Source organism: Mesoplodon mirus, assembly GCF_964341445.2.
Source record: "Mesoplodon mirus genome assembly, chromosome: X".
In the NCBI taxonomy this organism is placed as follows: domain Eukaryota; kingdom Metazoa; phylum Chordata; class Mammalia; order Artiodactyla; family Ziphiidae; genus Mesoplodon; species Mesoplodon mirus.
Window position 1 is genome coordinate 53,928,644 of NC_138981.1, and position 72,089 is coordinate 54,000,732.

The window sequence follows — 72,089 nt, forward strand, 5'->3', positions numbered from 1 at the left end:
TTTCTATTCAGTTCCATTAATCCTTGTCAGTTGCTTCATTTGCAAATATTTTCTCCCATTCTGAGGGTTGCTTTCATCTTGTTTATAGTTTCCTTTGCTGTGCAAAGCTTTAAAGTTTCTGTAGGTCCCATTTGTTCCTTTTTGTTTTTATTTCCATTTCTTTAGGAAGTGGGTCAAAAAGTCCCTTGCTGTGATATATGACATAGAGTTTTCTGCCTTTGTTTTCCTCTAAGAGTTTTATAGTGTCTGGTCTTACATTTAGGTCTTTAATCCATTTTGAGTTTATTTTTGTGTATGGTGTTAGGGAGTGTTCTAATTTCATTCTTTTCCATATACCTGTCCAGTTTTCACAGCACCACTTATTGAAGAGGCTGTCTTTTCTCCATTGTATATACTTGCCTCCTTTATCAAAAATAAGGTGACCATATGTGGGTGGCATTTTCTATGGGCTTTCTATCCAGTTCCATTGATCTATATTTCTGTTTCTGTGCCAGTACCATACTGTGTTGATTACTGTAGGTTTTTAATGTAGTCTGACATCCGGGAGCCTGATTCCTCCAGCTCTATTTTTCTTTCTCAAGATTGCTTTGGCTCTTCGGTGTTTTTTGTGTTTCCATACAAACTGTGAAATTCTTGTTCTAATTTCTGTGAAAAATGCCATTTTTAGTTTAATAGGGATTGCACTGAATCTGTAGATTGATTTGGGCAGTATAGTCATTTTTACAATGTTGATTCTTCCAATCAAAGAACATGGTATATCTCTCCATCTATTTGTCTCATCTTTAATTTCTTTCTCCAGTGTTGTATAGCATTCTGCACACAGGTCTTTTATCTCCTTAGGTAGGTTTATTCCTAGGTACTTTTTTCTTTTTGTTGCAATGGTAAATTGGATGTTTTCTTAATTTTTATTTCAGATTTTTCATCATTAGTGTATAGGATGGCAAGGGATTTCTGTGCATTAATTTTGTATCCTGCTACTTTACCAAATTCATTGATGAGTTCTAATAGTTTTCTGGTAGCTACTATAGGATTCTTTATGTACAGTATCATGTCATCTACAAACGGTGACAGCTTTACTTCTTCTTTTTCGATTTGGATTCCTTTTATTTCTTTTTCTTCTCTAATTGTTGTGGCTAAAACTTCCAGAACTATGATGGATAATAGTGGTGAGAATGGACAACCTTGTCTTTGCGGAAATGGTTTCACTTTTTCACCATTGAGAATGATGTTGGCTGTGGGTTTATCATATTTGGCCTTTTTTATTTTGAAGTACATTCCCTCTATGCCTGCTTTCTGGATGGTGTTTTTCATAAATGGGGGTTATATTTTGTCAAAAGCTTTCTTCAGCATCTACTGAGATGATCGTAAGGTTTTTCTCCTTCAATTTGATAACACGGTTTATCACATTGTTTCATTTGCGTATATTGAAGAATCCTTGCATTCCTTGGATAAAGCCCCCTTGATCATGGTGTATGATCCTTTTAATGTGCTGTTGGATTTTGTTTGCTGGTATTTTGTTGAGGATTTTTGCATCTATGTTCATCAGTGATATTGGCCTGTAGTTTTCTTTTTTATGACATCTTTGTCTGTTTTTGGTATCAGGGTGATGGTTGCCTCGTAGAACGAGTTGGGGAGTGTTTCTCCCTATGCTATATTTTGGAAGAGTTTGAGAAAAATAGGTGTTAGCTCTTCTCTAAATGTTTGATAGAATTCGCCTGTGAAGCCATCTGGTCTAGGCTTTTGTTTGTTGGAAGATTTTTTTCACAGTCTCAGTTTCAATGCTTGTGATTGGTCTGTTTATATTTTCTATTTCTTCCTGGTTCAGTCTCGGAAGTTTGTGCTTTTCTAAGAATTTGTCTGCTTCTTCCAGGTTGTCCATTTTATTGACATATAGTTGCCTGTAGTAATCTCTCATGATCTTTTGCATTTCTGCAGTGTCAATTTTTACTTCTCCTTTTTCATTTCAAATTCTATTGATTTGAGTCTTCTCCCTTTTTTTCTTGATGAGTCTGGCTTATGGTTTATCAATTATTCTCATCTTCTCAAAGAACCAGCTTTTAGTTTTATTGGTCTATACTATTGTTTCCTTAACTTAGTTTTCATTTATTTCTGATCCGATTTTTATGATTTGTTTCCTTCTGCTAACTTTGGGGTTTCTTTTTGTTTTTCTTTCTCTAATTGCTTTAGGAGTAATGTTAGGTTCTTTATTTGCGATGTTTCTTGTTTCTTGAGGTAGGATTGTATTGCTATAAAGTTCCCTCTTAGAACTGCTTTTGCTGCATCCCATAGATTTTGAGTCATCGTGTTTTCATTGTCATTTGTTTCTAAGTATTTTTTATTTTCTCTTTGACTTCTTCAATGACCTCTTTGTTATTTAGTAGAGTATTGTTTAGCCTTCATTTTTTTTTACTCTTTTTTTTCCCTATAAGTGATATCTAGTCCCAAAATGTCATGGTAGGAAAATATACTTGATACAATTTCAATATTCCTAAATTTACCAAGGCTTGAGCTGTGACCCAAGATATGATCTATCCTTGGAATATTCCATTAGCACTTGAGAAGAAAGTGTATTCTGTTGTTTTTGGATGGAATGTCTTATAAATATCAAATAAATCCTTCTTGTTTAAGGTATTATTTAAAGCTTATGTTTCTTTGTTTATTTTCATTTTGGATGATCTGTCGATTAGTGAAATTTGGGTGTTAATGTGCCCTACTATGATTGTGTTACTGTCAATATCCTTTTTATGTCTGTTAGCATTTGCCTTACATATTGAGGTGTTCCTATGTTGGGTGCATAAATATTTACAATTGTTATATCTTCTTCTTGGGTTGATCCCTTGATCATTATGTAGTGTGCTTTTTGTGTCTTGTAATCATCTTTATTTTAAAGTCTATTTTGTCTAATATGAGAATTGCTACTTGAGGTTTCTTTTGATTTCTGTTTGCATTGAATATCCTTTTCCATACCCTCACTTTCAGTCTGTATGTGTCCGTAAGTGTGAAGTTGGTGTCTTGTAGATAGCATATATGTGGGTCTTGTTTTCCTATCCATTCAGCCAGTCTATGTCTTTTCGCTGGAGCATTTAATCCATTTACATTTAAGGTAGTTATCAATATGTATGTTCCTATTACCATTTTCTTACTCCTTTTTGTTTTTTATTGTAGATCTTTTCTTTCTCTTGTGTTTCCTGCCTAGAGTAGTTCTTTTAGCATTTTTTGGAAAGCTGGTTTGGTGGTGCTGAATTCTCTTAGCTTTTGCTTGTCTGTAAAGGATTTAATTTCTCCATCAAATGTAAATCAGATCCTTGCTGGGTAGAGTAATCTTTGTTGTAGGTTCTTCCCTTTCATCACTTGAAATATGTCCTGCCACTCTCTTCTGGCTTGCAGAGTTTCTGCTGGAAGATCAGCTGTTAACCTTATGGGGATTCCCTTGTGTGTTATTTGTTGCTTTTCCCTTGTTGCTTTTAATATTTTTTCATTGTATTTAACCTTCTTTAAAAATTTAATTCATTTTTTTTATTGTGTTGGGTCTTCGTTGCTGTGTGCGGGCTTTCTCTAGTTGCAGCGAGCAGGGGTTACACTTTGTTGCAGTGCACAGGCTTCTCAACACGGTGGCTTCTCTTTTTGTGGAGCATGGGCTCTAAGCACACGGGCTTCCATAGTTGTGGTGCACAGGCTCAGTAGTCGTGGCTCACGAACTCTAGAGTGCAGGCTCAGTCTTAGTTGCTCCACGGCATGTGGAGAGGTGTTCCTATGACCAGGGTTCATTCTGTCCGTTTGTTTTTTATTTATTTTTTATTACTTAATAATTTATTTGATAAAATTATTTTTTATTTTAATAACTTTTTATTTTATTTTATTTTACTTTATTTTATATTATTTTATTTTATCTTTCTCTTTCTTTCTTTGATTCTTTTTTTCCCTCCCTTTTATTCAGAGCCGTGTGCAGGACAGGCTCTTGGTGCTCTAGCAAAGCATCAGGGCTGTGTCACTGAGGTGGGAGAGCCAAGTTCAGGACACTGGTCTATAAGAGACTTCCCAGCTCCATGTAATACCAAATGGGAAAAATCTCCAAGCAATCTCCATCTCAAGGCCAAGATACAGCTCCACTCAACGACCAGCAATCTACAGTGCAGGACACCCTATGCCAAACAACTAGCAAGACAGGAACACAACCCCATCCATTAGCACAGAGGCTGCCAAAAAATCATAATACGGCCACAGACATGCCAAAACACATGAAAAGACATGCACCTGTCCACCACAAACACAAGATCCAGCCTCATCCACCAGAACACAGACACTAGTCCCCTGCACCAGGAAGCCTAGACAACCCACTGAACAAACCTTACCCACTGGGGACACTCAACAAAAATACGGGAACTATGAACCTGCAGCCTGCAAAAAGGAGACACCAAACACAGTAAGTTAAGCAAAATGAAATGACAGAGAAACACACAGCAGATAAAGGAGCAAGGCAAAAAACCACCACACCTAACAAATCAAGAGGAAATAGGCAGTCTACCTGAAAAAGAATTCAGAATAATGATAGTAAAGATGATCCAAAATCTTGGAAATAGAATGGAGAAAATGCAAGAAACGTTTAACAAGGACCAAGAAGAACTAAAAAGCAAACAAACAGAGATGAACAACACAATAAATTAAATTAAAAATACTCTAGAAGGCATCAATAGCAGAATAACTGAGGCAGAAGAATGAATAAGTGACCTGGAAGATTAAATAGTGGAAATAACAACTGCAGAACAGAATAAAGAAGAAAGAAAGAAAATATTTGAGGATAGGGCTTCCCTGGTGGCGCAGTGGTTGAGAGTCCGCCTGCCGATGCAGGGGACATGGATTCGTGCCCTGGTCCGGGAGGATCCCACATGCCACGGAGCAGCTAGGCCAGGCCCATGAGCCATGGCCACTGAGCCTGCGCGTCCGGAGCCTGTGCTCTGCAACGGGAGAGGCCACAACAGTGAGAGGCCCACGTACCACAAAAAATATATATATATATTTGAGGACAGTCTCAGAGACCTTTGGGACAACACTGAACACACTAACATTCGAATTATAGGTGTTCCAGAAGAAGAAGAGAAAAAGAAAGGGACTGAGAAAATATTTGAAGAGATTATAGTTGAAAACTTCCCTAATATGGGATAGGAAATAGTTAATCAAGTCCAGGAAGCTCAGAGTAACCCATACAGGATAAATCCAAGGAGAAACATGCCAAGACACATATTAATCAAACTACCAAAACTTAAATACAAAGAACAAATACTAAGAGCAACAAGGGAAAAACAAGTAACGCATAAGGGAATCTGCATAAGCGTAACAGCTGATCTTTATGCAGAAACTCTGCAAGCCAGAAGAGAGTGGCAGGACATATTTAAAGGGATGAAAGAGAAAAACCTACAACTACGATTACTCTACCCAGCAAGGATCTCATTCAGATTTGACGGAGAAATTAAAAGTTTTACAGACAAGCAAAAGCTAAGAGAATTCAGCACAACCAAACCAGCTCTACAACAAACGCTAAAGGAAATTCTCTAGGCAGGAAAGAAAAGAAAAGGAAAAGACTTACAATAACAAACCCAAAACAATTAAGAAAATGGGAATAAGAACATACATGTCGATAATTACCTTAAATGTAAATGGATTAAAAGTTCCAACCAAAAGACATAGACTCACTGGATGGATACAAAAACAAGACCCATATATTCGTTATCTACAAGAGACCCACTTCAGACCTAGAGACACATACAGATTGAAAGTGAGGGATGGAAAAAGATGTTCCGTGCAAATGGACATCAAAAGAAAGCTGGAGTAGCAATTCTCATATCAGACAAAATAGACTTTAAAATAAAGACTATTAGAAGAGACAAAGAAGGACACTACATAACGTTCAAGGGATCAATCCAAGAAGAAGATATAACAATTGTAAATATTTATGCACCCAACATCGGAGCACCTCAATACATAAGACAAATACTAACAGCCATAAAAGGGAATATTGACAGTAACACAAACATACTAGGGGACTTTAACACCCCACTTTCACCAATGGACAGATCATCCGAAATGAAAATAAATAAGAAAACACAAGCTTCAAATGATACATTAAACAAGATGGACTTAATTGATATTTATAGGAGATTCCATCCAAAAAAAGAGAATACACATTCGTCTCAATTGCTCATGGAACATTCTCCAGGATAGATCATATTTTGGCTCACAAATCAAACCTTGGTAAATTTAAGAAAATTGAAATCATATCAAGTTTCTTTTCCGACCACAACGTTATGAGACTAGATATCAATTATAGGAGAAAATATGTAAGAAATAGAAACACATGGAGGCTAAACAACACACTACTTAATAACCAAGAGATCACTGAAGAAATCAAAGCGTAAATCAAGAAAATCTAGAAACAAATGACAATGAAAGCATGACAACCCAAAACCTATGGATACAGCAAAAGCAGTTCTAAGAGGGAAGTTTATAGCTATACAACCCTACCTAAAGAAACAAGAAACATCTCAAATAAATAACCTAATCTTACACCTAAAGCAATTAGAGAAAGAACAACAACAACAAAAAAAAAACTAAGTTAGCAGAAGGAAAGAAATTATAAAGATAAAATAAGAAGTAAATGTAAAAGAAATGAAGGAAATGATAGCAAAGATCAATTTAACTAAAAGCTAGTTCTTTAAGTAGAGAAACAAAATTGATAAACCATTAACCAGACTTATCAAGAAAAAAACGGGGAAGACTCAATAGAATGGGAAATGAAAAAGGAGAAGTAACAACTGACACTGCAGAAATACAAAGGATCATGAGAGATTACTACAAGCAACTATATGCCAATAAAATGTACAACCTGGAAAAAATGGACAAATTCCTAGAAATGCACAGCCTTCCGAGACTGAACCAGGAAGAAACAGAAAATTTGAACAGACCAATCACAAGCACTGAAATTGAAACTGTGATTAAAAATCTTCTAAGAAACAAAAGCCCAGGAACAGAGGGCATCACAGGAGAATTCTATCAAACATTTAGAGAAGAGCTAACACCTACCCTTCTCAAACTTTTCCAAAATATAGCAGAGGGAGGAAGACACCCAAATTCATTCTACGAGGCCACCATCACTCTGATACCAAATCCAGACAAAGATGTCACAAAGAAAGAAAGCTACAGGCGAATATCACTGATGAACATAGATGCAAAAATCCTCAACAAAATACTAGCAAACAGAATCCAACAGCACATTAAAAGCATCATACACTATGATCAAGTGGGGTTTACACGAGGAATGCAAGGATTGTTCAATATATGCACATCAATCAACGTGATACACCATATTAAATTGAAGGAGAAATACCATATGATCATCTCAATAGATGCAAAGAAAGCTTTAGACAAAATTCAACACCGATTTATGTTAAAAACCCTGCAGAAAGTAGGCATCGAGGGAACTTTCCTCAACATCATAAAGGCCATATATGACAAACCCACAGCCAACATCGTCCTCAGTGGTGAAAAACTGAAACCATTTCCACTAAGATCAGGAACAAGACAAGGTTGCTCACTCTCAGCACTATTATTCAACATAGTTTTGGAAGTTTTAGCCACAGCAATCAGAGAAGAAAAAGAAATAAAATGAATCCAAATCAGAAAAGAAGTAAATCTTTCACTGTTTGCAGATGACATGATACTATACATAGAGAATCGTAAAGATGCTACCAGAAAACGACTAGTGCTAAACAATGAATTTGGTAAAGCAGTAGGATACAAAATTAATACACAGAAATCTCTTGCATTCCTATACAGTAATGATGAAAAATCTGAAAGTGCAATTAAGAAAGCAGTCCCATTTACCATTGCAACAAAAAGAATAAAATACCTAGGAATAAACCTACATAAGGAGCCAAAGACCTGTATGCAGAAAATTATAAGTCTGATGAAAAAAATTAAAGATGATACAAATAGATGGAGAGATATACCGTGTTTTTGGACTGGAAGAATCAACATTGTGAAAATGATTCTACTACCCAAAGCAATCTACAGATTCAATGCAATCCCTATCAAACTACCATTGGCGTGTTTCACAGAACTAGAACAAAAATTTTACAATTTTTATGGAAACACAAAAGACCCCAAATAGCCAAAGCAATCTTGAGAAAGAGAAATGGAGCTGGAGGAATCAAGTTCCCAGACTTCAGACTATATTGCAAAACTACAGTAATCAAGACAGTATGGTACTGGCACAAAAACAGAAATATAGATCAAGGGAACAGGATAGAAAGCCCAGAGATAAACCCACGCACATATGGTCACCTTATCTTTGATAAAGGAGGCAAGAATATACAGTGGAGAAAAGACAGGCTCTTCAGTAACTGGTGTTGGGAAAACTGGACATGTACATGTAAAAGTATGAGATTAGAACACTCCCTAACACCATACACAAAAATAAACTCAAAATGCATTTAAGACCTAAATGTAAGGCTAATTTCTGTGTTCATCCTGGGCGATATATTCTCTTAATTGGAATCCAGAGTTCTCATAAAAATATTTTTGCATGTTGATAGCTGTTGTATCAATGTTTCTGTGAAAGGACATAAGCTGGAAACTCCTATTCCACCATTTGCTGATGTTACATCTCTCCCCTAAAGTTTTGTCAAGAGCTGAGCTAAGCTGAAGAGAAATGAACTTCCATATGTCAGTGTATCCAGTAAAGACAACAAGTCAGAATTAAAACCAACAATCTGATTAATACAACAAGCCTTCAATTACTTACTGTAGCAGTATACACAAGAAGCCAAACTGGAGAGATCATCAACTCCCCTATTTTTTCCATTTTTTCTCCCTGTAACAGCATCAGTTGAGAGTAAGGTAGATCAACACAGATATAGGGAATTGACTCATTGCCCAGGGAGCCCCAAATAAAAGACCTCTGCCACTTTACATACTCAGGGTTAGGGAGAGAAAAAAAGGGGAAGAGCTATGAATGGAAAAGTGTTTCATATTGAGTCAGAGTAGAGAAAAGTGTAGTTAAGATTCTACTCACCTCCATATGCAGACACACCTGAAGAAGGTTTCTGCCAAAGGCCGTAGATAAAAAAGACTCCAATGGAGATACTGGCTCTGACAATGCAGCTGTGCAGAGGAACATAGCTGGCCAAGGGAACTTAATTCTTCTATATTTTTGCTAATTTTCTATTTTCCAGCCTATCAGTTTGTGAAAGGGAAATGCTGAAATCCCTGACTATAATTTCAGATTTGTCTATTTCTCCTTTCAGTTTTATCAGTTTTTGCTTGATGTTTTTTGATGCTCTGTTGTTTGCTACATACACATTTAGAATTGCAGTGTCTTCTTGGTGGATTGACCCTTTATCATTATGTAATTACCATCTTTGTCTCTATACGTTTCCTTTACATTGATGTTTACTTAATCTGATGTTAATATGACAATTTCTCCTTTTAAAAATTAACATTAAACAATGTTTAATGCACATCGACAGATGAATGGATAAAGAAGTTGTGGTACATATATACAGTGGAATATTACTCAGCCATAAAAAGGAACGGAATTGGGTCATTTGTTGAGACATGGATGGACCTAGGGACTGTCATACAGAGTGAAGTAAGTCAGAAAGAGAAAAACAAATATCGTATATTATCGCATGTATGTGGAACCTAGAAAAAATGGTACAGATGAACCTGTTTGCAGGGCAGAAGTTGAGACACCGATGTAGAGAACAAACGTATGGACACCAAGGGGGGAAAGCTGCGGGGTGGTGGGGATGGTGGTGTGATGAATTGAGAGATTGGTATTGACATGTATACACTGATGTGTATAAAATTGATGACTAATAAGAACCTGTTGTATAAAAAAATAAATAAAATTAAATTAAAAAATTTTAAAAACCCAAAAAACAAAATAAAACAACTAATACTAAACTTTCTTTGGGTTAGTTGTATGGAAATATGTTAATATAAATATTTCAGACATTACATGAAATTCCTAAAAATCTTATATGTTCTGGTATAATCTTATAAATCATAATTCTTGTTATTATTTTAAAATGTATATCTCAGAAATAACTAAATTTCCTTGTCAATTGCATTATTATGAAATTTCATCAAATTTTTAACCATGGTCATTTTTAAGTCTCTTGTCATTTACAGACAGATCTGGGTGTACTCTGATGCTTTTGCAAAAATATTCCTATAACAGAGTTCCATCTTCAAGGAATTCATGGAAAAGACTCTGACAAGCACAGGTTTCTGGTAACTGACTATACTGCTGAAATGAATGAATAAGCATTTTCAGAACTCTAATGGAAAACTGTTGAATTCATAAAAGTGCTATCAAAAGATAAAGATGAAAAAAACATTAATTACATGGGACTGAGTGAACTGATGAGGATGATTATAATTTTTGTGACTTTCTGTTTGAATGAGAAAATAATTAACATTAAACACTGTTGGGTAATTCCATGCAAATTGTCTGACCTGAATAAAGCATGTTCTTTAAACTATGGGCTTTTCAGCACAGTTTGTAGAGCTGTGGAATGTGAGTACCAAATTTAATTTTCATCATGAAGTTTGAGACATTATGTCCTATGAATAATTCAAATGAGACAAGAAATCACTTTTGGGAAAGCTGATAAAAAGATCCCATTAGAGAAATATCAACATAACATCATTGTACAACCTTACATGTTCTGCTGATATATATTTTAGCACATTCAATAAAATCATTGTGGCAGTGTATAGAAACAATCTCTTGTCTTTTAATTTCAAGGTGTCTGAGATGAAACTGAGACAAGTGTGGAATCAATACGAAAAACAAATTAGATCAACCGTTTTGAAATTGAATGCACCTCTGAGAGAAGAACTAAGTTATATGAAACTATGTGAAAGGTCACAGATTAAAATATCTTAATATCAAATGTTACCATACAATTTAAATGTCTTTTCTTCCAAGTAGTGGAGGCATATTTTCTGAGGAGGCCATTTATTCATGCCCTCCACATAGAATAATAACCAATACAGGAATAAAAATAGTTATTAGATATTGTTGATGATTCAACTTTGAAACAGTCACAAGACACTGTATACCTTTTTCACGCTTTCTAGAACAGTTAATTAAAGAGCATTGTTAAATATAAGGGAAACGACTTTTTAAAAAACTTATGTTTTGTCGTTTCTATTCTGTGTAGTTAGAATTATCTCTATACATGTCTTCAAAACAGAACACAGAAATCAATTGGCTAACGTGAGCTTCAAGCTGTAAAATCTGTCATGTAAAGTTACTGTGTTTATAAAAATAGTCTCAAGTTTGAGTAATAAATTTCACAATAAGTAAATTGTATATATTTGAAATACAAAAACCAAAAAATATTAAGGAATGTGACCACGAATTTAATTTGATAAAAAGTATTTATTGCTAATAAAAATATTTTTAAAACATTGGAAAAGTAAATAAAATTAATGTTTACAAAGTATATCTTTTTCTATCCTTTTACCTTTAATCTATCCTTGTCATCAGGTTTGAAGTGTATTTATTGTGTCATGTTTCTCTTATTAATCCACTCTGCCAACCTCTGACTTTTAATTGGTGTATTAAAACCATTTACATTTAAAGAAATTGTTTATATGCTGGATTAAAGTATTCCATTTTATTATCATTTTTCTGTGTGTTCAGTCTGCTTTTTGTTCCTCACTTTCCTCCTTCTTGCCATCCTGTGCTTTTCTTGAGAATTTTTTGGATTTCACTCTGATTTATTTATAATGTTATTGAACATATCACTATGTATCATTTTCTTAGAGCTTCCTCTGTTTATCACAATATGCATACAAACTTACTAGAGTCTACTGAAATCACATTTTTATCATTTTATTTTTTATTTTTTTTACATCTTTATTGGGGGATAATTGCTTTACAATGGTGTGTTAGTTTCTGCTTTATAACAAAGTGAAACAGTTATACATAAACATCTGTTCCCATATCCCTTCCATCCTGTATCTCTCGCCCTCACACCCTCACCATCCCACCCCTCCAGGCGGTCAAAAAGGACCGAGCTGATCTCCCTGTGCTATGTGGCTGCTTCCCAATAGCTATCTACCTTACGTTTGGTAGTGTATATATGTCCATGCCTCTCTCTTGCTTTGTCAGAGCTTAACCTTCCCCCTCCCCATATCCTCAAGTCCATTCTCAAGTAGGTCTGTGTCTTTATTCCTGTTTAACCCCTAGGTTCTTCATGACATATTTTTTTCATAGATTGCATATATATGTATTAGCATATGGTATCTGTCTTTCTCTTTCTGACATACTTCACTCTGTATGACAGACTCTAGGTCTATCCACCTCATTACAAATAGCTCAATTTCGTTTCTTTTTATGGCTGAGTAATATTCCATTGTGTATATGTGCCCCATCTTTATCCATTCATCCAATGATGGACACTTAAGTTGCTTCCATCTCCGGGCTATTGTAAATAGAGCTGCAATGAACATTTTGGTACATGTTTCATTTTGAATTATGGTTTTCTCAGGGTATATGCCCAGTAGCAGGATTGCTGGGTCATATGGTAGTTCTATTTGTAGTTTTTTAAGGAACCTCCATACTGTTTTCCATAGTGGCTGTACCAATTCACATTCCCACCAGCAGTGCAAGAGTGTTCCCTTTTCTGCACACCCTCTCCAGCATTTATTGTTTCTAGATTTCTTGATGATGGCCATTCTGACTGCTGTGAGATGATATCTCATTGTAGTTTTGATTTGCAAAACTAATGATTAATGATGTTGAGCATTCTTTCTTGTGTTTGTTGGCAGTCTGTATATCTTCTTTGGAGAAATGTCTATTTAGATCTTCTGCCTATTTTGGGGTTGCGTTTTTTGTTTTTTTGCTATTGATCTGCATGAGTTGCTTATAAATTTTGGAGATTAATCCTTTGTCAGTTGCTTCATTTGCAAATATTTTCTCCCATTCTGAGGGTTGTCTTTTGGTCTTGTTTATGGTTTCCTTTGCTGTGCAAAAGCTTTGAAGTTTCATTAGGTCCCATTTGTTTATCTTTGCTTTTATTTCCATTTCTCTAGGAAGTGGGGCAAAAAGGATCTTGCTGTGATTTATGTCATAGAGTATTCTGCCTATGTTTTCCTCTAAGAGTTTGATAGTTTCTGCCCTTACATTTAGGCCTTTAATCCATTTTGAGCTTATCTTTGTGTATGGTGTTAGGGAGTGATATAATCTCATACTTTTACAAGAAAGTGTCCAGTTTTCCCAGCACCACTTATTGAAGAGGCTGTCCTTTCTCCACTGTACTTTCCTGCCTCCTTTGTCAAAGATGAGGTGACCATATGTGCGTGGGTTTACTTCTGGACTTTCTATCCTGTTCTATTGATCTACCTTTCTGTTTTGTGCCAGTACCATACTGTTTTGATTACTGTAGCTTTGTAGTATAGTCTGAAGTCACAGAGCCTGATTCCTCCAGCTCTATTTTTCTTTCTCAAGATTGCTTTGGCTATTCAGGGTCTTTTGATTTTCCAAACAAATTTTGAAATTTTTTGTTCTAGTTCTGTGAAAAATGCCAGTGGTAGTTTGATAGGGATTGCATTGAATCTGTAGATTGCTTTCGGTAGTAGAGTCATCTTCACAATATTGGTTCTTCCAATCCAGGAACATGGTATATCTCTCCATCTATTTGTATCACCTTTGATTTCTTTCATCAGTGTCTTATAATTTTCAGCATAGAGGTCTTTTTTCTCCTTAGGTACGTTTATTCCTAGATATTTTATTCTTTATGTTGCAATGGTAAATGGGAGTTTTTTCTTGATTTCACTTTCAGATTTTTCATCATTAGTGTACAGGAATACCAGAGTTTTCTGTGCATTAATTTTGTATCCTGCTACTTTTCCAAATTCATTGATTAGCTCTAGTAGTTTTCTGGTAACATCTTTAGGATTCTCTACGTATAGTATCATGTCATCTGCAAACAGTGACAGCTTTACTTCTTTTCCAATTTGGATTCCTTTTATTTCCTTTTCTTCTCTGATTGCTGTGGCTAAAAATTCCAAAACTATGTTGAATAAGAGTGGTGAGATTGGGCAGCCTTGTCTTGTCCCTGATCTTAGTGGAAATGGTTCCAATTTTTCACCATTGAGGATGATGTTGGCTGTGGGTTTGTCATATATGGCCTTTATTATGTTGAGGAAAGTTCCGTCTATGCCTACTTTCTGCAGGGTTTTTATCATAAATGCATGTTGAATTTTGTCAAAAGCTATCGCTGCATCTATTGAGATGATCATATGCTTTTTCTCCTTCAATTTGTTAATATGGTGTATCACGTTGGTTGATGTGCATATATTGAAGAATCTTGCATTCCTGGAATAAACCCCACTTGATCATGGTGTATGGTCCTTTTAACGTGCTGTTAGATTCTGTTTGCTAATATATTGTTGAGGAGTTTTCATCTATGTTCATCAGGGATATTGGCCTGTAGTTTTCTTTCTTTGTGACATCCTTGTCTGGTTTTCGTATCAAGGTGATGGTGGCCTCGTAGAATGAGTTGTGGTGTGTTGCTCCCTCTGCTATATTTGGAAGAGTTTGAGAATGATAGGTGTTAACTCTTCTCTAAATGTTTGATAGAATTCACCTGTGAAGCCATCTGGTCCTGGGCTTTTGTTTGTTGGAAGATTTTAAATCACAGTTTCAATTTCAGTGCTTGTGATTGGTCTATTCATATTTTCTATTTCTTCCTGATTCAGTCTTGGCAGGTTGTGCATTTCTAAGAATTTGTCCATTTCTTCCAGGTTGTGCATTTTATTGGCATAGAGTTGCTTGTAGTAATCTCTCATGATCTTTTGTATTTCTGCAGTGACAGTTGTTACTTCTCCTTTTTCATTTCTAATTCTATTGATTTGAGTCTTCTCCCTTTTTCTCTTGATGAGTCTGGCTAATGGTTTATCAATTTTGTTTATCTTCTCAAAGAACCAGCTTTTAGTTATATTGATCTTTGCTATCATTTCCTTCATTTCTTTTTCATTTATTTATGATCTGATTTTTATGATTTCTTTCCCTCTGCTACGTTTGGGGTTTTTTTGTTCTTCTTTCTCTAATTGCTTTAGGTGCAAGGTCAGGTTGTTTACTCGAGATGTTTCCTGTTTCTTCGGGTGGGATTGTATTGCTTTAACTTCCCTCTTAGAACTGCTTTTGCTGCATCCCATAAGTTTTGGGTCGTTGTGTCTCCATTTTCTTTTGTTTCGAGGTATCTTTTAGTTCCTCTTTGATTTCTTCAGTGATCACTTCGTTATGAAGTAGTGCACTCTTTAGCCATCATGACTTTGTACTTTTTACATATCTTTTACTGTAATTGATATCTAGTCTCATAATGTTGTGGGCAGAAAAGATACTTGATAAAATTTCAATTTTCTTAAATTTACCAAGGCTTGATTTGTAACCCACGATATGATCTATCCTGGGGAATGTTCCATGAGCACTTGAGAAAAATGTGTATTCTATTGTTTTTGCATGATGTCCTATAAATATCAATTAAGTCCATCTTGTTTAATGTATCATTTAAAGCTTGTGTTTCCTTATTTAATTTACTTTTTGATGATCTGTCCATTGCTGAAAGTTAGGTGCTGAAGTCCCATAATATGAGTGTGTTACTGTTGATTTCCCCTTTTAAGGCTCTTAGTATTTGCCTTATATATTGAGGTGCTCCTATGTTGGGTGCATAATATTTACAATTGTTATATCTTCTTCTTGGATTGATCCCATGATCATTATGTAGTGTCCTTCTTTTTCTCTTCTAATAGTCTTTATTTTAAAATCTAGAGAGAGGGGAAGATGGCCGGAGAGTAAGATGCGGAGATCATCTTCCTCCCCACAGATACACCAGAAATTCATACACACGTGGAACAACTCCTACAGAACACCTACTGAACACTGGCAGAAGACCTCAGACCCCCCCCCCAAGAGGCAAGAAACTCCCCACGTACCTAGGTAGGGCAAAAGAAAAAAGAATAAACAGAGACAAAATGATAGGGATGGGACCTGCACCAGTGAGAGGGAGCCGTGAAGGAGGAAAGGTTTCCACACACTAGGAAGCCCTTTCGCAGGAGGAGACTGCGGGTGGCGGAGGGGAAAAGCTTCGGAGTAGTGGAGGAGAGCACAGCAACAGGGGTGTGGAGGGCAAAGCGGAGGGATTCCCCCACAGAGGATCAGTGCCGACCAGCACTCACCAGCCCGAGAGGCTTGTCTGCTCGGCCTCCGGGGCGGGCGGGGCTGGGAGCTGAGGCTCGGGTTTTGGGTTTCGGTCAGAGGGCAGGGAGAGGACTGCGGTTGGAGGCGTGAACAGAGCCTGAAGAGTTTAGTGCACCACAGCTGGCCGGGAGGGAGTCCGGGAAAAAGTCTGGAGCTGCCGAAGAGGCAAGAGACTTTTCCTTCCCTCTTTGTTTCCTGGTGCACAAGGAGAGGGGATTAAGAGCACTGCTGAAAGGAGCTCCAGAGACGGGCGCAAGCCGTGACTAAAATCGCGGAACCCAGAGACGGGCATGGGTTGCTGAGGCTGCTGCTGCCACTCCCAAGAGGCCTGTGTGAGAGCACAGGTCACTATCCATGCCCGCTTTCCGGGGAGGCTGTGCAGCCCGCCACTGCCGGGGTCCCAGGATCCAGGGACGGCTTCCCTGGGAGAGAGCACGGCATGTCTCGGGCTGGTGCAACGACATGCCGTCCTCTGCTGCTGCAGGCTCGCCCCGCACTCCGTACCCGTCCCTTCCCCCAGTCTGAGTGAGCCAGAGTCACCGAAGCGGCTGCTCCTTTAACCCCATCCTGTCTGAGCGAATAACAGACGCCCTCCGGTGACCTACACCCAGAGGCGGGGCCAAATCCAAAGCTGACACCCAGGAGTTGTGAGAATAAAGAAGATAAAGGGAAATCTCTCCCAGCAGTCTCAGAAGCAGCAGATTAAAGCTCCACCGAACTTGATGTACCGTGCATCTGTGGAATACATGAATAGACAACGAATCATCCCAAATTGAGGAAGTGAACTTTGAGAACAAGATTTATGATTTTTCCCCTTTTCCTCTTTTACAACGAATCATCCCAAATTAAGGAGCTGGACATTGAGAGGAAGATTTTTGACTTTTTCCCCTTTTCCTCTTTTTGTGAATGTGTATGTGTACGCTTCTGTGTGAGATTTTGTCTGTACAGCTTTGCTTCCACCATTTGACCCAAGGTTCTATCCGTCTGTTTTTTTTAATTTTTTAAAATAATTTTTTATTTAAATAACTTTAATATATTTTTTCATACTTTATTCTATTTTACATTATCTTCTCTCTTTCTTTTTTCCTACCTTCCCTCCTCCCTCCCTCCCTCCCTCCTTTCTTTCTTTATTTCCTTCTTTCTTTCTTTCTTTCTTTCTGCTTCTACTAATTCTTTCTTTCTACTTTTTCTCTGTTTTATTCTGAGCCAGGTGGATGAAAGGCTCTTGGGGCTGCAGCCAGGACTCAGTGCTGTGCCTCTGAGGTGGGAGAGCCAACTTCAGAACACTGGTCCACAAGAGACCTCCCAGCTCCACATAATATCAAATGGCGAAAATCTCCCAGAGATCTCCATCTCCACACAAGCACTCAGGTGCACTCAACGACCAACAAGCTACAGAGCTGGAAACCCTATGCCAAACGACTAGCAAGACAGGAACACAACCCCACCCATTAGCAGAGATGCTGCCTATAATCATAATAAGGCCACAGACACCCCAAAACACACCACCAGACGTGGACCTCTCCACCAGAAAGACAAGATCCAGCCTCATCCACCAGAACACAGGCACCAGTCCCCTCCAACAGGAGGCCTACACAATCCAGTGAAACAACCTTAGCCACTGGGGACAGACACCAAAAACAACGGGAACTACGAACCTGTGGCCTGCAAAAAGGAGACCCCAAACACAGTGAGATAAGCAAAATGAGAAGACAGAAAAACACACAGCAGGTGAAGGAGCAAGATAAAAACCCACCAGACCTAACAAATGAAGAGGAAATAGGCAGTCTACCTGAAAATAATTCAGAATAATGACAGTAAAGATGATCCAAAATCTTGGAAATAGTATAGACAAAAGGCAAGAAACAGTTAACAAGGACCTAGGAGAACTAAAGATGAATCAAGCAATGATGAGCAACACAATAAATGAAATGAAAAATACTCTAGATGGGATCAATAGCAGAATAACTGAGGCAGAAGAACGGATAAGTGACATGGAAGATAAAATAGTGGAAATAACTGCTGCAGAGCAGAATAAAGAAAAAAGAATGAAAAGAACTGAGGACAGTCTCAGAGACCTCTGGGACAACATTAAATGCATCAACATTTGAATTATAGGGGTTGCAGAAGAAGAAGAGAAAAAGAAAGGGACTGAGAAAATATTTGAAGAGATTAGAGTTGAAAACTTCCCTAATATGGGAAAGGAAATAATCAAGTCCAGGAGGCACAGAGAGTCCCATACAGAATAAATTCAAGGAGAAATACGCCAACACACATATTAATCAAACTGTTAAAGTTAAACACAAAGAAAACATATTAAAAGCAACAAGGGAAAAACAGCAAATAACACACAAGGGAATCCCCATGAGGTTAACAGCTGATCTTTCAGCAGAAACTCTACAAGCCAGAAGGGAGAGGAAGGACATATTTAAAGTGATGAAGGAGAAAAACCTGCAACCAAGATTACTCTACCCAGCAAGGATCTCATTCAGATTTGATGGAGAAATGAAAACCTTTACCGCCAAGCAAAAGCTGAGAGAGTTCAGCACCACCAAACCAGCTTTACAACAAATGCTAAAGGAACTTCTCTAGGCAAGAAACACAACAGAAGGAAAAGACCTACAATAACGAACCCAAAACAACTAAGGAAATGGGAATAGGAACATACATATCAATAATTACCTTAAATGTAAATGGGCTAAATGCTCCCACCAAAAGACACAGATTGGCTGAATGGATACAAAAACAAGACCCATATATATGCTGTCTACAAGAGACCCCCTTCAGACCTAGAGACACATACAGACTGAAAGTGAGGGGATGGTAAAAGATATTCCATGGAAAGGGAAATCAAAAGAAAGCTGGAGTAGCAATTCTCATATCAGACAAAATAGAGAGATTAGAAATAAACTACAAGAAAAAAACTATAAAAAACACAAACACGTAGAGGCTAAACAATATGCTACTAAACAACCAATGGATCACTGAAGAAATCAAAGAGGAAATCAAAAAATACCTAGAGACAAATAAAAATGAAAGCACAGTGATACAAAACCTATGGGATGCAGCAAAAGCAGTTCTAAGAGGGAAGTCTATAGCTATACAATCTTACCTCAGGAAACAAGGAAAATCTCAAGTAAATGACCTAGCCTTACAACTAAAGCAACTAGAGAAAGAAGAACAAACAAAACTCAAAGTTAGTAGAAAGAAAGAAATCATAAAGATAGAAAAGACATAAATAAAATAGAGACTAAGAAAACAATAGCAAGGATCAATGAAACTAAAAGCTTGTTCTTTTAAAAGGTAAACAAAATTGATAAACCTTTAGCCAGACTCATCAATAAAAACAGGGAGAGGACTTAAATCTATAAAATTAGATGTGAAAAAGGAGAAGTTACAACTGACACCACAGAAATACAAAGGATCATAAGAGACTACTACGAGCAACTGTATGCCAATAAAATGGACAAGCTGGAAGAAATGGACAAATTCTTAGAAAGGTAGTCTCCCAAGACTGAACCAGGAAGAAATATAAAGTATGAGCAGACCAATCAGAAGCACTGAAATTGAAACTGTGATTAAAAAACTCCCAACAAACAAAAGTCCAGGACCTGGTGGCTTCACAGGCAAATTCTATCAAACATTTAAAGAAGAGCTAACGCCTATCCTTCTGAAACTGTTCCAAAAAATTGCAGAGGAAAGGAGACTCCCAAACTCATTCTATGAGGCCACCATCACCCTGATACCAAAACCAGACAAAGATGCCACAAAGAAAGAAAATTACATGTCAATATCTCTGATGAACATAGACACAAAAATCCTTAACAAAATACTAGCAAACAGAATCCAAAAACACATTAAAAAGTTCAGATACCATGATCAAGTGGGATTTATCCCAGGGATGCAATGATTTTTCTGTATCCGCAAATCAATCAATGTGATACACCAGATCAACAAATTGAAGAATAGAAACCATAGGTTCATCTCAATAGATGCAGAAAATCTTTTGACAAAATTCAGCACGCATTTATGAAAAAAACTCTCCAGTGAGTGGTCATTGAGGGAATATACCTCAACATAATAAGGGCCATATACAACAAACTTACAGCTGACATCATACTCAATGATGGAAAGCTGAAAACATTTCCTCTAAAATCAGGAACAAGACAAGGATGTCCACTCCAGCCATTTTTATTCAACATAGTTTTGGAAGTCCTAGGTATGGCAATAAGAGAAGAAAAAGAAATAAAAGGAATCCAAATTGGAAAAGAAGAAGTTAAACAATCACTGTTTGCAGATGACATGACACTATACATAGAAGCTCCTAAAGACACTACCAGAAAGATACTAGAGCTCGTCAATGAATTCGTTAAAGTTGTGGGTTTCAAATTTAACACAGAGAAATCTGTTGCATTTCTATACACTAACAACAAAAGATCAGAAAGAGAAATTCAAGACACAATCCCATTTACCACTGCATCAAAAAGAATAAAATATCTAGGGATATACCTGCCTAGGAGACAAAAGACCTGTACTCCAAAAACTATAAGACGCTGATGAAAGAAATTGAAGAAGACACTAACAGATGGAAAGATATACCATGTTCGTGGATTGGAAGAATCGATATTGTCAAAATAACTATACTACCCAAGGCAATCTACAGAGTCAATGCAATCCCCATCAAATGACCAATGGCATTTTTCACAGAACTAGAACAAAAAAATCTTAAAATTTGTATGGAGAGACAAAAGACCTCAAATACCCAAAGCAATCTTGAGAAAGAAAAATGAAGCTGGAGTAATCAGACTTCCTGACTTCAAACTACACTACAAAGCTATAGCCATCAAAACTGTATGGTACTGGCAAAAAATAGAAATATAGATCAATGGAACAGGATAGAAGGCCCAGAAATATGCCCTCTTGCACTGTTGGTAGTAATGTAAATTGATACGGCCACTATGGATAACAGTATGGAGGTTCCCAAAAAAACTAAAAATAGAACTACCATACAACCCAGAAATCCCACTACTGGGCATATACCCTGAGAAAATCATAATTCAAAAAGAGTCATGTACCACAATGTTTATTGCAGCTCTATTTACAATAGCCAGGACATGGAAACAACCTAAGTGTCCATCAACAGATGAATGGATAAAGAAGATGTGGCACATATATACAATGGAATATTACTCAGCCATAAAAAGAAATGAAACTGAGTTATTTGTAGTGAGGTGGATGGACCTAGAGACTGTCATACAGAGGGAAGTAAATCAGAAAGAGAAAAACAAATACCATATGCTAACACACACACACACACACATATATATATATATGGAATCTAAAAAAAAAAAAGGGTGGTTCTGAAGAACTTAGGGGCAGGACAGGAATAAAGACTCAGACATAGAGAATGGACTTGAGGACACAGGGAGGGGGAAGGGTAAGCTGAGAAGAAGTGAGAGAGTGGCGTGGACATATATACACTACCAAATGTAAAATAGATAGCTACTGGTAAGCAGCTGCATAGCACAGGGAGATCGGCTCAGTGTTTTGTGTCCACATAGAGGGGTGGGATAGGGAGGATGGGAAGGTGATGAAAGAGGGAGGAGATATGGGGATATATGTATATGTATAGCTGATTTACTTTGTTATACAGCAGAAACTAACACACCATTGTAAAGCAATTATACTCCAATAAAGATGTTTAAAAAAATAAAACTAAGGACTTCCCTGGTGGCACAGTGGTTAAGAATCCGCCTGCCAATGCAGGGGACATGGGTTCGAGCCCTGGTCCGGGAAGATTCTACATGCTGCAGAGCAGCTAAGCCCATGTGCCCCAACTACCGAGCCTGCACTCTAGAGCCCACGAGCCACAACTACTGAGCCCACGTGCCACAACTACTGAAGCCTGTATGCCTAGAGCCTGTGCTCTGCAACAAGAAGACACTGCAACAAGAAGCCCATGTACTGCAACAAATAGTAGCCCCCGTTCACCACAACTAGATAAAGCCTGAGCACAGCAATGAAGACTCAACACAGCCAAAATAAATAAATTAATTAATTAATTTAAAAAATTTAAATAAAAATAAGAATAACAATTAAAAAAGAAAAAAAAGAAAACCCAGAAATAAACCCACACACCTACAGTCAATTAATCTACAACGAAGGAGGCATGACTACCCAACGGTGGAAAGACAACCTCTTCAACAAATGGTGCTGGGAAAACTCACCAGGTACATGTAAAAAAAAGAAATTTGATCATTCTTTAACACCATACAGAAAAATAAGCTCAAAATGGATTGAAGACCTGAATGTCAGACTGGATACTATAAAACTACTAGAGGAAATCCTAGGCAGAACACTCTCTGGCATTAATCGCAGCAATATCTTTTTTGATCCATCTCCCAGAATAATGGAAACAAAGACAATAATAAGCAAATTGGACCTAATTAAACTCAAAAGCTTTTACACAGCAAGGGAAACCATAAACAAAACGTGAAGACAACCCACAGACTGGGAGAAAATATTTGCAAATGATGTGACTGTCAAGGGATTAGTCTCCAAAATTTACGAACAGCTCATGAGGCTTAATATCATCAAAACAAACAGCCCAGTCAAAAAATGGACAGAAGACCTAAATATACATTTCTCCAAAGAACTCATACAGATGGCCAATAGGCACATGAAAAGATGTTCAACGTTGCTAATTATTAGAGAAATGCAAATCAAAACTGCAATGGGATATCACCTCACACCAGTCAAAATGGCTATTATTAAAAAATCCACAAAAAATAAATGCTGGAGAGGGTGTGGAGAGAAGGCAACACTCCTATACTGTTGGTGGGAATGTAAACTGGTACAGCTACCATGGAGAACAGTATGGAAGTTCCTTAAAAAACTAAAAATAGAGCTACTGTATGACCCTGCAATACCATTCCTTGGCGTATATCTGGAGAAAAACATGTTCGGAAAGGACACATGTATCCCAGTGTTCATTGCAGCACTGTTTACAGTAGCCAAGACATGGAAGCAATGTAAATGTCCATCGACAGAGGAATGGATAAAGAAGATGTTGTGTGTGTGTGTATATATATAATGGAATACTACTCAGCCATTAAAAAGAATGAAATAATGCCATTTGCAGCACCATGGATGGACCTCGAGATTGTCATAATGAGTGAAGTAAGTCAAAGAGAAATATCGTATGATATCCCTTCTATGCAGAATCTAAAAAGAAATGATACAAATGAACTTATTTACAAAACAGAAACAGATTTACAGACTTAGAGAATGAACTTATGGTTACCAGGTGGGGAGGAAGGGGGAAAGGGGGAGTTTGGGATCGACATGTACACACTGCTATATTTAAAATAGATAACCAACAAGGACCTACTGTGTAACACGGGGAACACTGTTCAACATTATGTGGCAGTCTGGATGGGAGGGGAGTTTGGGAGAGAATGGATACATGTATATGTATGGCTGAGTCCCTTTACTGTGAACCTGAAACTATCACAGCATTGTTAATCAGCTCTACTCCAACATAAAAATTTAAAAAAAGAAAAGAAAAGAAAAAGAGACTAGCTGGTTTAGGACTTTTTTTTTTTTTTTTTTTTGGCCACACCGCATGGCATGTGGGATCTTACTTCCCTGAACAGGGACTGAACCCGTGCCCCCTACAGTGGAAGCATGAGTCTTAACCACTGGACCAGCAGGGAAGTCCCAAGACTGGCTGGTTTAGGGAATCAAAAAGCAAATGGGCTAGTGTGGATAAGGGGCAGGACATTTGAGGGGAAAGGGGCAGGGATAGATGGATTGAGAGAGGAAGCTGCTGCTGCTACACTTCCCACTTGTAAAGTGCTCAAGTTATTTTCTGCCCTCTTTGGCTGAGGTAAGAATTCGGCTTTGTAGAACTAAGGCCTGATACGGCTGTGTTTGTCACCACCACCTTTCCTCCCTCCATTCTCACCGTGAAATCCACTGTGGTGACCCTCCCTCACAGCATCCCCACAGTTAGGCAGTGACTGAGAGGGAGGAGGGGAGCCATGTCTTGAAACTCTCAATCCAACAAGGCCCTGGCTCTGAGGGATGGGCTGAAAAGCAAGAGTTGGGGAGGGTGTTGGATTGTGGTAAGAATCTTCATTCCTCCTGGGAATTTCTGTCTAGTGATGGGAAAGAGGCATGGAGGCTGGGCCAAAGGGTGGGAGTGAGGGCTATCTTGGAATTTAGGATCATCTGGGTGCTCCACTGGCAAACTCTCATCAGCAGCAAAAGAGGAGACTGGCCCAATTCCCAGGAAGGATTCCTGGAGGCAGAGGTTGTGGGAGAGGGGGGAGGAGATGTGGCTTGTCCCAGGGGGCTGGAGCCTCTGCCAATCCTGGCATAGGCCATAGACAAGCAAGCTTCTCTCTGAGGTGGCTTGCTCCCCTGCCCTTCCCCTTCACCCATTCCTACCCCAATCCTTGGCACCAGGGTGTCTGGAGAAAAGGGAAGAAAAATGAGTGGGCAGAAACAGCTGGATATAGCCAGGAACACATCTGGCCTCCCAGGCTGTCTTCTGGTTCTCACTTCTCCCTCCTCCCACACCCCTTTCTCCTTTGCAGACTTCTGATAGGATAACTGTTATGGAGATGGGGCAGGGGGAGGGGAAGAGAAAGTTTTCAAAATATTAAAGCGGGGCTGGGTTGGTTGGAATTGGGGGAGAGAGTTGTTGAAATATTAACTGGATTAACTGGTCTTGTGAGGTGGCCTCTTGCCTGGAGCCTGACCACCTAACTTCCTGTTTTCCCTCCAGCTGCCTCCTCCCCTCCCTCTGCTCTGGGCTGGAACTGTGCCCCGGGGGAGGAAGGAGGAGCAGCAAAGTTGGCCAGAGTCTCTTGTCTGATTCCCTGCAGGCTGGAGGCCAGGACAGCCTCCCTAAGCAAGCAGGCAGGAACACATACAGTCTTGAATCAGATCGTTTCCTCTCAGTACTTGCTCCTCTGGCCACAGCAGTAGCAAGAGGCTCCTGGAAAACCCCATCTCCTTGCCAGCTCTTCCATGAACACACCCTGGTCCTGGGGCCTCTCCATGCAGGAGCAGTCACAAACTCCAGAGGTGGCAGCAATGCTGGCTACACCACCCGTCCCAGTGTCACTGGCCCCAACGCCCAGCCAGCCGCCCGTCCCTTCACTGCCAGTATTCGTGGACCACGCAAGACAACCAAGTGAGTGAGCAAGTGCTGACCAAGGAGTGGGGGCAGTTCGGGGTAGGGGGTTTGAGGTTCCCAAACTGGAGGTGGCTGTCTGTGCCCTCTTCCTTTTTAGCCTTCAGGTACAAACACAGGAGGCCCCAGCAGGCTGCCTGTCAGTGGGTAGGGAACACTGAAATGTTGATCTGTGTAGGTGTTTTGACTCCTTTGGTTTGCTTTTCTGTGCTCCTCCCACCCTCTGTCTCTTTTCTCTCCCCACCCCCAACTCTGTTCTTACTCCTTTCTGTTCCCAGGCAAGGAACTCATTAAGCCCAAAGCAATTTTAGGGCGCCCAGTATAGAGTGCCCAGTAGAAAGATCCACACAGGCTGCTGCTTCTCCCGCCAGTGCTGGTGGTGCTGCCGAGGAGTGCCCAGGGCTGGGTGCCAGGGGAGTCGGAGTCAAAACAAATTCATTTTATATCTGGAAATCCAAGACGCAAACCCAGAGTTAAAATAAGAAGCCTAAGAACACTTCACAAAATATTTGTTCGACTTGTTTTAAATGTGAAAGAAAAATTAAACTGACACAATTAATTGTTCATTAAATAGTTGACTAATGTTTTTCAAATATACAAATTTCCAAATATGATTAGAACTCACATTTTACCCTTTCATCTTTACTGACAGCCTTTTAAATTAAAAAGATAATTTTAAAGCAAAAAAAAAAAAAAAAAACAAACAACATCGCTGTCAGGTCTGCCGACCCCCCAGCCAGTTTCTCAAGTCAGGCACTTCCTACTCCCTGTGGAGGCCTAGGGATCTCTAAGGCCCTCTGTCATCCCTATCTTCACTCCCCATTCCCTGCCCTTAGCCTCCCTCAGTACCCCTCTTTGTATTCCCTCCCTCACCCCACCCCATCACTGTCCCAAGTTTTAAAGTGAGGGACAGAGGATTGAGAGACATCCCTCTCCCCATCTTGGCCATTTAGTCTGTGTTTGCCTGTCTGTGACTTACCCTGCTGTATACCGTGGCACAGTTGTTCTCTCAGAGTCACCAGGCCAGGTGTCTCCCAAGAGCCTCTGAAAGACATCTGTTTCCATGCTAGGCTGGTTTTTCTCTTAGAATTGCTGGGCCCAGGAGAGATTCTGGTTAGCCACTGTGACCATACCTGAGAGCTGGCTCTCCTCCTGATTCCCGAAGACCCAGAAGGAAGAGACATCCCCAGCTCCATGCCTGGGGTAGCTTCTCTTGGGTGCCTGGGCTACCACATCACTTTTGTTGCCCTCAGCCCCTTCCCTGCTCTGGCCAAGCCTGGGATGGGAGAGGAAGGCAAGAGGACCCCGTCATAACCCCTGTCATCCCTCCTCTTGCTAGCAGATCCGAGCCAGCCGAGAAGCAGGCTCACGGTTGGTCATGGAGGGCTCGGACGATCAACTGATCCTGAACATGGCGGGCACGTGCCATGAGACCTACAACAGCACCTTGTGGGCCTTTCCAGGCACCTGCCTCTACAAGTTGACCGAGCCACCCCAACCTGGCACCCCAGCTGCTTAGGGTCCACCAATTCAAGAGTTTTTCTTTGACCAAAATCCTGAGCTCTTTGGCTATGTGCTGCCTATGGTACTCAGCAGCTGCACTTCCCTGCCAATGTTTGTCGGGATGTCCTAGAGGAGGGGCCTGGTGGAAGCACCGCTGGCACCTTGCTGCTGGCTTAAGCTGAGTGGCAAGGACACCCAAACCCAGGACTTCCTATCTTGGGAAGCCTGTGAGAATGCCCACATGGATGAGCGCCTTCAGTGGAACTCCACTGAAGACCAGAGACTGCAGAATACTTGGAAGCCATGGCTCTGGGTGCTTCTTGAACAACCCCAGTCTTCCCTAGGGGCCAAGGTAACTCACTAACATTGTGCGGTGCCATGCTAGACATTTGTACTCCCAAAGGACCCTGCCAAGTTTCCACAATAGCTACACACTTGGCATGGTGTTTGGGACCTGAATCTGAGCAGATGCCCAGGACAATTTGAGGGAATCTCCAAAAAGGGGGTAGGGAAGAGGGGTGGGAGTCTAGTTAGAGAGGTGGGATGGCTGGTAAATGGGGGTACTTCTGACATGCCTCTTTTTCCCCAGAGCTTTTCTATGATTTCCACACTCTTTGCCGTGTGTGCTCTGGTCATCTTCTTCCAGGAGACAGAGGTCCAGCTGGATTACCTCTCTGCCAACTTCACTCATATGGGACATAGGGTGAGGGCAGGGGAAAAAACAGCAGCAAGAGCAGCAGCAGCAGCAGAACAACGGTCTCGTTTACCACTGTGCCCCCGACCTGCTCTACGTGGAACTACTCTGTGCCCTTTGGTTTGGAGCTGAGCTCTTTGCCCGTGCCATTTCCTGCCCTGATAAGGTGCGCTTCCTGTGTAGCCCTCTCAGTCCAGCCTACATCTTCTGTCTGTTCCCTGTGCTGGTGGAACTGGTAGTGGGTGACAAGGCTGAATGGCAGCCCTGTCTCAGCCTAATGCTCAGGGCCATTCGTTCTCTCTATGTCCTCTGTGTGCCTTTCTCCTGATTTGGGTGGCTGAGATCTTATTCTTTGGCTTGCTCTTCCTCTATGGGGAGCTCTTGAGTATGTCCACCCGAGGTCAGGGTGAGCCTCACTTTGGAGACATTTCTACATGTCTCTGGTGGACTATCGTAACTCTCACCACTGTCGGCTATGGAGATGTCTACCCTCTCTCTGCTCTGCGCCAGCTCACTGCTGCGGTCACGGCCACTGTGGGCTTGTGCACCAGTGTCTTGCTGGTGCCTGTGCTTCTAGTCTGCTTCCGGTGCTATTATGCTGTAGCCCTGGCTCGCCAGAAACCAAGGCCCACTGGGATCCTGTGATGGGACCAGTGGCCTAGATGGGTGTATCCCACCTTCCCTTCCTTCCTCTTGTCAGTTTTTGGTTACAGATAAGGATTTCTGGCTTTGGATTTGGCAAAGAATCTTTCAAGGGTAGTCCCAGGTCATGGCAATCCCTGCTAGTCAGGATCACCTAACCATGGCCTGAAAGGTAGACTCCTTCCCATCATCAGGGAGGCACCCTGAAGGAGGCAGCTTAGGGACAAGGCCAGCTAGGCTTCAGCTTCCCCCTGCCCCACCTTAGACTTTTCTCTTAATCCTAGAGTGACCAGGAGGGATAGAGGATAGTTCTTCCTGGACTGGTGCTATATCCCCCTCTCAACAAGTTCTCCCTTCCCATTACCTAATCCCAGACCCCAACTAGACTGTAGTATATATGGGGGAATTTTGAGTGATGGTAGCAATAGAATATTAACATCAGTCACCTATGGATATCATTGGTGATTGGCTGTGGATATCTGATTGGTTATGGGTATTGATGGTGAACGGTACCAGCAGTGTCCAGGCATAGCCACATTGTAACATTGCTCCCTGTACTGCTCCTGACACACGTGCTCCTTAGAATCATAAAGGGGCCTTTGAAGATTCTCAGAGACATTAAACAGATGAGAGTCAGTCAGGTCTGAACCCAGAGTAGCACTCTAACTCTATAACCTCCTCTTCATCCCATTTTGTCCTTCCCCACTCATCCCCTCTCCTTCCCATCTCTGATTTTTAATAATGTTTTAGATATAGTATTCACCATCATTAACTATGATACATTAGTCATTATTAGCCACGCTATTTCAGCTACAATAACCGTATATAGTCACTAATAGACACGAAATGTTATCATTGCATATTAAGTAGATGGGAAGGAGGAAATTGGATTTGTTGTCAAGAATAAGCGAGTGATTTCCTCTTCAAGATTTTTTACATATTTTTGGATTTTTACTCATTTACAATTCTTTTTTTTTAAATTTCTTCTAAACACTTTTCAGTACCCACAGCGGGTCTACCTCCAATCCTTACCGCTACTGAATATTCCCACCTTCCTACCTTTTCTTCTCCTCCCTCTCCTTTCCCCCTCCTCTTTCTACTACCTGCATGCTCTTCCCTCCTGGCTTTTCCTGTGGTGCCCACACCAATGCACCTCTCTTTGAACTGGCTTCCAGGAAGGAGAGAAGGGACCTACTCAGGTCTGACTTCAAGTCAGGTCACTGGGGTGTCTGAGGAAGTGCCCCAGGCAACTAGGCTGAGCTGGGAGGTTGAATTCAACCCTCACTGTTGCTGAAGCTGTGAGCGTAATTCTGTTTACAAAACTTTTAAATAAAATATCCTTTGAAGTCTCCATTCCAGGGTCCATCTGTGGTTCCTCTGACAGTAGATTATGGGCACCAGCAGGGATACGGGTGGTGTAATAAACTAATGGCAAGATGTGTGGACAAATTATTTGATAGGGTAAAAAGCAGTTTCTATCTTTATTGTATGTGTTCCTCACAATAAACTAGTATTACTCAGAGACACCTTGACTAGGAAAGAAGAACTTTTTGTTTCTGGTGGGAACAGGGTTGGGAGAGGAAGGAGACAGGTCCAGGAGTTGAGGAAGTGTAATGGAAGGCTGGCTTTCCTGTTTAGGGCATGGTGGTGGAAACCCTTATCATAGGTGGGAGGTTGAGGAAGGAGAGGTTTCCATTTAAGAAGCACTGAAAGAAGATCAAGAGTATGACAAAACATCAAAGACAATCTCTATCTTCTCATTACCTAGTAGTGAAAGATGTTGGAACAGTTAGCTGCTTTCAGAGACCATTCTAGTCCACTGCCCTTAAGTTAAAAATGGGAAAAATGAGGTGTAGCGAAGGGAGAGGATTTTCCCAAGGGCACGCAGAAGTACTGGCAGAGCTGGGAGTTCTGTCACTTCAGAGGAATACTGTATCAATCTTTGTTAACGCGCCAGCATCAGAAGTGGATGATTAGAATTTCCAACCAAAAGTAGAGAAGACTGTATCCCATTGTAGGCAGCAGCAATGGTAGCAGTGGGATGAGGGGGTGGAGGTGGGGTTAGGATGTCAGGTAGAGCCTTGGAAGACCTCAGGGAAAGGCTGGGCCCTCTTTGGGTAGGAAAAGAATGTAACAGAACATTATAAAGAGAATGAGGTAAAATGTCAGGGCTGGGAGAAAACTGAGAGCTCATCAAGTCCAACACCCTCCTGTTTCAGGTGGGGAAACTGAGACCCAGAAAGAGGCTGGGACTTGACCTGGAGCAGAACTAGAGCTGCAACCACCTCTGTCACATGAGAACACTGTCTTCCTTTGTGTTCCTCCCTTGCATCTGCATCGGATGGTCAGGCTTTTTAACCAAGAAGGAGGATGGGGGAGTATATGGTTTCATGACTTGCCTAGTACTTCTATAATGGAACATAGAATGACAGCAATAAAAGGCTTAGTCTGTGCCTATTTCTGTAACAGAACCGTATATCTGAATTCATCCTAGGCCTCCAGCACATAATGCCCTGCAAGAATGAGTCCACAGATTGTCCCAAATGCAGTGAAACTCTAAGACTAAGCCCACAAATCCCTTGAACCTTAGGGCCTTCTCCAAATATTGAGCATTTTCCAGTATTTATTCTCCTTATGATTTAGGTTCTCATTTTTGTACTAAGGTCATACTGGGTCTTCTGCAAAGGCATGAACTGTTTCTACTCTGAAGAGGGCAAGAAGTAGATGGGGATGCTAAACACTTTAATTTGAGCATATGGTAGATACGTGTGTCTCACATGTGAAAACTTCTCAGTCACAGAATTAACTTATACTCATCCTCACAGCACAGTCACACTCCACACCCAAATACTGAGCCACATCACCCCAAATCTACATATTTTACCCATGACAGAGACCCCACTGGCCATGGCCTCTGTACAGCACTGGAAAGCCTCTTGCTACTGCTGGCTGGGAAAGAAGGTACAATCTCCCAGCACACACTTCTGTCTGGATCCCTCTCATTAGGGAGGGGCCCGAAAGTCTGCTGGCCAACCCTAGTTTATGTGTCTGGCTTTTTTTGGTGAAGCATCTTGTTGTCTTCTATGTCCCACTCCTGCCTCTGCTCTTTTGGCAGAGTTGGCCTCAGCAGGTCAAGTCCAGTTTGGCCTGTGCTTTCAGGTCTGACCTCTAGAGGGCAACCACTGCTAGTTTATGAGAAGTTATTCAGGGTGTGGTCTCCCCCTCCCTTCACTTCATTTTTAGCCTTTGTAAAATTCTAGAACCACAGGTTATCAGAATCAGAGTGTATGGGACTTCTCTGGTGGTCCAGTGGTTAAGACTCCATGCTTCCACTGCAAGGGGGAAGGGTTCAATCCCTGGACAGGGAACTAAGATCCCACATGCCATGTGGCATGGCCAAAAATAAAAAAACTTTAAAAAAAGAACTAGAGGGTGTGTTTTAGACAACTTATATTTGGATCCCTTTATGATATAGATAGGAGAAATTGAGGCCCAGAGAAGGGGTGAGACCAGTCTAAACTCATACAATGATTCAGTCTGGCAGTTAGAGCTAGAACTCAGATTTCCCAAATCTCAGTCCAGAACTCTTGAAACACAGCACTAAGCCTCTAATCCAAATGCCTCATTTTATAGTTTCAGAAACTGAGGCTCAGGAATGAATTTGTCTAAAGTCATACAGTTGTTGTGACAAAGCTAGGACTGGAACCCAGATATTCTAAATTCTAGTCCAGGACTCTTGAAAGATAACGTTAGGCATCTAGATTACCCTGTACGTTATAGATGGAAAGGGCTCAGAGGGGGAATGCAATCTTCCTGAAATCACAGAATAAATTAATTACAGAACCCAAGGCTGGCTGTAGAATAGAGACTGAAGAAAAATTGGGAATTCTGACTTTTAGTGCCTCAGAAGCTCCAGTGGCTTGGGGACTTGGTATCTCTGAATTAAATAGCAGATACTTGCAGTCCTTGCTTAAGCTGGACATTTAGTCCCTAAGAGGTTGGAATCTGGGGCACAGTGTGTATGTGTGTGTGTGGGGGGGGGCCTGTCCACCCCTGTTCCGGCCCCCCTTCATGGAAAAAACTCCTAACGAAAGGCTCACCTCATTTCTCCCCTTTCAAGGCCTCTGGTTTGAGAGTGAGAGGATGACTCATTCAGCGCCCACAGTTGCCCCTGCTGAGAACATAATTGCTAGCTAGGATATCACCATAGCACCCAGCCATCACATTTGCAGAGTGCTGTCTTGTTTTTGTCAAGGTTCTTTCCTATATTTTTCTTTCATTGCAACTGCTCCAAGCCCCAGGGAGCCAGATGAGGCAGATATCATTACTCCTTTTACAAAGAGAAACTGATTTATGGGGGCTGGTGAGGGGGGAAGTCTTGACTGAACAAGTTTAGAACAGACTGATCCCTTGATCCCTTGATTTCCAAGTTCCTTGATCAAAGAATCCCTTGATCCTTTGATTTCCAAGTTTCTGGAGTTTTCCACATAAACACCCAGAGCCCCAGAGGAAGCATCAGTGTCCCCCAACTGCCCTGATGGCAGCTCCCTCCCTCATTTATTCATCAGTGTCAGACACTATATTGAACTTTCACTGGAGACGAAGAAGATCTAGACCCTGTTTTTGAATATTCACAATCTGGGTATTTATCAAGTCTCTACCCGACCCATCACTATCCTCAGCCTTCTCTTCTCCTAGCAAAATGCTCTGAAAAGTGCCTTTCAACGGATGGTGTTAAATCAATTTTATAATCTTTTCACAGTGCTTGATTAGGAGTCAGGAGACCAGCATTCTAGTTCTAGTTCTTCCATTACTTCACTGTGGAGTGGTGGGTCATTCCTTTCCTGTTGTCTGTTTCACATCTGTAAAATGATAGGGCTGGGGAGTGGGAAGATGGAGCATTTGGGTGTTAAGAACCTCCGGCTCAGATCATCTAGGAGATGGAGATCCTTTGTGGTCTGTGGGCAATGCCCGCTCTTTGGGTGAAAAGCTGGAGGGTAGGAGCCAGCTGACTCTGCTATGAGACCCTTCATCCTGCTGCTTTCCTCCTTAGCTCTGTGAGCCCTTTTCAAGGGGAGGGGTGAGGGATTTGAGCTTCCTGAGGCCCTCAGAGGGACCTCATTTCTACCTCTGCTCACCAGCAACACTCAGGAAGCATCAGAGCTGCTTTGAGTTAGAAGCTATTCAGCCAGATTCACCCCCTGGGGTTGAGGATGGGGCAGAGACAGAGATAGAATCAGAAACAAAGAGACATAGAAGAGAGAGAGGCAGAGAAACAAACAGAGAGGGAGCAGAGAGAGAAGGGCAGAGAGGGAGAAGAGGAAGAGAGAGAAGAAAAAGAGACAGAAAGGTAGAAGAGGAGAGAGAGGGAGAGGAAGGGAGAGGGGAGGGAGGGAGAAAGCCAGTGAGAGAGAGAGAGAGAGAGAGAGAGAGAGAGAGAGAGAGAGAGAGAAGAGAGAGGGAGAGGGAGAGAGGCAGGAAGAGACAAAAAGAGACAGAGAAGGAGGAGAGAAGGAAAGAGAAAAGAGTGAGGAGAGAGACAGGCAGGGGGAGGTGGCAGAGAAAGAGAGAGAGAGAATAATAGAGACAGTTGACATATCTAGTCCCTGATGTCCTCATGGGAGTAGCTGCATAAAATCCTGCATCTTGCAATAATGGAATCCAGAACTGGAAGTATCCTTGAAAAAATTGAGGCTGGAGAGGAGTTGAGACTTGCTCGTAGTCACACAGCAAGCTAGTGGCAATGTCAAGACTCAAACTCATGACTAGGATAAGGTAACTCAGAAAGAGGCTGGAGTGAGATTCCAGATGCCTGGGCTTTGTCAGTCTGTCTTTGCTGGACTGTGGGCAATGCAGTAACACAAGAAGAGTGCCAGCACATTGACTGCCCCAGAGGAGGCAGTAGCATGAGGGGATTTCGTCCTTTTCCCCCATCAGCTCTCCTCTGTGGACCAAGACACACAAAGATGTGAAGGCTAAATGGGGTAAGTTCTGTTCTCTTATACAGTGCTTTTGGGAGATTTTAGAGGTAGACTTCATGGAAGAGGTTACCTTGGGGTTGGGCCTTAAAGGATGAAAACATTAAAAAAATTTAATGGCAAAGATGGAGTCATCCTTCTGAAAAATTCAAACAACCCAGGAAAATCTAACATGGGTAAGATTTTGATAAGTGCAGACGCAGTGGTTCTAGTCCAAGTGAATATCACAAGGGTCAGGAGAGCTTGGGGTGAGCATGTGTAAGGGGCTGGGCAAGGTGCCATGTGCTTTCTGGAGAGCAGAGGGCATGAACAGAGGCAAGGAGCTCCAGGTTTTGGTCACCCCGTGAATGTCAGGTGTCCAGGTTTGCTTGTGCTGACAGCGGAGAGAATAGGAAGGATTTTTGAGGAGAGGTGAGGCAAGAACAGGGCTGAGCTGTAGAAAGATTCCCTCTGGCAGGCAGCCTGCCTCAGGGAAAGTGTATTAGTGGAAAGATACGCACATCAGGAAACCCTGATAGAAGATCTTTTCTGTTGTCTGGTGATAGACGGGTCTGATGCAGTGGAGTGGGAGTGGGTATGGATGTGGTGAGGAGAGGACGGCTTTCTAAGGCTTCTTTGGAAAAAATACTCTATAGGATTTGAATTAGGATGATTGTTGGGGGAGGAAGCAGAACAGGGGTTCAGGAAGTAGTCCCCCAGAACTCCCAGACAGCTAACATTTTTTGTAGCTTCCCATTGGAGCGTGTGTGTGTGTGTGCACGCACGCATCTTTTTTTTTTTCTGTGTGTTTGCTGCTCTGAGAGTGTATGTTTCTTTGTGTCTCCCAATGCTCATGTGCAGCTTCCTGCATCTGTGCATGGATGTGTGTCTCCAAGTATCTAAATGAGTCTATATTTTCTGTGTGTTTCATTTAATCTATGCTGTGGTTAAATTGTTGGCTAACAGAATGACTTCACACTGTCTTATGCATTTGGGGGTGCAGGAATAGTCATCCTTTTCCCTAAATGTGTTTCTGAATTCTACTTGCTAATCTAGGCTGTGATGAACTTGATTGATTAAAAGAACTATTTCAAATTGCCTGTGCTCCATGGCACAGCTACAGCTTGAAATCCAATTATTGCTGGCTGTAGGAACTACAATAATGTGTTTGGCTTGAGTTCTAGACAATAATTTAGGACCTCACTACCTCTCTATGCAAATGTACCCAGCTAAATGAGACCAGAATGAGAAAGTTTTTTGCAAACGGAACTCTGGCTCAATGAGAGCTCTCTGCTGCCTTGTGAATGAAGTGGGGAGGGTGCTGCAGCCCTGAAGGACTCCAGACACCTGATTATGGTTTGATTCTGCCTAGAGACAGAAGCATGGAGTCCACACAGGATTTAGGTCACTTACAGAGTTTAGACCATCCACTTCATTTTCTTTCCATTTCAACCTGGGAAATGGGGAGTCTTCTCATCATGCTTTCTTCTCTTCCCCAGGAGCCAGCAGTTCTACCAGGCACAGTAGACTGTCAACAAGTATGTGTTGCCTTGAATTGAATTATGGCTGTCTAGGCCAAGGCTCAAAGAAAAAAATAAATCTATCTAATCTCTCATAGAGGAATTACAACTTGAACCCTGGTTTCTGAATTTCCTGTCAAGAGCTCTTGTAACTATATCATCCCACTCAGGCTTGAGATAGCTCAAGTTCAGACCACTGGAGTGGATGGCTTATACTGCACTGACCAACGGTGCAACTGGGACCAGTTCCTTTTCCCTCTCTGGGCCTTAGTGCTGTCCTCTACACCAGGGAAAGTTTAGACTATGAGGTCTTGAAAGGGCCCTTAAAGTTCTGTTTCTAGGAATTTGTGACCAACACTGAGAAATAAACTTGTATGCCCCTGGGTGAGGTAGAGAGGGGAGGAAGCAGTTAAGGCCTGTCTCAGAGTCTATGTGTCATACCTTTCTCCCCTTCTCCTGACTCCAAATCTCCATTAAAAGAAGTAAAATAACTTTTCCGGTTTAGGAAATCTTGCTCTGACCCATAAGCCACTGGGCCTCTGGGAAGTGGGACAGCACGTCCGGTCTGTAGCCTCCAAAACCTTATAGGGCTAGAAAGGCCTAAGTGGCTGACCAGGCAGGTGGGGAATGGTTGGCCCAGAGAAGTTCTTCAGTTCCGGAGGATCTAACTCTGGTGGGGAAGGGGGGCGACTGCCACTTAGCCCTGGGCCAAGCCAGTGTGTTCTGGAAAGGCCAGGAATGATGTCATGGGACGCTTTGGGCTGCAACAACAGGAAACCACTGAGTGTTTACATTGGCTTGTAGAGCCCAGGCAGCCTGTTTTTTCTTCACTTCCTCAGTCTATCTGTTTCCTCTGATTCAAATACTATGAAGTGAGACTCACTGCCCAGGCCAGGAAAAGCGGAAGGGAGGACCTCAGGAGAAACAGCCCCCTTCCCAGCCCAGAGTGCTAGATGATTGGGAGGGAAGGTTAGCATTACTCTAGCTGGGGCCCTGCCAAGGACAGACCTTAGGATAGGGGAAGCAAGGTAGTTAGGACATGCTCTGAGTGGTCTACAACCATAATGCCTCCTCCATAATTATACTGAAGTGACTCTGACCCACCTCTCCAGCCCCACTATCTTTCACCAAGCTCCTAGGCAGTATGACAGGGTGGTTAGGAATGTGGTCTTGGTGTCAGGCGGACCTGGGTTTGAAGGTCTACCTTACCACTCACTGAGAGTGAGTGTACAGTGGCTTTGCTTTTCCAAACCCTTACTTCTCTAGCCTCAGTTTCTTCATTGGCCAAATGAGGATAACCACTACCTCACAGGGCAGTTCTGAGAATTAAATGAAATAATGTATGGTATGTATGGTGTCCAGCGCAGAGTTAGCACTTGATAAATATCAGCTTTAATTACTATTCCTCAGACGTGCCAAGTTTTTTAAAATCTATCTTAACTCCTTTATGCCATCTGAAATAAGATCCTTTCCCTTAAAGTGTGCTTCAGCTGGTAGGGCAGAGACACCATCTAGAACAGTGCAATCACCCCACTGAGGCCAGTGAAGGGGAAACAGTTTTCCCAAGGTTACACAGAAAATGAATTCTATAGCCATGGCTAGAACTACTACTAGAACTAAAACTTGGATTCTCCAGAACCGTAGCTCAGCTATGGTTCCAGTGCACCATGCTGAACTCAAAAAGCACTGACTGCTAGACCAAACCCTTAGTAGCCCTTATGATTCATCAACTGGTAATACTACTTTTCTCCAAGAGGATGTGTGTATTTGTGTGTGTGTGTGTGTGTAGTATGGCTACTGCTAAACTACAATACTAAAATTTATTGAGTATTATTATGAACACTTTATAAGTATCAACTCATTTCATCCTCACAACAACCCTTTAAGGTAGGTACTATTATTATTAGACCCATTTAATAGATGAAAATATAGGCTCTGATAGGTTATGTGATTTGCCCAAGGTCACACAGCTGGAAATGACAGGTCCAGGATGTAAATCTAAGTAGTCTGACTCCAAGTTGATAAGCACCTGAAATGTGGTTACTCTTATTAAGGAACTTAATTTTTAATATAATTTTATTTCAATAAATCTAAAGTTAAAGTTTAATAGCCACTTGAAGCTAGTGGCTACCATGTTGGACAGAGCAGGTGGAGGCAATACTGCTTCTCCAGACTCCAGAAGGATAGAAATCATATCTAATAAACTTTTGTGTCATGACAGTGCCCTGCACAGTGCATGGCAGCTCTGTTATGTTCATCTATTTAGCTAAGTTAGGAGGATTTTGTGATTCAGGCAAGAAGGGAGTCTATACTACAGCAGTCACAGTCAGGAGGGATATTTGAGAAATCATTGTTATCAACACTATTATCATAGATAGCTAACAGGTATTAAATACTTACTATGTGCTAGGCAACTGTTCTAAGTGCTCTACCTGGATTAATTCACAACCTTATGAAGTAGGTATAAGTACTGTTATCATCATTTCCATTTTGCAGGTGAAGGCACTGAGGCACAGAAAGTTTAAGTGACTAGTAAGTTGCAGAGCCAGCATATAAGCCAAGGAAAGCTGGCATTAGAACCCAATCTCAGCAATGACTCTATACTGTGAAGAAGAAGATAGTATCTGTGGGACTCAGTGTTGGGTTAGATGTGGGGACTAAGAGCAGTCAAAGATGACTTACATGGTCTTTGGTCAGGGAATTCTGGGTAACCAGTAGGATATTTATGCATCTAGGGGACACTGGGGAAAAGGAAGAGATGTGCGGGGAGCAATATGAAGACTTTGGTTTGGTTCATAGTAGGGTTGTGTTGCATGTGGGATGTCCAAGGGAAGATATCCAGTAGATGGGTGGCCATGTGGGTTTGGAGCTCAGAGAAGTGTGCAGATCTATAGATAGAATACTGGAAGTGATCAGAATAATAATGGTAATTGAAGTCACAGGAGTAGATGTGATCTCCCAGGGATAATTTGTACTGTTAACAGAGGCCAGAAAACACTACGTATCAACATGAAGGAAAGATTCTCTGATAGTGGAATTTTATGTAGAATGTATGGACTCCTTTTGAAGCTTGTTGTAAATAAGCAAGAAAAAGTAAAAGGAACAAGGAGGTCAGGGAGAGAAACTGAACATTTTCCCCTGTAGGGGAATTTTCTCTGGCTTCCCCCAGTGGGAATGTCTTTCCCCCAAACCTACTCTTATCCACTAGTCTCTAGCTCAGACTTTGGCTCCATCATGAACACAATTGGGCAAACCCCAAACCTGGGGGTCATCTTTGACATTTCCATCTCCTTCACTTATCATATCCAATCTATTATCAAGGACTATTGGCTCTGTATTTTTTTTTTTTTTCAGTACGCCAGCCCCTCACTGTTGTGACCGCTCCCATTGCAGAGCACAGGCTCTGGACGCGCAGGCTCAGAGGCCATGGCTCATGGGCCCAGTCACTCCACGGCATGTGGGATCTTCCTGGACAGGGGCACGAACCTGTGTCCCCTGCATCAGCAGGCGGACTCTCAACCAATGCGCCACCAGGGAAGCCCCTGTTGGCTCTTTTTCCAAACTTGACCTCTTTCCCCAATCTCCATTTCCCTGGTCCAGGCTACCATCAATTTCTGCCCATATGACTGAAATAGCCTCCTTCTTGGTCTTAATTACATCCTTGCCTCCTTATAGTCAGTTCTCAACCCAGCGTCCAGAATGATAATGTTAAAACAAAAGTTAGTTCATGTTGCTCCTCTGCTCACAACTGCCCCATGGCTCCCCCAGCACACTCAAGACTTATAATTCTATTAAAGATGCCCAGCCTCTATCTTGGGCTCCAGACTCATGTTTAACACCTCCATTTGCATGTCTTGCTGGTAAACCAAAGAAGACTTTGGTTTACAACAGAACTTCTGTTTCCCTCCACCTCAAAGCCTGTCCTTCCACAGTCTTCCCTATCAAAGAAAGATGGCATCACTATATCCAGGTGTCATGTCAGAAATCTGAGTTATTTTTGTCTCCTCTTCCTCTATCACCCCCTCATTATTCAGTCTATCAGAAAGTCTTGCTATACTCAGAATATATCCCTAATATATCCACCTCTCTCCTCATTTACTTCCAACCGTTGGGTCTTAGTCCCCATCATCTCTCACCTGGACAACTGCTGTAGCCTCCTAACAGGTCTCCTTGTTTTCACCCTTGCCCCCTACAAATCATTCTCCACAAAGAACCCAGAAGAATCTTTGTAAAACATAGATTATGCCTTTTCCCTGCTCAGAACCCTCCAGTGTCTTCCTATCACGTGAGGACCACAAGCCAAATTCTTCACCATGGTCCAAAGGTCCTACATAATCTGGCCTCTTCCAGGCTCTCCAATCCTACTTCCTGCTACTCATTCCCTTTCTCACCACAATCCAGCCCATGCTGACCATTTTCTGATCATTGAATGGTCCAAGCTCATTGTCATCTTCTCTTCCTAACTTGTCATCTGATTCACTCCTTCTTCAGGTTCAGATGGTCAGCGGCTCTGGGAGATTCCCTCTCACCTACCAGACTAGGAAATTCCTTTTGTGTTTCACTCTCACAGCATCCTCCCCTCTTCTTTCACAGTATTTACCCCAGGTTCAATTATTGGTGTGGTTATCAATTTAATGACTAGATTGTAAACTCTATGAGGACAGGTATTGTCTGTCTTAGAACTCTGTCCCACATGCCTAACACAGTGCCTGGAATATAGTATTCATTCATTTGCTCATTCATTCATTGTAGAAATATTTATAAGCACTTATTTTTTCCAGGCCCTGTTCTAGAAGCTTGGGGTACAAAACAGACATAAAGCCTCTGCCCTCATGGAGCTTGCATTCCAGTGGCACACACAGTGAGTGGCAGGTATTATATTTGGTATTTACCGGGTCTGTGATCCTGAGCCTGAGAAGAAACTGTATTACTTAGTTTATTCATTTATTCAACAAACACCTACTGATTATTTTCAATGAACCAGGAACTTGCATCCTTTCATTTTAATCCTCAAAACAACACTATGAAAGAGATACCATCATGAATCCCATTTCTAGGACAGAGTAACAGAGGTCAGAATGATTTAGCAACTCACCTTAGGGTCAAATAACTACTAAAGAGTCAAGTACAGGCAGTTTGGCCACAAGGCCTGCTAGCTTACATATGGCAGTATAGCACGCTACTTTATTTTTTAACATCTTTATTGGAGTGTAATTGCTTTATAATGGTGTGTTAATTTCTGCCTTATAACAAAGTGAATCAGCTATACATATATATATATCCCAATATCTCCTCCCTCTTGCGTCACCCTCCCACCCTCCCTATCCCACCCCTCTAGGTGGTCACAAAGCACTGAGCTGATCTCCCTGTGCTATGCTGCTGCTTCCCACTAGCTATCTATTTATTTGGTAGTGTACATATGTCCATGCCTCTCTCACTTCCTCCCAGCTTACCCTTTCCAGTCCCCATGTCCTCAAGCCCATTCTCTATGTCTGCGTCTTTATTCCTGTCCTGCCCATAGGTTCTTCAGAACCTTTTTTTTCTTTTAGATTCCATATATATGTGTTATCATACAGTATTTGTTTTTCTCTTTTTGACTTACTTCACTCTGTATGACAGACTCTAGGTCCATCCACCTCACTACAAGTAACTCAATTTCATTTCTTTTTATGGCTGAGTAATATTACACTATATATATGTGCCACATCTTTTTTATCCATTCATCTGTCGATGGACACTTAAGTTGTTTCCATGTCCTGATTATTGTAAATAGAGCTGCAATGAACATTGTGGTACATGATTCTTTTTGAATTATGGTTTTCTCAGGGTATATACCCAGTAGTGGAATTGCTGTGTCCTATGGGAGTTCTATTTTTAGTATTTTAAGGAACCTCCATACTGTTATCCATAGTGGCTGTATCAATTTACATTCCCACCAACAGTGCAAGAGGGTTCCCTTTTCTCCACACCCTCTCCAGCATTTATTGTTTGTAGATTTTTTGATGATGGCCATTCTGACTGGTGTGAGGTGATACCTCATTGTAGTTTTGATTTGTATTTCTCTAATGATGAGTGATGCTGAGCATCCTTTCATGTGTTTGTTGGCAATCTGTATATCTTCTTTGGAGAAATGTCTATTTAGGTCTACTGCCCATTTTTGGATTGGGCTGTTTTTTTTTTTATATTGAGCTGCATGAGCTGCTTGTAAATTTTGGAGATTAATGCTTTGTCAGTTGCTTCATTTGCAAATATTTTCTCCCATTCTGAGGGTTGTCTTTTTGTCTTGTTTATGTTTTCCCTTGTTGTGCAAAAGCTTTTAAGTTTCATTAGGTCCCTTTGTTTATTTTTGTTTTTATTTCCATTTCTCTAGGAAGTGTGTCAATAAGAATCTTCCTGCGATTTATGTCATACAGTGTTCTGCCTATGTTTTCCTCTAAGAGTTTGATAGTTTCTGGCCTTACATTTAGGTCTTTAATCCATTTTGAGTTTATTTTTGTGTATAGTGTTAGGGAGTGTTCTAATTTCATTCTTTTACATGAAGCTGTCTGGTTTTCCCAGCACCATGTATTAAAGAGGCTGTCTTTTCTCCATTGTATATTCTTGCCTCCTTTATCAAAGATAAGATGACCATATGTTCATGGGTTTATCTCTGGGCTTTCTATCCTGTTCCATTGATATATATTTCTGTTTTTGAGCCAGTACCATACTGCCTTGATTACTGTAGCTTTGTAGTGTAGTCTGAAGTCTGGAAGCCTGATTCCTCCAGCTCCGTTTTTCTTTCTCAAGATTAGCACGCTACTTTTGACACATCAGTTCTGGGCCTAAGATGATATGTGAGAACCCTTGCAAGGCTGCTGATACAGAGGGAGACCTTGAGAAAAGGCAGCAATGCAGAAAACTTCCAGCCTAGACCAGGCCTGATATGGCTCCTTTTGCATTCTCCACCTCTCATAGTGATAGGGTAGACCTCATAATTGGTTTCTATTTGACAGATGGGGGAAATAGAGACAGGACCAGGGAAAGGGTCACCTAAAGGCATATTGACTGTGAAGAAAGACACTGGCATCCTTTTATTTAAGGGCCCATAGGACAGGGCACTGAGGGTTAACTCCAGGAAGGGGGAAGGCAGTGGTAGCTATAGAACAAGCACTTGATTGTCACTCTAAAACCTGAACTCCTAGGGAAAACCGCACTTCCATGCCTTTATATGAGCACTGATCTCCAATTCCTCCTTACCTTTGGCCAAGTATCTGGAAGATAAGAGCCAGAAGAAATGGTTCAATGGTTCATCTTCCACTATAAAGGCAGATATAGGGAAAAGACTCCAACACTGAAAGAGGGATAAAGTGCAAGGACAGGTAGAAGGGGGCATAGCCCTATCAGACTGGTCTTCCCTGAAGTCCGTGGCAGAGCTCTGTTGCATAGCCACCTTCTGCTAAGTGACTCCCAATCCACAGTGTCAGGAAAACAAACAAAGGAAGTAGGGGAAGAGTTGGCAGTTCCTGGGTGTGGCCTGGGCTGTGCCTATCAGTGAGTATGAGCCTGTGCGTGGAGTCTGTTTGTGGGTAAAATGAAGACCGCTTGACGTGGAGATAGAGCAGGTCTGGGAAGGGGGGAGATTCAAAGGGGGATGTGGCAGAATAAGTGAAGAATCTCTGTGCCTAGTTTTGTTACCAGAACACGGTGGGTGGGAAGGCTTATTATTTATTTGTTTGTTTGTTTGTTTATTTTTGGCTGCATTGGGTCTTCGTTGCTGCATGCAGTCTTTCTCTAGTTGTGGTGAGCAGGGGCTACTCTTCATTGCGCTGTGTGGTGGCTTCTCTTGTTGCGGAGCACAGGCTCTAGGCGGTGGCTTCTCCTATTGCGGAGCACGGGCTCCAGGCGTGCAGGCTTCAGTAGTTGTGGCACAGAGGCTCAGTAGTTGTGGCTCTCGCGCTCTAGAGTGCAGGCTCAGTAGTTGCGGTGCACGGGCTTAGTTGCTCCACGGCCTGTGGGATCTTCCCGGACCCGGGCTTGAACCCATGTTCCCTGCATTGGCAGGTGGATTCTTAACCACTGTGCCACAAGGGAAGCCCAGGGCCTATTATTTGCATGGCCTGTGCAAACATATGTGTATGTGTGTAAAGTGCCAGGGGAAGAGGAGTTGTACCAGTGTCTCTGTAAAGTCTGTCTGTATGGATGTGCATGTCAGCTTCTGTGTGGTATTCAAGAAACACTGGATACAGACAGTATGTCTAAGAGATGTTACATGTGAGGTGTACAAGAGAAACATGGGTGAAGTGAGCAGTGTGTGGTGTGGATTGTAGTGGTACATTGAAAAGTGAGGTCTTGGCAGAGTGCATGGTGCACTGGCTATGTGGTGTATACATGAGCTGTGGAATGGTCTAGGTGCATCAGGCCCCTCAGTGGTCTTAGCCATATCTTTTATTTATTTATTTATTTTTGCAGTACGCAGGCCTCTCACTGTTGTGGCCTCTCCCTTTGCGGAGCACAGGCTCCGGACACGCAGGCTCAGTGGTCACGGCTCATAGGCCCAGCCGCTCCGCAGCATGTGGGATCTTCACAGACTGGGGCATGAACCCGTGTCCCCTGCATCGGCAGGCGGACTCTCAACCACTGCGCCACCAGGGAAGCCCTAGCCATGTCTTTTTGAACCTCAGCTTCTCTGCTGAAAAATGGGGATAATCCCCACCCCTACACAGGGTTGTATGAAAAGTCAGTGAGTTAATCCATGAGACGTGTCCAGCACATGATAGGTGCTCAAGAAATGGTTATCACCATTATTCTGGCTGCAAAGTGAAGTTGCTAACATCTGGATCAGAGCAGGGGCTCTTTAAATATTTGCCAAATTGAGGAATGAATGACTTTGTTTTGGTTTTGCCTGTTTGACACGAAATAGTCAATAACTAAATTAAGCCTTGAATTGGCCCATTATTTTGTCTATGTTGAGAGCCCTGAAGCTGGAGCCCTGGACTTTCAAAGTCCGTGGTGGGTGAGATGGGGAAGGGAGGAGATGGATGAAGTCAGTCAGCCAGGCCTGGACAAAAACCAGGGAACGGACAGTGCTAGGAGCTGTCCAGGCACTCAAGGAACTGATTCCAGGAGAGGTGAAGGCTGTGAGGTGCCAGCACACAAGGGAATATTGTGAAGGGTGAGAAACATCTAAATTCTCCATGCCTGGCCTGGATTCTGTTATTCCAAGGCAGCTCTTGAGTTTGAGGCTCAAGCCTATCCAGGACAAGGCAAAATTGGCCACCTAGAGAGCAGAGGGAAGGGAGAGGCAAAAACTGCTTGCAGAGTAACTACTCATTGCCATGAACTTGACCATATGTAAAGCATAGTTCTACAACCTAGGTCTCTAGGGTCTGGCCCAAGGCAGGGGCTCATGAAGTGGTCACGGAGAACAGAAGCCACATAGTGCCAGAGTTACAACAGTGCTGGGCTATAAATTAGGTTTCCTGATTCCTTACTTGTTTGCCTATCATCTGTCTTTTCTCACAGTTCTTCATGACTGTTTCCCCAGTACCTAAAATAGTACCTGGCATGGAGGAGGTATTTTACAAATGGTTACACTAGATCACAGAAGTAAGAGTAGTACTTGTAGCTGTTATTTTCACTTTTCCCCTCTTTTTTGGATATTTTTTAATTGTGATAAAATGTGTATAACACTTGCCAATTTAACCATTTTTAAGTGTACACAGTGACACCATTACATTCAGTGCTGTGCAACCATTGCCACTTATCTATTTCTGAAAATTTTCCTTTAACCCAAACAGAGATTCTGTAACCTTTAAGCAAAAATTCTTTCTTCTCTCCCTCCCCCCAGCCCCCAGTAACCCATAATTTACTTTCTGTCTATGAATTTTCCTATTCTGGATATTTCATGTAAGTGGAAGCATACAATATTTGTCCTTTAATTTCTGACTTATTTCACTTAGCATAATGTTTTCAAGGCTCATCCATGTAACAGTGGCCTATATCAGATTTCATTCCTTTTAGTGGCTGAATAAGATTCCATTGTATGTATATACCCACTTTATTTATCAATTCATTTGTTCATGGACACTTGGAGAGTTTCTGCATTTCCCTATTGTGGATAATACTACAATGAACATTAGCATACAAATATATATTTTGAGTCCCTGTTTTCAATTCTTTGGAGTATATACATCAGAGTGGAATTGCTGGATCATATGTAATTCAATGTTTAGATTTTAGAGGAACTGCCAAATTGTTTTCTGCAGAGACTGCACTATTTAACATTCCCACAGCAATGTAGGAGTGTCCAAATTTCTCCACAACTTTGCCGACCCTTACTTTCCATTCTTTTTTTAAAGCTTTTGATATTTATTTATTTACTTTATTTTTAATTCTGGTAAAATATATAAAACAATGTTTATAGTCTTAGCAATCTTAAGTGTTCAGTAGTGTTAACTACATTCACATTGTTGTGCAAACTATCTACACAACTCTTCATCTTGCAGAACTGAAACTCTATACCCATTTAACAATAATTTCTTATTTGCACTTTCCTCCAGTCCCTGGCAAGCACCATTTTATTTTCTGTCTCAATGAATTTGACTACTCCAGATACCTCATATATGTGAAATCATACACTATTTCTCTTATTGTGACTAACTTATTTCATTTAGCATAATGTCCTCAAGTTTCATCCATGCTGTAGCATATGTCAGAATTTCCTTCTTTTTGTAAAGCTGAATAATATTCCATTGTGTACATAGTGCACATTTAAAAAAATTGTTTGTATGTAGTTCATTTATTTTCCAAATTGAGGTATAATTGAGTTGTAAGATTATATTAGTTTCAGGTGTACAACATAGTGACTCAAAATTTATATAAATTATACTCCATTTATAGTTATTATAAAATAGTGGCTATATTCCCTGTGCTTTACAATATATCCTTGCAGCTTACTTATTTTATGCATAGTAATTTGTACCTCTATCTTGCCCCTTCCCCCACCATATCTCGCCCCTTCCCCCTACCATATCCCCTATCTTGCCCCTTCCCCCTACCGTATCCCCACTGTAGTTTATCCCCAGTAGTTTATTCTCTATATCTGTAAGTCTGTCTCTTTTTGGTTACATTGACTAGTTTTATTTATTTATTTTTACTATAAGTACTTTATTTTATTTATTTTTAAAAAAATTTTATTGGAGTATAGTTGATTTACAATGTTGTGTTAGTTTCAGGTGTACAGCAAAGTGAATCAGTTATACATATACATATATCCACTCTTTTTTAGATTCTTTTCCCATATAGGTCATTACAGACTATTGAGTAGAGTTCCCTGTGCTATACAGTAAGTCCTTATTAGTTATCTACTTTATATATAGTAGTGTGTATATGTCAATACCAATTTCCTAATTTATCCCTCTCCCACTCCCCTTTGGTAAGCATGTTTGTTTTCTATGTCTGTGAGTTTATTTCTGTTTTGTATATAAGTTCATTTGTATCATTTTTTTAGATTCCATATATAAGTGATATCATATGATATCTGTCTTTCTCTGTCTGACATACTTCACTCGGTATGACAATCTCTAGGTCCATCCATGTTGCTGTAAATGGCATTATTTCATTCCTTTTTACGGCTGAGTAATATTCCATTGTATATATATATACCATGTCGTCTTTATCCATTCCTCTGTTGATGGACATTTAGGCCGCTTCCATGTCCTGACAATCGTAAATAGTGCTGCAATGAACGCTGGGGTGCATGTATCTTTTTGAATTATGGTTTTCTCCAGATATCTGCTCAGGAGTGGGATTGCTGGATGATATGGTAGCTCTACTTTTACTTTTTAAGGAACTTCCATACTGTTCTCCATAGTGGCTGTACCAATTTACAGTCCCACCAACAGTGTAGGAAGGTTCCCTTTTCTCCAAACCCTCTCCAGCATTTATTGTTTGTAGATTTTTGATGATGAGCATTCTGACCCGTGTGAGGTGATACCTCACTATAGTTCTGATTTACAGTTCTCTAATAATTAGCGATGTTAAGCATCTTTTCATGTGTTTTTTAGCCATCTGTATGTCTTCTTTGAAGAATTGTCTATTTAGATCTTCCATCCATTTTTTTGATTTGTTTGTTTGTTTGTTTTGATATCGAGCTGCTTGAGCTGTTTGTATATTTTGGAAATTATTCCCTTGTTGATTCCTTCGTTTGCAAATATTTTCTCCCATTCTAAGAGTTGTCTATTCTGTGGGAGAAAATATTTGCAAATGACGTGACTCACAAAAGATTAATCTGTAAAATATACACAACAGCCCATATAGCCCAATATCACAAAAAGAAAACAACCCAACCAAAAAATGGGCAGAAGATCTAAATAGGCATTTCTCCAAAGAAGACATAGAGATGGCCAAAAGGCACATGAAAAGATGTTCAACATTGCTAATTATTAGAGAAACACAAGTCAAAACTACAATGAGGTGTCACCTCACAGCAGTCAGAATGGCCAACATCAAAATCTCTACAAATAATAAATGTTGGAGAAGGTGTGGAGAAAAAGGAACCCTCCTACACTGTTGGTGGGAATGTAAATTGGTACAACCACTATGAAGGACAGTACGGAGGTTCCTTAAAAAACTAAAAATAGAGCTAACATATAAACCTGCAATCCACTCCTGGGCATATATCTGGAGAAAAACATAATTCAAAAGTTACATGCAGCCCAGTGTTCATAGCAGCACAATTTACAATAGCCTAGACATGGAAGCAACCTAAGTGTCCACTGACAGATGAATGGATAAAGAAAATGTGATATATATATATATATATATATATATATATATATATATATATTGCAATATTACTCAGCCATTTAAAAAAAATGAAATAATGCCATTTACAGCAACATGGATGGACCTAGAGATTATCATACTAAGTGAAGTAAACCAGACAGAGAGAAACAAATATTGTATGATTTTGCTTATATGTGGAATCTAAAAAAATGATACAAATTAACTTATATAAAAAACAGAAATAGACACACAGACATAGAAAACAAACATGGTTACCAAAAGGGAGTGGGGGAGGGATAAATTAGGAGTTTGGGATTAAAATATTCATACTACTATATGTAAAATACATAACCAACAAGGACCTACTGTATAGCACAAGGAACTATACTCAATATCTTATAATAACCTATAATGGAAAATAATGTAAAAAATTAATATATATATTATATATATGTATAACTGAATCACTAACAAAACACTATAAGTCAACTATATTTCAATAAATTTTTTTTTAAAAGAAAATTGTCTATTCTGGTCTTCTGCCTTTTTTTTTTTTGCGGTACACGGGCCTCTCACTGTTGTGGTCTCTCCCACTGTGGAGCTCAGGCTCCAGACGCGCAGGCTCAGCAGCCATGGCTCACGGGCCCAGCCACTCCGCAGCATGTGGGATCTTCCTGGACTGGGGCATGAACCCATGTCCCCTGCATCGGCAGGTGGACTCTCAACCACTGCACCACCAGGGAAGCCCTTCTGCCCATTTTTTAATCAGGGTTTTTTTGACATTGAGTATTGTATTAGCTGTATATTTATTTTGGATATCAACCCCTTATTGGTCGTAACATTTGCAAATATTTTCTCCCATTCTGTGGGTTGTCTTTTCATTTTGTTGATGGTTTTCTTTGCTGTGCAAAAGCTTTTAAGTTTAATTGGTTCCATTTGTTTATTTTTGCATTTGTATCCTTTGCCTTAAGAGATAGCTTCCCCCAAATTGCTACAATTTATGTCAAAGAATTTTCTGTCTATGTTTTCTTCTAGGAGTTTTATGGCTTCTGGTCTTACACTTAAGTCTTTAATCCATTTTGAGTTTCATTGATTTTTTTCTATTGTTTTTATAGTCTCTAATTAATTTATTTATACTCTGACCTTTATGATTTCTTTCCTTCTAAAACTTTAGGTTTTGTTTGTTCTTCTAGTTCCTTTAGATATAAGGTTATGTTGTTTATTTGAGATTTTTCTTTTCTCCTGAGGTAAGCTTGTATCACTGTAATCTTCCCTCTTAGAACTGCTTTTCCTGCATCCCATAGACTTTTGGATCATTGTGTTTTTCTTTTTCAATTGTCCCCAGGTATTTCTTTAAAATTTCTTTAGTGATCCACTGGTTGTTTAAAGCAGTATCTTCTTTAGCATCCATGTGTTTGTTTTTTGTGTTTTTTTTTCTTGTAGTTGATTTCCAGTCTCATAGTGTTGCAATCAGAAAAGATGCTTCATATGTATTCAATTTTCTTAAATTTACTGAGGCTTGTTTTGTTGCCTAGCATGTGATCTATAGTGGAGAATGTTCCATGTATGCTTGAAAAGAATATGTATTCTGCTGCTTTTGGATAGAATGCTCTATATATACCTATTAAGTGCACCTGGTCTAATGTGTCATTTAAGGCCAGTTTTTCCTTATTGATTTTCTGTTTGGATGATCCATCCATTGATTTAAGTGGGGTGTTAAAGTTCCCTACTATTATTGTGTTAATGTCAATTTCCTCTTCATGTCTCTTAACACATGCTTTATATATTTAGGTGGTCCTATGTTGTGTGTGTGTGTGTGTGTGTGTATATATATATATATATATATGTAATTATTATATTTTCTTGGATTGATCCCTTGATCTTTATGTAATGTCCTTTGTCTCTATTCAAATCTTTTGCTCATTTTTAAAATTGGACTTTTTGTATTTTTGTTGTTGACTTGTATGAGTTTTTGATATATTCTGGATATTAAGCCCTTAACACATATATGATTTGCAAATGTTTTCTCTTATTATGTAGGTTGTCTTTTCAGTTTATAGATAATGTCTTTTGATACACAAAAGTTTTTAATTTTCATTAAGTCCAAATTATCTATTTTTTTTTCTTTTTTGGTTTTGGTGTCATATCTAAGAATGCCAATGGTGGTAATTCTTATTTAACTATTTGGTAGAATTCATCAATGATGCTACCTGGTCCTGGATTTTCCTTTGGGAGGTTTTTGACTACTGATTTAATCTCTTTATTTGTTATAAGTCTGTTAAGGTTTTCTATTTCTTCTTGAGTCAGGTAATTTGTATGTTTCTAGGAATTTTTCCAATTCATCTAAGTTATCTAATTTGTTGTTATATAATTTTTCATAATATTCTCTTATAATCCTTTTTATTTCTGTAAAGTCAGTAGCAATGTCCCCACTGTCATTTCTGCCTCTGGTTTCATGTGCATTCTCTCTCTTTTTCTTTGTCATTCTAGTTAAGGTTTGTTAGTTTTGTTGATCTTTTCAAAGAACCAACTTCTTGTTTCAGTAATTCTCTCTATTGGTTTTCTTTATTTTTTTAAATAAATTTTATTTATTTATTTATTAAAAAAATTTTTTTTTGCATTACACGGGCCTCTCACTGTTGTGGCCTCTCCCGTTGCGGAGCACAGGCTCTGGATGCGCAGGCTCAGTGGCCATGGCTTACAGGCCCAGCTGCTCCGCAGCACGTCGGATCCTCCCAGACCGGGGCACAAACCTGCGTCCCCTGCATCAGCAGGCGGACTCTCAACCACTGCACCACCAGGAAGTCCTATTTATTTATTTTTGGCTGCATTGGGTCTTCATTGCTACACATGGGCTTCTCTCTAATTGTGGAGAGTGGAGGTTTCTCATTGTCGTGGCTTCTCTTGTTGTGGAGCACAGGCTCTAGGTGTGCAGACTCAGTAGTTGTGGCACACGGGCTTAGTTGCTCCGTGGCATGTGGAATCTTCCTGGACCAGGGCTCGAAACTGTGTCCCCTGCATTGGCAGGTGGATTCTTAACCACTGTGCCACCAGGGAAGCCCTCTATTGGTTTTCTTTTCTCTATTTTTCTTGTTGCAATTCTAATCTTTCTTGTTCTTTCCTTCTGCTACCTTTGCGTTTTTTTATAGTTCCTCAAGGTGTAAAGTTAGGGTATTGATTATAGATTTCTCTTCTTTTTAATGTAGGTATTGACAGCTATAAATTTCCTTCTGATAATTGTCTTCACTTCATCTCAATAATTTTGGTATGTTGTGCTTTTATTTTAATTTATATTTAAATAGGTTCTAATTTTCCCTGTGATTTATTCTTTGATCCATTTGTCATTTAAGAGTATGATGTTTAATTTCCATATATTTACATCATTTCCATTTTCCTTTTGTTATTGTCTTCTAGCTTCATTCCATTGTGGTTGGAGAAGACACTGCATGATTTCAGTTTTTTTTTTAAATTTATTGGGGCTTGTTTTGTGACTTAACATATGGTTTATCCTGGAGAATGCATCACCATGCACTTGAAAAGAATGCATTCAGCCATTGTTGTGTAGTGTTCTATATATGTCTGTTAGGTCTAGTTGGTTTACAGTGCTACTTAAGTCTTCTGTTTTCTTGTTTATCTTCTGTCTAGATGTGCTATTTATTATTGAAAGTGGGTTATTGAGTTTTCCACTATTTTTGTACAATTATCTATTTCTCCTTCAATTTTGTCAATATTTGCTTTATGTTTTGGGCACTCAATTGTTTGGTGCATATACGTTTCTAATTATTATATATTCTGGTTGCATTGACACTTTACCAATATATAATTTCCTTTTTTGTGTCTTGTAATATTGTGGCTTAAATTTTATTTTATCTGGTATTTATATAGCTACCCAGTTACTTTTGGTTACTATTTGCAATGGATAATATTTTTCCATCCTTTCACTTTCAATCTATTTGTATTTTTTGGATACAAAGTGAGTCTCTTGTAGACAGTATATAGTTGGGTCATGTTTTTTAACCACTTCATTAATCTCTGCCTCTTGACTAGTTAGTTTAATCCATTTACATTTAAGGAAATTACTGATAAGTAAGGGCTTACTTACCCTTTTGCTATTTGTATTCTTTTTTTGTCCCTCATTTTCTCCATTACTGCTTACTTTTGTGTTTATTTTTTTTTCATGGGGAACCATTTTGAGTCCCTTCTCTTTTCCTTATGTGTACATACTTTAGATTTTTTTTGTGGTTACCATAGGGATTATGTTTAACATATTTATATGTTAATAACATATTATGTGTTTATAACAATCTAAATTGAATTATTAACAGCTTAACTTCAATAGCATACAAAAACTCTGCTACTATACAGCTCAGTCCTTTTGTGTTACTGTTTCACAAATTACAACTTTATATGTTTTGTGCCCAATAACATATTATAATTATTTTTATAATTATTTTTATATGTCTTTTAAATAATGTAGGAAATAAAAATTGGAGTTAAAAGTATTAGCCTTGATGTTTACCTATCTATGGACCTTTATCAGAGATCTTTATTTCTTCATATGACTTCTAGTTACTGTCTAGCGTCCCTTCATTTCAACCTAAGAGACTTGCTTTAGCATTTATCTTTCAGGGCAGGTCCTGTGTTAACAAATTTCCTCAGCTATTGTCTATCTAGAAATGCCTCAATTTTGCCCTTGTTTTTGAAGAAGAGTTTTGCCAGGTACAGAATTCTTGGTTGAGAGGGCTTTTTTCCTTTCAGCATTCTAAATATATCATCACTATATCTTCTATCCTCAATGGTTTTTGATGACAAATCGGCTGTTAACCTTCTTCAGAATTCCTTGTATTTATTTACATGATGAATCACTTTTCTCTCTTACTGCTGTCAAGATACTGTCTTTTGACAGTTTGATCATGTGTCTCTGTGTGGATATCTTTGAATTTACTCTAGTTGGAATTTGTTAAGGTTCTTGATTTGTAAATTCATGTCTTGCATTAGATTTGGGAAGTTTTTGAACATTATTTCTTCCAGGATTCTTTCTTCCCCTTTGTCTCTCATTTCTCCCTCTGAGATTTCCATAATATGTATGTTACTCCACTTGATTTACTTCAGGTCCCTTAGGTTCTATTCACTTTTCATTATTCTTTTTTCTTTCTACTTGATATATTTCACACTTCATAAATTTCAATTGTCCTACCTTCAAGTTCACTGATTCTTATTTCTCCCTGATTAAATATGCTGTTAAATCCCTCTGTTGAATTTTTTCAGTTACTATACTTTTTAGCTCCAGAATTTCCATTTGGTTCTTTTTTATAATTTCTATCTCTTTATTGATGTTCAAAACTTTTTGATACATCTTCCTTCTGATTTTCTTTATTTTTTTCTTCATGTTTTCCTTTAGCACTTTAAACATATTTAATACAGTTGTTTTGAAGTCTTTGTCTAGTAAGTCTTATGTCTGAACTTCATTAGGGATAGTTTCTGTCCATTAATTTTATTCCTTTTGAATGGGCCATACTTTCCAATTTCTTTGCATATTTTGTGATTTTTTTTTTTGTTGAAAACAGGACATTTGAATTTATAATGTTATAACTCTGGAAATCAGATTCTCCTCCTTTCCCAGGGTTTGCTGTTTTGTTGATTGTTGAAAGGCTGGAGTAGTCTGTATGTTTAGTGAGTACTCCAAACTATTTTTGAAAAGATTGTATTCCTTGTCATGAATGGTCTCTGAAGTCTCTATTCCTTTAGCTCACGTTTGGCTAGTGTTTTGATAGAGATTTCCCTGAATGCCAGGAGCTAAAAACAAAATCAAATAACAACAATAAAAGAAAAGCACCCTCCCTCAGAAAAACCTGAAACACCTCTCCCAGTCTTTACAGACTGGTTCTGTGCTGGGACAATCTAACACTTAGTCAGGTTTGCACTGAGCTGGGGTGAAAGTTAGTGTGGTCTGAATTCTAAGTTAGGCAAAGTAGAGACAAGTTCCTTGCATTAGTCCTTCAAGTAGACCTCATGAAACTTAGAACAAACATATACAATACTTTGCAAATAAGGTCTTCTCTGCTCCCTCTGGAACCAGGGACCAGGGTCCCACACTGGAAGCATGGGCTTTTACCACATTAAGACTGCTACCATACTGAGGAAGGGGTGGAGCAAGGGCATGCAAATGCACCACAAATCTCTCCTACCATTTCCGGTTGCCTTTTTCTTGATTTAGTGTTCACTTGATTGCTAGAAACATTTGACTGCTTTTCAGAGTTCTAACAAAGTTGGTTCTAACAGTTTCTGCTTATTTGTTGATGTCTCTGTGGAGAAATGAGAGCTTGGAATTTCCTACTTTGCTATTTTGCTACATGATCTATAATTTTTTAAATAATAGCTTTATTGAGATATAATTCATATATCATAAACTTTACCTTTTAAAGTGTACAATTCAGTGGGCTTTAGTAATCACAGAGTTTTGCAAACACCACCATTATCTTAATTTTGAACATTCTCATCACCATAAAAAGTGACTTTATCAGTCACTTCCCATTTTCCACCTCCTCCAGCTCTAGGCAACCACTAGTCCAATTTCTGTCTCTAGGGATTTGTCTTTTCTTAATATTTCATATAAATAGAATGATGCATTATGTGGTCTCTTGTTACTGACTTCTTTCACTTAGTATAATTTTTACATAGTTCATCCATGTCATGACATGTATCAGTACTCTATTCCTTTTTTAAAAATTAACTCTTAATTTTGAGATAGTAGTAGATTCACATGCAGTTGTAGGAACTAAGACAGGGAGATCCTCTGCAGTTTTTTTTTTTTTTTCAGTTACCGACAACTATAGTACAATATCACAACCAGGATGTTGACATTGAAACAGTCAAAATACAGAACATTTCCATTACTACAAGGATCCCTCATGTTTTCCTATTATAGCCACATTCACCACTCTCCTACCTCCACCCTCTTCTTTATCCCTGGCAGTCTCTTATATGTTTTCCATATATATAATTTTTGTCATTTCAGGAATGTTAAGTGACTATAATTTTACAATATGTAGCTTTGGGAATTGACTTTTTTCACTCAGCATAATCTTTTGAGGTCCGTACATATTGTATGTTTTAATTGTTTATTCCCTTTTTACTGCTGAGTGTTATTCCATGTTATGGATGTACCATGTTATGAATGTTTGTTCAAACATTCACCCACTGAAGGACATTTAGGTAGTTTCCGATTTGGGGCTATTCTGAATAAAGCTGTTATGAACTTTCATGTGCAGGTTTTTGTGTGAACAGAAATTCCCACTTATCTGGGATAAATGCCCAAGAGTGCAATTGCTGGGTCATATGGTAGTTACATTTTTAGTTTTATAAGAAACTGCCAGAAATTGGGTCATCTGTAGAGACGTGGATGGACCTAGAGACTGTCATACAGAGTGAAGTAAGTCAGAAAGAGAAAAACAAGTATCATGTATTAATGCATATATGTGGAATCTAGAAAAATGGTACAGATGAACTGGTTTGCAAGGCAGAAATAGAGACACAGATGTAGAGAATAAATATATGGACACCAATGGGGGAAAGTAGTGGTGGGATGAATTGGGAGATTGGGATTGACATATATATACTAATATGTAGAAAATAGATAACTAATAAGAACCTGCTGTATAAAAAATAAATAAAATAAAATTCAAAAAAAAAAAAAAGAAAAAGAAACTGCCAGGACTCCCCTGGTGGTGCAGTGGTTAAGAATCTGCCTGCCAATGCAGGGGACATGGGTTCGATCCCTGGTCCAGGAAGATCCCACATGCCGTGGAGCAACTAAGCCTGTGTGCCACAACTACTGACCCTGAGCTCTAGAGCCCACAAGCCACAACTACTGAGCCCACGTGCCACAACTACTGAAGCCCACATGCCTAGAGCCCATGCTCCACAACAAAGAGAAGCCACCACAATGAGAAACCCGTGCACCACAATGAAGAATAGCCCCCATTCACCACAACTACAGAAAGCCCACGTGCAGCAATGAAGACCCAATGCAGCCAAAAATAAATAAATAAATAAATTAATTAATTAAAAAAAGAAAAGAAACTGCCAAACTGTATTTCAGAGCTACACCATTTTGCATTCCCAGCAGTAAGTGTATGAGTGAATCAGTTTCTTCATATCATTATCAGCATTTGGTGTTGTCACTGTATTTTTTTATTTTAGACATTTTGATGGGTTTATAGTGATATCTCATTGTATGACCTGAGCTATTTTATAGTGTCCACCTCAATGGGGTTCATGTGAGAGTTCATGTGTGTTAAGTGTCTGGCATAGCTAGGTAAATGCTAGCTATAATTATTATTACAAAAATGTCAATGATATAGTCCCCACCTTCAAAATAGTCATTATATTATGGAAGAAAATGACATGGACACAAATAATGTCAACCCAGATTGCTAAATGGAGGAAGCATGAACCAGAAATTAAGAGATCCCAGACTGGGGATGGAAGATGGTTGGGCAAGATTTCCTAGGAAAGGTGATTTTTAGCTAAGCTTTGAAGAACAAGTTAGTTTAGCTAAGCAAAGGGAGGAGTGACATGGGTGCATTTCAGGCAGAGAGTACATATAGGGGATGGTGGCCAGAAGTTTAAAATGGCTGTGTGACAGGGAGATTGGGGTGGAGAAAAGCCTCCCCAACCAAAAGGTTGGGGAGGAGACAGTGAGGGATCGAGCAGGGACTTACTACAAAATGGAGTTTAGAATTAGCCTCATAGGTACTGGGGAGCCATGGAATCTCCAGGAGTGACATTTGGCCAGGTTGGAGACTTTTATGGTGCCCCTTATCTCCTGAGGCTTCTTTCTCAGACTCCTGATGTCAAGGAGCTGGCTACTTTCTGGGTCTCCGATGGGCTGGCCATGCTCCTTTTTCAATGGTTTGTTATAAAAAGCTCTCTACATATTAGACATATTTATAATTCCTCCCTAGCCCATCACCAAACAAAGCCCAAACATGGCCATAGACATGTAATTAATCACATCTCAGTTCTTATTAAGACAATAAACTCCGATTTCCATTTTTTAACCCCCTGCTCCTGTTTCCCCTGTTTTCCCCCAGGCCTCTTTCAGGCTTTCTTGCTTTCTCTTCCTGTTCCTGCCCTAGTGAAATTCAGAGAGCCTGGGTTGCCTCATTTTTACCAGGAAGTGTGTTTGCTTTAATGGTCTGACATTCCTTAAAGCTATTTGTAATAATAGGAACTCTTCTCACACTTGTAGTTTCTAATAGCTTATTCTCTTGTTAACCTCATGAGAACTCTGGCAAGATAGGTATTCTGTTTTATTAAAAAGGAGGCTGAATTTCAGAAGGATGAAGTCACATGCCCAAGTTTACAGTGTTTCTGAGGCAGAGTTGGGCCTTAAACCTATGTGGTCCAATGCCTTAATAGATTAGACACCGCTTCTTCACCTTCTTGGCCAAATCTCTTTGCTTTCTCCCCACTGGTCCTTACAACCCCCAAAGGACAGGTTTTGGCTTGAAAGTTTCTACTTCTTATCCAAGGACTCTGACAAAATGACTGAGAAGGGGCAGTCAGAGAGGTATCCAAACAGGTCCAGAAGGGAAGCACATCCTTTCATCACTGTACACTAACACCCAGAGCCATGGTGGCACATCAGGTGAAAACCTTTAAAGGTCCCAGATGATGAACAGATTGTGGTGGCCCTGCCAATATATAATTCAAACTAAAAAAAAAAATAAGCCATTGAAATCAGTGTAAAGAAGTTCATTAATATTCTGATATCTCATGATAACTAACTTGAAGTGTTTTTAAATATCAAATAGGAAAATGTTCTCACTTTAGAGGTCATTTTTTTGTGCACTGGCTTTGAGGGTGACTATTTATTGGCCCATCTGCAGTACATGGTGGGTGTGAGTGCCTGATGAGGGCTGCTTGTGCCAACGGCCATGCTTGCCTTGGTCTCTCTGTCTGTCATGGTCTCTGGGGGGGCCCTCTCAGCTCCCACCCCTGAGGAACTGGGTTTTGTAGGGACTGCCTCAAGGGCTCAGTTCAGGCCTCTAGCTACAAGTTGTTGGCTTGATGAAGGAGTTTAGGACAGGACAAGGAACTGAGGCTCCCTCTTTTCTCTGGCTCCCACTCTCCCTTTTTCTCTGCCTGTCTCTGACTATATATATCTTTTTCCCTCTTTCTCTTTGCTTTTTTCTTGCCCTCTCTATTCAGTTATATCTCTGAGTCTTTCTCTTTCTTCGCCCTAGTCTCTCAGACTCAGTTTCTCCTTTATTTTATCCTTTCTATTTCTCTCCTTGTCATTCTGTCTTTCCTTCCCTATTTTCCTCATATTCCAGTGTTTCTTCCTTTGCTTCTTGACCTCTGTGGATGTGTGTCTTGGTCTCATCATCTCCCTATCTTTGTCTTATTTTCTTTCCCATCACAGAGCCCACAGGGACTTTTAAAGAGGTTAAGTTGCTATACCCTGGGCTTTTTCTCCAGAGGAGTTAGGGATGGAGACTTAAGGCTAAATTTGAACTTTTCAGGCTTGGGTGGGGCCCTCCAAGGAGAAAACTAAAGCAGGAGGGAAAACTGGCTTACTCAGTAATAGGATGGAGGCTGGGGTGGGAACTTGGCAAAAACTGTGAGTTCCAGTGTTCAGTCAGTGTCCTGGCCCTGTGCTCTCTAACTGAGGCCTTGAGGCTATTTTTGGAAGCTTTCAAAATATCCCAGAAGACTCCTACCCCCTCCATTCAGCCTGGGTTGTCAGAGGATTCATTGATGATAGAAGAACTAAGGCCTGCCTTCTATCCTTCCTGAGCTCTCACCGGGCCTGAGAAAACAATAGTAACACTGCCCCAGAGTGGAGTGTCATGGAGAGAGAGGGGAGTAGTCGCAACACATGATGAGACACTCAGGGAGCACAATGGAGGTGAATAAAGCACCTCAAACCCCAAGATGCCAAAGTATCCTATCTGGAAGGTATCCTAGAAGTCAGCTGGTCTTGCTCCCTCAATATGTATATATGGGGAAGACTGGAGAGGGCACTATTGATATTTCTCAAAAAAGGAAGGGAGAAAAAATCTCTTAGATCCATTTCCATCACCTGTGCCCTAGTTTACTATATCTGTCATGGATTGTTGCAATAGCTTGTTTTTGTGGCTTCTAGACTCTCTCTGGGCAATCTAGCCTCCATACTGGCCAGAGAAACCTATCGTAATTTGGGGTTGGGTTGGGATTGCAGGAGTGTGTCACACATGCTTAAAGCCTTCACTAGCTCCCCAGTACCTATTGGATAAAATCCAAAATCCATTAGTTTGACATGTAAGCCTAAGCCTGTTTGTTAGTCCCCACTTACCTTTCTAAATTATTCTCTTACTTGCCATGTTTCCCTTTGGAATGTTCAAACTCCCTGCCACTCTCTATATTCTCACAACCTGACATTCTCTCTTTCCCCTCTCCCAACATCTGTCCCCCCCTCAAAAAAAACATTAACACATGCCTACAGGTAGAAATTAAAACAGCTTATTGAGCATCTACTATCTGTCAGGTACTGTGCTGGGTGCTGGGAGTGTACAGTGAATGAGACCAGAGGGGGAGGACACAGAGGGCAAACAGGCGATAAACATAAAGAACACATGGTAGTCTTCTCATTTTATGGATGCAGAAACTGGGTCTCAGAGAGAGAATATGATTTGGCCACAACATACAGCTAGTGCTGAGATCCCAAATGCAGATTTGTCTAACTTTAAACTTGGTATTATTTCCACTATTTCCACTACATACCTCCCTGAACCTGCTGCCTTCAAATCATTTCCTTCACCTACCTGTCTTAGTTCTCAAAATTACTCCATTAGAATGGTATTTTTGTGGGGTAGCACTTGCTTCCAAGAATTCCCTATCAACATGTTAGGACAGTATACCTGGGAGCCTGAGAACACATAGGCGGCTATTAGCATTTCTCAGTTTACTAGGTTTAATCTCTAGCAGGAAGCAAAGGAAAGCAGGTGCCAGATGCTGAGTTCTGATGGAAGGCAGAAGAACGGTATAGTAGCCAGAATGAGGGCTTAAATGTATTGGAAGTAAATATGGATTAATATTTTTATAAACTTGGCAGGACAAGACAGAAATAACAAAACAAATATTGATAAGGTTGACAACAGAAAAAAAAATTGCGTTGTGAAAAATTAAAGTCAAAAGACAAAGGAAAAACTGATGACATATTTGAAAGATATTTGACATATAAGGGGGTGATATCCTTAATTATAAGGAAATTTTCTAAATCAATGATAAAAAGAGAACACCTCAGGAAAAATTGAACAAAGGATATGAGTCAATTCACAAAATAAGAAATATATGACTAACTTAACATGAAAAGATGCTCAACCTCACTAGTAATTATATAAATGAAGATAAAGATGAAGGAATTTTCTTTTTGCCTAGCATATTGGCAAAGATTAAAATGATTGATACCCAGTGTTGGTGGGCATGTGGGGATAAAAGTACTTGCATGCACTGCTCATGGAAATGAAAGTTAGAACAATCTCTCTGAAGATTATTTGGCAACATGTATCAAAATTTAAAATTTGCTTACCCTTTGACTCACTGAGAAATAAATGTGGACCAGTGTGTAGAGATATATGCATAAGTTTATTCATTACAATGTTGTTTGATAATACAAAATTAAAAATAACCCAAGTGTCCTTAGATAGCAGAATGCTTAAATAAACTATGGTACATCCATGCAATGAAACACTATGCATCCACTTAAAATAGTGAAATAGATTTATATTAGTTGACATAAAAGGATGCCCATGAAATACTTTTGAGTGAAAAAAAGCAAATTATAAATCATCATGTAGAGAGTGTAAATTATAGTTGGGGTGTGTGTGTGTGTGTGTGTGTGTGTACACACACACACACACATATATTAGCTTTAAAAGTAGTTTATTTCCTTCTTCAGAAACACATGAGCCTTCTGACCATTGTGCAAGACAACACAAATATATATATATATCCTGGACTATATTAAGAGAAATATCATTTCTAGAAGAAGTTCAGCTACACCTTGGGCAGAGTCCTCCAGGCTCCAGCTTTGGGCATGGTTTGTTAACAGGCACACAGACAAATGATAAATGACAAATTGAGGTCTATCCAGAGGGAAGTAAGTAGGTTAGAAGGGACCCAACTCAGGGAAATAAGTGAAGGTGCTGGAGCCAGAGAGGATAAAAATTCCAGGGAAACTGATTCTGGCTTAAATAAAATAAACTTTTTAAATGCTCTAATTCTCTTGTGATTGAGTAGGCTGTCCAGCTAGGTATGGGAAGTGAGCTTCTCACCACTGGAGGTAAGAAGAGGGTCAGGGAGTCAGTTAGATGGTTTCCAAGTCAGTTCCCCTCTAGTTTTTGAGTCTCACACTTGACAAATGTGGACCTGCATTGCCTGCCTGAGACGGATGGGTAAGGCAAGGGCAGGAGCCCCTGGGAATAAAGACTGGTGGGACCTGCGTTGAGTTAGAGCAAAGACCACAGTCAGCCTGGCTTCCCACCCCCAGTCCCTTGGAGAGATCTCCCCTTACCTCTCCTGGTCTCTCTTCCCCATTAGCCCTTTCCTTCTCCTACAGCATCTGACCTGTGGAGACTACAGGGCTTCCAGCAAGGAGATTGGAACTCCTACAGCCCTTCGCTCCTTCTGGGTCAGAGAGTTTAAATTGGTTCCATTGTTAGGCTGAATAGGTAGGCGGTTACCTAGGTGGTGTGATTCCAAGGGCACTAGGCGGATCCCCTTGTTTTAAGAGACCTCCCCAATGTCTGATTTTTCACCATAGTGCTTTGTCCTTTGAATCTTGAATGCTTTCCAAAGTTCCTTTGCAAAAATGCCAATAATTCCGGGAAGGGGATCACCTTAAGCTGCCAGGAAAAGGGGAGGGGTAGGGAAGGGCTTCTGCATTCTGCAGAAAGCCTCTTCTGAGAGTATCTAGAGAAGTTTTGTATGCTGGGAAGCTAAGTAAGGTAGAAGAGGGGAGGAGGCCTTTGGGGAGGAATTTTTCTATCCAGGGGCCCAATCTACAGTGCAGTTAAAGCTTAGAACAGCTAGACTCAGTAGCTTCTAGGCCTGGCTGCACGTTAGAATCACCCAGAGAGTTTTTAAAAATACTGATGCCCAGATTTCACTCAAGCCAGAAGATTCTGATTTAATTGGTCTAGGGTGGGGTTCAAACATAGTTATTTTTGCAAGTCTTCCCAAGTGATTCTAATGTGCAGCCAGGGCTGTGAACCAAGTTAAGAGAAGCCCAGTCAGATATAATCTAGTTTGGGGGAGAACAGACAGGGCTAGATCAGCCTTCTGGTTCTCAGTAGTGCAGAATCATGTGGAAGGGACAGTACTACCCCTCTGCCCCCCAGCTACAGCCCCTTGCCTCAAGGGTGATTAAAGGCAGGAGGGCTAGTTACTTGTGTAGATGACCAAACTTTCTGGTTTTCCTGGGACTTTTCTGATTTTAAAACTTTTCTGATTTCCCACATCCCCAGCAAATCAGAAAGGGTGGCCACCACAGTGTGACTGCAAGTATTTAAACCTTCAGTCATTTATTTGAGCACAGATTGGGACAACCACTTCTTTTTCTCCCTCAGTTTTCTCTTCTGTGAATCAGGAATAGTCTTTGAATGTTTATGCTGACTCTCTCACTGGCTACTATAAAATGGAATAACATTAGTGAAAGGGCTCAGTGATCTGTAAAGCACTGCATACAGTACTGGATGGAATGTTATAAATAATAAGCACTACCTGCCAGGCCGTAAAGGTCATAGGATTCTTGCCAGTCAAATCTGTAATGTCCATTGTGGTTATTGGCTGGCTCTCATTTATCCTTTTCTTCTCTCCCATGGTTTTCTTAACCTCTTCTTTCAACATTTAAAAAATTCTAGGATATCAGAGGTGGAAAGGACCACTGACACCTTTCAGTCCTATCCCACCATTAAACAGATGGAGAGACAGAGGCCTAGGGGGTAAAGTAACTGTTGATCAAGATCATACAGCTTATTAATGCCAGAGCTGGGATTCAAACTCAGCACATCTTGATGCCCAGCCCCTTCATTCCAGAGTTACATAACATTGTCCAACCACCTCCCTGACTCTCATAAGCCCATATGTCCTTTATGAGGGCACTGTATTTAATTTTTCCCTTAAACATTGTCTGAGTACAAAGAGAAAAGGAAGCTCAAGGGACTATAGAAGTTCAAGGCAGGGGAACCAAATTCAGCTTGGGGAAGTGGCTATGGTCAGGAAGGGCCTCTCAGATGAGATGAGCTGAGAATTGAAGAAAAGTAATAGTTCTTCAGGTAAACAGGGGTGTGTGTGTGTGTGGGGGGGAAGCCAGCAGGGAAGGGGCATTTTAGGCAGTGGGAAAAGCAGACCCAATGGCCCAGAAGATTCAGAAAACATGGTTCTTCAGTCCAGTCCAATGGTGGGTGTGACTAGAAAGCAAGGTGATTGGTAGCTGGACAGATGAGGCTGGTCATATAAATTCCTACTAAGAAGTTTGAACTTTAGCCTGTAGATGTCAGAACACCATTGAAGGGTTTTACGCTTGTGTCAGATATTTAACTCTCTTTAACCACTTTTAACTCCAAGGCAAATAGAGAGGGATTAACAAAAACAATGTGAGAGTTAGTGTTATCCTCAATCTCAGAACAAGACACTCACTTTCCTGGCCCAAGTTGCTGAGTAATGGAATGACACCTAGCCCTGACTCATCCCTGGGATACTGGACTGGGAGGAGGCCCAGCTCCTGTGTGGAGGTTCAGCCTCACCCTCCCCTGTGTGGGCTGAGTCTAGGCTGAGCCAGATAGACTCTGGGCCCAAGCTGGCTGGCCTTCAGGCTGTCTCTCAAAGAGTGTGCTTCCTAGGTTGCTCCAGGACAAGGGGCCCAGGGGCCCTGGGCCTCTCTACCCCTGGCAGTTCTGTTCCCTGGAAATGCATCCCCCAAGATCTCTGCTCTGGTTCTTGTTCCAATCTGCACTGGGGGAGTGTTCCCCATCTGTATTCTGGGCTTCATGTAATGATCCCTTCAATTCCATTCCCTATAGCACAAGGTTCTCTTTCTTTCTCCCCCATGGAGTTTTCCTGAAGCACGTTCATTCACTGACAGTCTAATGAGGAAGGCAGACAAAAGTAATTATAGGACAGTGCGAGAGCTGGGTGTCCAAAGCATAGTGGTAACACAGAGAAGGAAGGCAGTACCTGTGGTGGGGGTGGGCAGCTTCCCAGGGAAAATGACATATGGCTTGAGATGTAAAGGTTGATAGGGGTTGGTCAGGGGGAGAAAGATTATAAAACTGAGGGAACAATAGGCTCGAAGGAACAGAGCTTTGAACTGACCTAGGGATGATTAGGTGCGGCTCCAGCATAGAGGAAATGCATGGTGGGGTTATAGGGAGGACAGAGAATGCGGGAGGAAACATTGAGATAAGGCTGCTCAGCTTCCTCCTGGGCCTCTCCACTTGATGGTTCATGGATACCTCAAACTCACCGTGTCCAAAAACTTCATCTTCTTGCCCCACAAATTGGTCCTCTTCTAGAGCTTCTAATCACTGAGTCCTAGTAATTCTACCTCTTTAATTTCTCTGTAATGTATCCTCTTCTCTCTGTTCCTAAAACTACCATCCTAGTCCAGTACTGAAAAATGAATATGACTTTTCCCATTCTACAAAGAAAATTATGTGACTGATCATGTCTCCCTTTTCATATGGAGTACAGGATGCTCAGAGCCAAATTCACAGCTCAACTGTGTCAGCCTTAGTGGCTTCCATATCTGTCCTCTATTCTTACTAATTTATCCTCCTCTCTCACGATCAACAAGGTTCCTCAATTTTGTCTTCTGATTCTAATGTCTGTCATCCTGATTTAAAAATTGTATTTATTTTTTTTATAATTCTATTGCATTTCTGTGGTGAGTTACCTCAGATCATTTACGGAACAAATTGAGAACTGGATGAGTTGACAGATGGTTGGCCCACAGGAGATAAAATATTTCAGATCCTCATTATTTTCACCTGAACTATTACAATAGCTTCCAAACTGAGTTCTATATCTCACACCCCTATCTCATCCCCTCCAATCTGTCTTCCTCTGGCCTGTAACATTATTCTTTCTAAAAGCAAATCCTGATCAAGTCATCCCCCTGCTTTAAAACCATCAGCAGTTCCTCATTGCCCTGAGGATAACATTAAAGACCCTTAGCGTGTGTTGCAAGCCCCTTTGGAAACTTACCACCTTTCATTTATTTGTACTTATTGAGTACCAATTATACTATGTGCTAAATACTGTTCTAGGCACTGGCATTCAATAGTGATCAAAAATATGTACTGTTCTTGCCCTCATGGAACTTACAGTCTATTTGCGGAGACAGACATTAATCAACTCAAGACTCAAATGAATGTATGCTTACAAACTGTGGTCAGTTCTCTGGACGAAGGGTGGCTAGTTCTCTGAGGACATATGGCAGGGGGCTTAAGTTTTAGAAAGTTCCACAAGAAGTGGTATTTGGTCTAAAAGAAGGAATAGGTTGGTGTTAACTAGGTAAATTGTGAGTGTGGGGAAGTATGTGACCCCTGCAGAACAAATAGTATGCAAAGGTCTTTGTAGGGGATAGATTGGAGGAAGCATGATACATTTTAGAAACAGAAAGAGAACTCCACTGTAACTGGGATGCAAATAGCAAGAGAGAGAGTTGGTTGAGAGGCTGTAGAGGCAGGCAGGAGCCAGACCATAAAGGGCTTTTAAAGGCCGTGACAAAGATTCTGTTCTTCATCATAAGAGCTAAGGGAAGAAGCCACTGAAGGTTTTTAAACTAGAGAGTGACAGGATCCTATTTGCATATTGAAAAGTTTCCTCTGACTGCTTTGTGGAGAATAGATTGGAGCAGAGCCAGAAAGGATGTGGGGAGATCAGTTAGGAACCTGCTACAGTTGTCCATTTGACTCAGCTGGAACCAGGGTAGTAACAGTAGAGATGGGGAGAAGTGGACAGATTTGAGAGCTATTTATGAGGCCCATTGATAGGACTTGGCAATGGACTGAAATGGTAGGGGTGAAGAAGAAAGAGATGTTAAGAATGACTCTTAGGTTTCTGAAGGAAGACAGTTTTGAGAGGGAAGATAAGAGGAATCCAACTTTTGGAAGTGTTGAGTTAGAAGAATCTGTAATGTGGAGCCTCTTGACACATGACCTAGTGCTCCAGCCTTATCAATCTGCTTGCAGGTTTCTAAATTTCTGTGATCTCTCTTGCTTTCTTCACTTTATAGATCTTGTTCCTTCTGTCTGATGCACTACTTTCATTACTCCCCCACCCCATCCCCACTTTCCAGGAGGAAGGAGTAGCTAGAAGAATGTCTCTAAGGTGTGAATGTACAGGGTGTGTATGTGTGTGTGAATATAGAATAACCAAGTGAGTGCAGTAGTTAAAAGTGTGTGTCCTGCGTCAGAGCATCTGGGCTTATATCCTCTCATCTTCAGGTGCCAGTGACCTTGGGCAACTTACTTAAACCTCTCTCAGCTTCAGCTTCCTCATGTATAACACAAAGATAATAATATTAATGATTTGAGGTGGTTGTGAGGACTAAATGAGATAATAATGCATATCTAGTACTTAGCAAGGTATCTGATACATAATAAACACTCAATTTAGATTGTATTTACTGTTGTTGGACATTTGTGTGTGTGTGTGTGTGTGTGTGTGTAGTGGGGGTTGGGGTGGGCATGGGCAAAGAAGACACCAGCCTGATAGAGAAATCCAGCTGCATTTAAAGGGGGAGAGATGAGTCTGGAAATGAAAGGTATAGGGCCTGGCTGTGGACAGAGAGAAAGTGCCAAAAATCACACTGTTCATAAGTCACCAAAGGAGCACTCACATCTAGGCCAGGATGCCAAATCCTATGACCTTTCTACTTAACTTAACTCTTTTCTTTCACTAGAGGGAAAATGAAGAAAAAGTGCTTGCTAAAAGGCAGGGTGTATCACTTCAGCAGGGAGATGGTGGAATGTTCAGGATGTAGTCTGAGGGAAGAAATAAGGTAGGTCCAGCATATGGGATATTGTGTACAAAGGAATGGTGGAGGTAGGCAGTAGTTAAAAAAATAAAATTATTACCGGGTCTAGTGTCTGGTGAGCTGGACTCTAGTTTCAGCTCTTATACTCTGGCTGTGTGGTTTTGGGCAGGGCTCATACCTTCTCTGAGCCTTTTCATAGTAGGGCTGGGAATCTCTACCTTGTCAAAACAAGGAATAAATGAGATAATAAGATTAACATGTGGGAAAACAGACTATAACCACCACCATCCACAAATAACATATGAGCATCATTGCTAACATTGCACATGGCAGATAGCAGGAGCTCCAGAAAAGGTTCTTGGATGAAAATCAGCATCTGTGTATAAGAAAGTGTGAAAAAGAACATCTGTACATTCCTGTGTGGATAGACAGGTGGCTGATATAAAGTTCACAGGCTTCCTTTTCTGAGAAATAAAAGATGTAAGTGTTTCCAGGCTTCTAGCTTCTTTCTCCTACCAAACACTGGCTGGGAAGTTATTGGCCTCTCTTTGGGCTCAGCCCCTTGAAGAGAAGGCCACCCCACACTGAGGGGCATTATGGAGGGAGGGTTTGTAGGGCATAAGGCATGCCCAGGCTCCATTCATTATCAAAACCAACCAATATTAATTGAGATCCTACTCTGTGCCAGACACTATACTGCATGCTGGGACTACAATGGTAAGCAGAACCTAGTTCCTGCCCTCATCAAAATTATGGTCTAACGGGGAGTTTAATAGTTTTCTATGGCTACTATAACAAATTAGTACAAACTTAAAGACTTAAAGCAACACTAGCTTATTCTCTTACAGTCTGGAGGTCAGAAATCTAAAATGGGTCAGCAGGGTCACATTCTTTTCTGAGACTCTGGAGGAGAATCCGTTTTCTTGTCTTTTCCATTTTCTTGAGACTGTCTGCATTCCTTGACTTGTGATCCCTTCCTCCATCTTCAAAGTCAGCAGTGGCAGGTTGAATCCTCATCACATCACTCTGACATCTTTTCGTGCCTTCCTCTTCTGCTCTTCCACTTATAAGGACCCTTGTGATGACATTGGGCTCACCTGGATAATCCAGGATAATCTCCCCATCTCAATGTCAGCTGATTAGCAGCCTTAATTCTATCTGCAACCTTAATTCATCTTTGTCATAAAATATAACATATTCACAGGTTCTGGTGATTAGGATGTGGACATCTTTGGGGGGGCATTATTCTGTTATTCTGCCTGCTGCAGAGAGGTAGACATTAAATAAGTAAATACATAGTTAAAGTACATTATTGCGAACTATAGTAAGGGCTGAGGAGACAAATCTCTGAGAATAAAGGGTTTTGGGGGGGAGGTGGGGACAGAAGTCATTCTACTTTAGAAAGGATGGACAAAGAAAGGAATTATATTTAAGCTGAGACCTAAAGGAAAGGTAGGAGCCAGCTATGCAGATAGCTAGAGGAAGAGTGTTCCAGGAAGAGTGTATCAGGCAGAAGGAAAGGCATCTGCAAAGACCCCAAAGTTGAAAAAGTATGACACTGAATGGTAAGTGGAAGTAGCCCAAGTCCAACCTTTCCTAAAGAATGGGAGAGCTCAAGTAGGAGCAGAATACCTCACAGAAGTAAATCAAATAAATGCGATCAGGTGAAGGGGTTTCATTACCTCCACCTCCATTCTCCATGTAGTCTATGAGGTCAGAGCCATAAGGATGAGAAGCAGCCCCCCTAGACCAGCAGGCAACCCCATGAGCCCTGCAGTGTACTATGCTGATTCAACTCCCTAGAAGATGGGGACAATCAGAATGTGGAGCACCAAAGGGCTGGTGTACTTGCAGCTCAAGGACACATCCAGCCAGTGGGTAGATCCAGACAGAGGCTTTTGCCCAGGAAGCCAGGATGATCTCATCTCAATGGCAAGCATCATCAATCAGGCGGCCTGGAGTTGGACAAGCTTCTGGGAGATGAGGAGAGAATGCAAGCCACAATCCTTGACGTCAGGAGCTTTGGCTGGAGATCTGGAATTCATGTCACAGGAGAAATAAGACCTATTCAGTTTCCAGATCAGCTGCTAGACAAGAGAGCCCACATTTTTCCTGGGTGTCAGATACTCCACTGAGCCATGGTAGGTAATTTGTCCAGGTTTGTTCTCGGCAGAGAGACTCACCAGCATGCTTCTGTACCTTTATTCCCCTCCCCAAGAACCACTCAGCTTCTATTTCCAGGAGATATCCCCAAAGCAACAGTACTAACTTGCTTGATCCTTATTGCTCTTGAGTTCGGAGATCCAGCAGAAAGAGCACTGGCCTGGGACTCAGGAGAACTAAGTTTTTCCCTGAGCAAGTTCATTTGCTTCTCTTTGTCTTTATGTCCTCACATATAAAATGGGGACATGTACCCTAGATGACGTTAAAGGTGTGATATTTCAGGATTCTGATTTCTGTTTTCATCCTTTCACAAGGATGTGAGAGAGGTGGGATTAGGAAGTGATGAAGGACCGGGCCAGTTCTAAGATTCAGCGTTTCTATGAGTTAAACACAGGGCTCTCTCTTTTCTCCCAAACATTTGACACTCAGAATAATTGACCAGAGGTCTTGGGACATCTGGCAGTACATTTGAGGCTTTGTTGATCTGAGGAAAGTAGAGCCAGACTTCTCAAGCCCCCAATTCCAAAGCCTTGGAGAAGGGGAGGCTGAAAGCATTGAGGAGTGGTATTTGTGTGAGGGGAAGTGGAGAACAGCTCCTCTTTTTCCCCTGAGGCATTACATCCACCAGCAGCACATCATCTAGAGCCACTGGGGAGGTTCAGGAGCACATGATGTGTCTGGTTCTGAAAGGCATGTCCAACCCAGGGGAAGGCCCTGCATTTTCCCCATTGAGAAACATCCACATATGAGCTCTCATCTGCATGTATACACATGGCTGGGTTGAACATACCCAGTGCATTGGGGGGGGGGGTGGGAAGAAGGGGAAGGGCTCTCAAAATATAGTTAGGGATGTTTGAGACCTACATTTCTCAGGTAAAAGAATGTTAGAATGTTTTCTGGTCTGAGACTAGGGATTAAGGAAAGTAAAAGTATTTCAGGAGGATGAACCTACATGTCACTGACTTGGAAATACACACACATACATGCAAACGCATAAACGGGCAAGTATGGGAGCATATAGACAATACACATATGACCAAACAGAGGCACATCTGGACCCAGGAAAACCCTGGAACATGCATTTCTACGCCAAATAAACACAGCTATGATCATCCTTTTTCCACTGCAAGTACCTCATGGTTTGCAAAATACTTCTCATGTTCAACCTTATATATCTTCTTGACAACAATCCTGGAAGGTATCAATTATTATTACCTCAATTTTTACAGATGAGGAAACTGAGGCTTGGGGTTAATCAATTGATTTGCTTAAATTTATCGAACTAGTAAATGGCAAAACTGAGGCTAAGACCCGGTCTTCTGGCTTCAAATTCAGTGCTCTTTTATACTATCTCAGGCTGCATTCTAAGTGGCACTTTCTTTCTCTCTCCCATACACATACAAAAATTCATGCTGCTATCTTGCTGCATATATGCCTATCTCTATATGCTACAAATATGCATTCACATTTTCTGAATGAATAAAATGGATGGATGAATAATAACCTCAAATGGCTTAATACATATATAGATGCATAAAGCCACCAGCAGAAGGTGCTGAGCAGCACTTTTATGGAGGCCTCAGTAATGAGGGGAAGAGTCTGTTCAAACCCACGAGTTATCCTTCCTTCTGTTCCTTTTCCACTCACCTATGGGCTCCTTTTACAGAGCATAGGAGCTTTCCATGACGGGCCAATGACTTCAATTGGCCCTGCTGAGATGAAACCTTTGATCCCCATACCTCAACACTTAGGATGTGGGGAGTAGTGGAAAGAACACATTATTTCTATGTTTCTTCTCTGTCTCTCCCACCGGGCAATGAGCTCTGTGAGAGTGGGGATTTCTTCCATCTTTTCATGTCTATATCCCTGGGGCTTAGTACAGTGCCTTGCGTATAGTAAGCACACACACACACACACACACACACACACATTTTCTGAATGAATTTAAAAAATGGATGGATGAATAATAAAGTCAAATGGCTTAATTTCAAGTCCTTACTTGTAGTGTGATCATGGCCAAGTGCCCTAACTTTTTTGAATTTCAGTTACCTTACCTGTCAAATAAGGATTGATACCTACTTTGTCTACATAAGTCTACCTAAGTTTTTCTTAGGAGTAAATGAAATAATGATTTGAAAATAGCCCTGTTTTCACTTGAAGGTTTTTAACATGCTGGTTTCATAGACTCTCAGAGTATAGCAATCTCCTCTTCAACCACCTACAGTGTGTAGTCATCCAACCTTTGCTCACACACTTCCAATTATCACTTCAGTATTCACTGAGTGGCCATTTCCAGTTTTAGACAGATATGACCATAAGGACCTTCTTCCTTGCATCCAT

The 72,089-nt window shown here is 40.7% G+C and overlaps 1 protein-coding gene across 1 annotated transcript; it reads left to right on the top strand.

Annotated features, from left to right (window-relative positions):
* Positions 1–26,746: 26,746 nt before the first annotated feature.
* On the top strand, positions 26,747–28,317 carry LOC309796178 (voltage-gated potassium channel KCNC1-like; the record flags this gene model as incomplete). Its single annotated transcript, XM_082609235.1, has 4 exons — positions 26,747–26,977; positions 27,203–27,330; positions 27,692–27,907; positions 28,015–28,317. The coding sequence occupies exons 1-4, from the start codon at positions 26,854–26,856 to the stop codon at positions 28,315–28,317; spliced, it is 771 nt and encodes a 256-aa protein (XP_082465361.1). The 5' UTR covers positions 26,747–26,853.
* Positions 28,318–72,089: the final 43,772 nt, after the last annotated feature.